Source organism: Nomascus leucogenys, chromosome 4 (genome assembly GCF_006542625.1).
Source record: "Nomascus leucogenys isolate Asia chromosome 4, Asia_NLE_v1, whole genome shotgun sequence".
In the NCBI taxonomy this organism is placed as follows: Eukaryota; Metazoa; Chordata; class Mammalia; order Primates; family Hylobatidae; genus Nomascus; species Nomascus leucogenys.
Window position 1 is genome coordinate 85537961 of NC_044384.1, and position 69195 is coordinate 85607155.

The 69195-nt window shown below is 51.4% G+C and overlaps 3 protein-coding genes across 5 annotated transcripts in view; 2 read left to right on the plus strand and 1 right to left on the minus strand.

Moving 5' to 3' along the window:
* Positions 1 to 15654: 15654 nt before the first annotated feature.
* Positions 15655 to 30098, plus strand: TSGA10IP (testis specific 10 interacting protein). Its single transcript, XM_030810146.1, has 8 exons — positions 15655 to 15827; positions 16886 to 17022; positions 17116 to 17834; positions 18004 to 18151; positions 23816 to 23986; positions 29011 to 29110; positions 29318 to 29442; positions 29949 to 30098. The coding sequence occupies exons 1-8, from the start codon at positions 15699 to 15701 to the stop codon at positions 30070 to 30072; spliced, it is 1653 nt and encodes a 550-aa protein (XP_030666006.1). The 5' UTR covers positions 15655 to 15698; the 3' UTR covers positions 30073 to 30098.
* A 1713-nt stretch (positions 30099 to 31811) lies between these two features.
* Positions 31812 to 50027, plus strand: SART1 (spliceosome associated factor 1, recruiter of U4/U6.U5 tri-snRNP). Of its 2 annotated transcripts, none has more exons than XM_030811240.1 (20): positions 31812 to 32210; positions 34185 to 34242; positions 34627 to 34682; positions 35178 to 35304; positions 35428 to 35533; positions 35790 to 35867; positions 35982 to 36081; positions 36171 to 36313; positions 36445 to 36651; positions 37354 to 37478; positions 37576 to 37691; positions 37785 to 37927; positions 46664 to 46837; positions 46926 to 47036; positions 47266 to 47353; positions 47821 to 47911; positions 48022 to 48157; positions 48823 to 48912; positions 49014 to 49135; positions 49222 to 49432. In XM_030811240.1, the coding sequence occupies exons 1-20, from the start codon at positions 31898 to 31900 to the stop codon at positions 49238 to 49240; spliced, it is 2403 nt and encodes an 800-aa protein (XP_030667100.1). In that variant the 5' UTR covers positions 31812 to 31897; the 3' UTR covers positions 49241 to 49432. The 2 variants fall into 2 exon arrangements, with proteins under 2 accessions (XP_030667100.1, XP_030667101.1); XM_030811241.1 differs by having other exon boundaries at positions 31951 to 32210; positions 35137 to 35304; positions 49222 to 50027.
* A 19152-nt stretch (positions 50028 to 69179) lies between these two features.
* Positions 69180 to 69195, minus strand: part of EIF1AD (eukaryotic translation initiation factor 1A domain containing) — a 3235-nt gene continuing 3219 nt past the window's right edge. For both annotated transcript variants that reach the window (XM_030811242.1, XM_030811243.1), the window contains exon 6: positions 69180 to 69195. This exon is cut by the window's right edge and continues 303 nt beyond it. The gene's annotated coding sequence lies outside the window, so the exon portion shown is untranslated.

Consider the following 69195-nt stretch of genomic DNA (forward strand, 5'->3'; position numbering starts at 1 on the left):
TCTTCCTGGATGACAGGCCACTGTTTCCACCCCAAGCCCTCCAGTCTAATTTCTACTCACAGCCAGAGGGAGTGCAGCCATTATATTTTATGCCATTTCCTCATCGTCCTGTGATCACCTAAAGTTACTAAACAAGTCTCTATTAAAGTGCCCAGTTTTGTGTAGTAGCCAAATCTCAGAACTTGATTTAGAATGAAGTATTCTTGGGCTGGGCCTGGTGGTACGCACCTGTAGTCCCAGCTGCTTGTGAGGCTAAGGCTGCAGGGATCGCTTGAGTTTGAGGCTGCAGGGACCCAAGATGGCATCACTGCACTCAAACCTGGGCAATAGAGCGAGAGCTTGTCTCAAAAACAACAACAACAACAAAGCGTTTTCCACTTCTGGCCATTGCAGCCCCCACTGATAAGGAGTGGGGGAAGTCGGGTCTGCGCCTGTCCCTGGCCCCACTCCCAGGCTTGAGAAGACACTGCCTTTGGAGAACAGGGAGGGAGGGCAGCGGGTGCAGAGAGTGCACCCTGGATTGACACTGGTGTAAGATGGCATCTCACTCCTTGGGTGGCAGCTGTCTAAAGCTGGCTCCTGCCCTCTGAGGGGTTTTATGTGCTCCCTTATGTACTACCCCCTTGACTGAAACTCCTGGGAAAGGGGCAGCCCCTCTCTGTTGACTGGCTCTGGTTTTCTTTCAAGTGGCATGCACTACCCCACTCTGTTGCATACCCTGTGCCAGAGAAAACAAGCCCGTGCGGCCAGACCCCTTTTTCCATTCCTGCTGTCCAGTGCCCACTGCAGTTCACCTCCTGTCTGGAGGTCTTTCCTACCAATGACCCACGGGGGTGCCATGAGTACAGGGAGCCCACCTAGAGCTCTCTCAGGGGCTTCCTTGAAGCACTTCTCACCAGATTTGGGGTTAGAAGGCAGCTCCCCAGCTCCACCCTCTGCAGACTCACTGCCATAGCAGCTCTTTGCAAATCAAATCACTGCAAACTGCCCCTTTCAAATCCACCCTCGATCCCTTTATACTCTTGCGGTGGATGTGGGGCTTCGAGAGTGGCAACATGGGTTTCTGCTTTCTTTCAAATTTTGCAATTTGGCCAGGAGCAAGCACTTCACTTTGGCATTTCATATCTATTCCATTCTGGAGCCTCAGTCAAATATTCTTCCATGCTGTTCAACCTTAGGACAAACCCAGAATCCTTTCCCTGGCTCCCAGGCCCCACGTGATCTGACTCTTGAGCCCCCCCATAGAGGTTTATTTATTCATTTTTTTGAGGTGGAGTCTCACTCTGTCGCCCAGGCTGCTGTACAATGACGCGATCTCGGCTTGCTGCAACCTCCGCCTTCCAGGTTCAAGTGATTCTTGAGCCTCAGCCTTCCGAATAGCTGGGACTACAGGTGTGTGCCACCATACTCGGCTAATTTTTTTGTATTTTTTTAGTAGAGATGGCCATGTTGGCCAGGCTGATCTCAAATTCCTGACCTCAAGCGATCTGCCCAACTCGGCTTCCCAAAGTGCTAGGATTACAGGTGTGAGCCACCGTGCCCAGCCCCCCATGGAGGTTTAAAATATCAAAATACCAACCTGGGCACAGTGGCTCACACCTGTAGTCCCAGCTACTCAATAGGATCGTTCTAGTCCAGGAATTTGAGTCCAGTCTGAGCAACATAGCAAAACCCCATTTCCAAATAACATAAAATATCAAAATACCAAAAAAACATTACAAATAATTGTATGTTGGTAAATATAGAAACTTAAGCAAAGTAAATACCTTTCTGGGAGAATGTGAAATGTCAAAATTGGCACAAAAATATCAAAACTTCAGTAGACCCATAACCAGGAAAGAAAATTGAGTAGTTCATGCTGTAACCTCAGCACTTTGTTGTGTTTTGTTTTTGAGACGGAGTCTCACCCTTGTTGCCCAGGCTGGAGTGTGGTGGTGCAATCTCGGCTCACTGCAACCTCGGCCTCCCATTTTCAAGCGATTCTCCTGCCTCAGCCTTCTGAGTAGCTGGGATTAAAGGCACCAGCCACTATGCCCAGCTAATTTTTTTGTATTTTTAGTAAAGATGGAGTTTCACCATGTTGGCCAGGCCGGTCTCGAACTCCTGACCTCAGGTGATCTGCCTGGCTCAGCCTTCCAAAGTGCTGGGATTACAGGTGTGAGCCACTGCGCCCGTCTTAACCTCAGCACTTTGGGAGGCTAAGGCAGAAGGATCATTTGAGGCGAGGAATATAAAATCAGCCTGGGAAACATAGCGAGACCCTGTCTCTTGGGAAAAAAAAAAAACACAACAACACTACAATAGGCTGGGCACAGTGGCTCACGCCTATAATCTCAGTACTTTGGGAGGCTAAGGCAGGCAGATCACCTGAGGTTGGGAGCTCGAGACCAGCCTAACCAACATGGTGAAACTCCATCTCTACTAAAAATACAAAAATTACCCGGATTTGGTGGCACATACCTGTAATCCCAGCTACTTGGGAGGCTGAGGCACGAGAATCACTTGAACCCGGGAGGTGGAGGTTGCAGTGAGCTGAGATCACACTACTGCACTCCAGCTTGGGCGACAGAGCAAGACTCCATCTCAAAAAAAAAAAAAAAAAAAAAACTAAAAGAAAAAGAAACTTGTAATCTAAGACTCCAGTGTGAAAGAACCCAACAGGAATGTTTTTATAGAGCAGTTCTACCAGCCTTTGAAGAAACAGATGGTCCTTATCTCATACCAGTTGTTACAGAAGACAGAAAGAGAGAAGGCCACCCAATTTCTTGTATGACCCCCCACAAGCCAGATAAGGACAGTATCAGAAAAGTCTGTACACAGAGCATTTCATTATGGATGCAGATGTTAAGCGTAAACTAATAGAATAGAATACAGGAAAATACCCCACCTAGGGATAGGAAAAGGACTTCTTAAGACTCCCAAAATATCTATTCAAAAACATTTATGAGTCTAACTCCATCAAAATTTTTACCAGCCTTAAAAAAAATTAAGGATTTCTGGCCAGGCAAGGTGGCTCACATCTGTAATCCCAGCACTTTGGGAGGCCGAGGTGGGTAAATCACTTGAGGTCAGGAGTTTGAGGCCAGCCTGGCCAACATGGTGAAACCCCGTCTCTACAAAAATTAGCCAGTCGTGGTGGCACATACCTGTAATCCCAGCTACTCGGGAGGCTGAGGCAGAATAACTGTTTTGAACCTGGGAGGCGGAGGTTGCAGTGAGCCGAGATCGCACCACTGCACTCCAGTCTGGGTGACAGAGCGAGAATCCGTCTTGAAAAAAAAAAATTACCAGACCTCATTTTATAACCACGGGGTTAGTCAAAATTCATAAGGTGAATAATGTCAACGTTTGGTGAGAATGTGGGCAGACAGAAATCCTTGGTCCTCTGTAGGCACATAAACAGACACAGCCCTTCTCTCAAGCAATCTGAAATTAGGTGTGTGTTTATGCCAAGACCTTACACTCTCAGTCTTGGATAAGTAGGCCAGAGAGATTCTCATGCAGGTGTACAAAGAGGTGTGCGCAGGGGTGTTGACCAGGGTGTTCTTTGTGAGAACAGGACTTGGGAGCCAGTTTGGCATCCATTGTCAGAAGGATAAATTAAGTAAAGCGTACAAAGTGAAACTACAGAACACTATGCAACAGTCAGGATCTATAAGGCTTTTAAAACACAGTGCGGGCCAGGCACAGTGGCTCACGCCTGTAATCCCAGCACTTTGGGAGGCCGAGACGGGCAGATCACCTGAGGTCAGCAGTTCAAGACCAGCCTGGCCAACATGGTGAAACCTGGTCTCTACTAAAAAAAAAAAAAAAAATTAGCTGGGTGTGGTGACGCAAGCCTGTAATCCCAGCTACTTGGGAGGCTGAGGCAGGAGAATTGCTCGAGCCCGGGAGGTGGAGGTTGCAGCGAGCCAAGATTGCACCACTGCACTCCAGCCTGGGCAACAGAGCGAGACTCTGTCTCAAAATAAAAATCAAAAAACAAAAAACAAATACAAAAACCACAGTGTTAGCAGGGGAGGGTGGCATGTGCCCATAATCCCAGATACTCGGGACGCTGAGGCGGGAGGATCTCTTGACTCCAGGAGTTTGAGGCCGGCCTGGGCAATATGAGACCTTGTCTCTAAAAACAAAACAGATGGGGCATGGTGATTCATGCCTATAATTCCACCTTTTCTTTTTTTAAGACGGAGTCTCACTCTGTCGCCCAGGCTGAAGTGCAGTGGCGTGATCTCGGCTCACTGCAAGCTCCACCTCCTGGGTTCACGCCATTCTCCTGCCTCAGCCTCCCGAATAGCTGGGACTACAGGCACCCGCCACCATGCCCGGCTAACTTTTTGTATTTTTAGTAGAGATGGGGTTTCACCGTGTTAGCCAAGATGGTCTCAATCTCCTGACCTCATGATCCTCCCGCTTCGGCCTCCCAAGGTGCTGGGATTACAGGCATGAGCCACCGCACCCAGCCTAATTCCAGCTTTTATTTATTTATTTATTTTTGAGATGGAGTCTTGTTCTGTCACCCAGGCTGGAGTGCAGTAGTGTGATCTCAGCTTGCTGCAACCTCTGCCTGGGTTCAAGCGATTCTCCTGCCTCAGCCTCCTGACTAGCTGGGACTACAGGTGTGTGCCACCACGCCCGACTAATTTTTGTATTTTTAGTAGAGACGGGATTTCACCGTAATGGCCAGGCTTGTCTTGAACTCCTGACCTCAAGTAATCCACCTGCCTCGGCCTCCCAAAGTGCTGGGATTACATGCATGAGCCACCTTGCCCAGCCTAATTCCAGCATTTTGAGTAGGCTTAAGCGGGAGGAGACCTTGAGGCCAGGAGTTCAAGATTAGCCTAGGCAGCATAGTGAGACCTCCGTCTCTCCAAAAATAATTTTTTTTAAAGTAGCTAGGCATAGTGGCACATGCCTGTAGTCCAAGCTACTCAGGACGTTGTGGTTGTGGTAGGAGGATCACCTGAGCCCAGGAGTTCGAGGCTGCAGTGAGCTATAATCACACCACTGCACCCCAGCCTGGGCGACAGAGTGAGGCCCTATCTCTAGAAAATAAAATAAATTTTAAAAACCCTAAAACACAGTTTTGAAAGAAACAGGTAAGGAACAAAAGTGAGATCAATACTGTTTATGCAAATTAAATACCTACAATACCATTTATTTATTTTTGTACTTAGTTTTATATTTTATGTTTTTCTTGAGACAGGGTTTCACTCTGGCACCCAGGCTGGAGTACAGTGGTGTGATCATAGTTCATTGCAGCCTCAACCTCCTGGGGGCAGGTGATCCTCCCGCCTCAGCCTCCCGAGTAGCTGGGACTACAGGGACACATCACCATGCCCAGCTAATTTCTTTGTATTTTTTTGTGGAGCTTGGGTTTCACCATGTTTCTCAGGCTGGTCTCCAACTCCTGAACTCCAGCGATACACCTGCCTTGGCCTCCCAAAGTTCTGGGATTACAGGCGTGAGCCACTGCACCCGGACCACAATACCACTTACATAAACAAAAAATACATACACACAAAAATGATAAAAGCTTTACAATGATGCATTAACATCTTTCTTCCTTCCTTCCTGTCCGTCTTTCTTTCTCTTCTTTCTTTCTGTCTCTCTCTTTTTTTTTTTTTGGAGTCTTGCTCTGTTGCCCAGGCTGGAATGCCGTGGCACGTTCTCAGCTGACTGCAACCTCTGCCTCCCAGGTTCAAGCAATTCTCCTGCCTCAGCCTCCTGAGTAGCTGGGATTACAGGCATGCGCCACCACGCCTGGCTAATTTTTGTATTTTTAGTAGACATGGGGTTTCACCATGTTTGCCAGGCTGGTTTCAAACTCCTGACCTCAGGTGATCCACCTGCCTCGGCCACCCAAAGTGCTGGGATTACAGGCATGAGTCACCACGCCCAGCCCATTCACATTTAAATAGGATGGAGTGGGGATCAAAGATGAAGAAGAAAATACAAAGGCAAAACAAGAGTGGCCTTGCACCCATTGATGCTTCCTGTATGCTGTGAAACAAGGAATACAATAAACTCAGCTCTCTGCTCCCCAGGACTAAATGAAGAAGAGAAATGTGCAAACGACATGGACAGGAATTCACAGAGGAAGCACAAATGGTCTATGGAGATAGGAAAATACTTGAACCTCACAAATAATGAAGGTGTGGAGACAAAAGTGACCCCATCTTAGACGCGAATCCGCCATGCTGACTTCTGAATAGCTGCAGTCCTGTGAATACCTCCTGATTCCTACTCTATTTACTGCCCTTAGCGTAAGACTGTGTCCACCTTGATGTTATCACACCAATTATAGGCTATGGTGTATGCAGATTCTTGCCTGTTCTGGAGGGCTGCCTTTAATTGTCTTGCACAGAACACTCATACCCTTTCCCATGGTACATAAGCCTTGGGTCTGGGGTGACAGGCATGGAGATCTGTTTGTCTTGTGGCCGCCCAAGACCAAGCTTGTCTGTAAAGTCCCCCAAATAAATCACCCTGTACCAGCAAACTGGATTTGTCTGCCTTGTTCTTCGGTTTCTCGGCTCCTTCAGCATTCGGGAGCTGCCTTGCATATCTGGCCCTTTCATGAAAGAGAAGAGAATGCAAGTTATTGCAACAATGCAATAAGGCCGGGCACGGTGGCTCACGCTTGTAATCCCAGCACTTTGGGAGGCCGAGGCGGGCGGATCACGAGGTCAGGAGATCGAGACCACGGTGAAACCCTGTCTCTACTAAAAATACAAAAAAAAAAATTAGCCGGGCATGGTGGCGGGCGCCTGTAGTCCCAGCTACTCGGAGAGGCTGAGGCAGGAGAATGGCGTGAACCCGGGAGGCAGAGCTTGCAGTGAGCCGAGATTGCGCCACTGCACTCCAGCCTGGGCGACAGAGCGACACTCCCTCTCAAAAAAAAAAAAAAACAAAACAAAAAACAAACAAACAAACAAAAAAAACAATGCAGTAATAGCTTTTCATCTATCAGATTAGCAAAGTGAAAAGTATAATTGCTGGTGAGGGTATAAATACTGTTGATGGAAATCCATATTGATTGAGCATTTAGGAGGAATAATTAGGCACTACCAAAATCTAAATGGCTCAGGGCTAGCTAGTTTGCTTATAAAACATTATCTTGCAGAAATCTCAAGACACATTTCCAGGGATGTCCGCAGCTGCAATGTCTGGAGTAAGGAGGCAAGTGGAAGCAGTCCCCGTGTTTGACAAAAGGACACAGGTGATGTACATTCGGTGGGTCAGACAGCCAAACAGTGATGATGGTAAAGACTGGGTGGCTCTGTATGTCCTGACATGGAAAGAACATAACACTATAGTATGCAAAACCAAGATGATCTCATTTTTGTTGAAAAATATATATATGTAGGTTTGTATACACACACACACACACACACACACACGTCTATCTCTAAAATCACAAGATATTCAAATGGTACACTGGCTCCGGTCTTGGTTTTGCATCGGAGGCCAAGGACAAAGCAATAGCCCCAGAGCTCTGCGTTGCTAATCAGGTGCCAGGACCCCTTGCAGGGAGGACAGGACACTCATGACCTCAAGTGATCCACCCACCTCAGCCTCCCAAAGTGCTGGGATTACAGGCGTGAGCCACCGCGCCCGGCCCAGACTAGACATTTCAATTTCTGAGGCTGTTCTTAGTGATCAGAGGACTTTTCACTACCCGAGGTGACTTGAGAAGTCATAGTGCCTGCTCACGTTTTATCCAGGCCTGGGAATGTCTTGGCCCAAGTGGGAGTGGGTGGGTGGAAAAGGATGCAGTGGTCTCTGTCCGAATACTGCACCCCCCGTTGCTCGGGGTGTCAGTTCCACATTTGTTTGTGCTCACAGGGGAAAAACACGGGCCAAATACACACCCAATAGTTAACAGCCAGTTCTACTGCACAGATTTAATTTTTTTTTTAGACAGAGTTTTGCTCTTGTTGCCCAGGCTGGAGTGCAGTGGTGCGATCTCAGCTCACTGCAACTTCCGCCTCCCTGATTCAAGCGATTCTCCTGCCTCAGCCTCCCGAAGTAGCTGGGATTACAGGCTCCCGCCACCACGCCCTGGTAATTTTTTTGTATTTTTAGTTGAGACGGGGTTTCATCATGTTGACCAGGCTGGTCTCGAACTCTTGACCTCAGGTGATCCACCCGCCTCAGCCTCCCAAAGTGCTGGGATTACAGGTGTGAGCCACTGCACCTGGTCATATTTAAATTTTTGACAGTGTGCATATATTACTTCTATTATCTGAAGAACCAATAAAGATATGTTTTCTATCTGTATATATATTTATTATTTTGTTTTATTTTATTTTTTTGAGACAGTCTCATTCTGTTGCCCAGGCTGGAGTGCAGTGGTGTGATCTCGGCTCACTGCAGCCTCCACCTCTTGGGTTCAAGCAATTCTCCCATCTCAGCCTCCCGAGTAGCTGGGACTACAGTCATGCACCTCCATGCCTGGCTAATTTTTTGTATTTTAAGTAGAGACAGGGTTTATCCATGTTTATCCATGTTGCTTAGGCTGGTCTCAAACTCCTGTGCTCAAGCCATCCTCCTGCCTCAGACTCTCAAAGTGCTGGGATTACAGGCATGAGCCACTACTCCAGGCTCCCATTGCAGGTTTTAAGCATAAGTCTTTAAAAAATGGCCCAGGCTGCTAGGTTGGGAATTGACCATGAAGAAGCAGAAAGTCTATATAGGAGACGACTGATATTGGGAATGCTCCAAATGGCTGGTGGTAACCGTTCAGGTTCTGAATGTACTTTGAAATCAGGAACAACTGTTGGATAGGACATAGCATTTCAGAGAGAGAAAAGCCTAGGTTTTTGGCTCGAGAAACTGAAAGGATAGCACAGTCACTAGGCCAAGATGGAGAGTGCTGTGGGGAGGGTCAAGGAGTCAGTTTCAGATTTGTTAAATGTGAGATGCCCGTTAGACACCTAGGTGGAGCAGTGGACTGGGTCATTCGAGTTTGGGAGGCAGGACTCCCCTTCTAAGCTTGAGGGAGATGTCTGGACTACAGATAAAATTGGGGCTCATTGGCTGATAGGCTAATAAGCCTGTCATACCTATAATCCCAGCACTTTGGGAGTCTGAAGCAGGAAGATTTCTTGAGCCCAGGGGTTCGAGACCAGCCTGTGCAACATGGCTAAACGTCGTCTCTACAAAAAATACAAAAAAAATTAGCGGGGCATGGTGGTGCACACCTTTAGTTCTAGCTACTCAGGAGGCTGAGGTGGGAGGGTCACTTGAGCCCAGGAGGTCGAGGCTGCAGTGAGCCATGATCATGCCACTGCACTCCAGTCTAGGTGAGAGTGACACCTTGTCTCAAAAAAAAAAAAAAAAAACCCAAAACCCAAAAACACAAAACCATGAGCCTGGTGAGTCCAGTAAAAGAGTAGCTGCGGCTGGGCGTGGTGTGGCTCATGCCTGTAATCCCAGCACTTTGTGTATCCGGAATTGGTGGGTTCTTGGTCTCACTGACTTCAAGAATGAAGCCGCCGACCCTCGCGGTGAGTGTTACAGCTCTTAAGGTGGGGCGTCTGGAGTTGTTCGTTCCTTCTGATGTTCGGATGTGTTCAGCGTTTCTTCCTTCTGGTGAGTTCATGGTCTCGCTGGCTCAGGAGTGAAGCTGCAGACCTTCGCAGTGAGTGTTACAGCTCTTAAGGTGGTGCGTCTGGAGTTGTTCGTTCCTCCTGGTGGGCTCGTAGTCTCGCTGGCTTCAGGAGTGAAGCTGCAGACCTTTGTGGTGAGTGTTACAGCTCATAAAGGCAATGTGGACCCAAACAATGAGCAATAGCAAAATTTATTGCAAAGAGTGAAAGAACAAAGCTTCCACAGTGCGGAAAAGAACCGAAGCGAGTTGCCACTGCTAGCTTGGGTAGCCTGCTTTTATTCTCTTATCTGGCCCCACCCACCTCCTGCTGATTGGTAGAGCCCAGTGGTCTGTTTTGACAGGGCGCTGATTGGTGCGTTTACAATCCCTGAGCTAGACATAAATGTTCTCCACTGTCCCCATCAGATCAGTTAGATACACAGTGTCCACACAAAGGTTCTCCAAGGCCCCACCAGAGCAGCTAGATACAGAGTGTCAATTGGTGCATTCACAAACCTAGAGCTAGACACAGGGTGCTGATTGGTGTGTTTACAAACCTTGAGCTAGATACAGAGTGCCGATTGGTGTATTTACAATCCTTGAGCTAGACATAAAGGTTCTCCAAAGCCCCACCAGAGCAGCTAGATACAGAGTGTCGATTGGTGCATTCACAGACCCTGAGCTAGACACAGGGTGCTGATTGGTGTATTTACAATCCCTAGCTAGACATAAAGGTTCTCCACATCTCCACCAGACTCAGGAGCACAGCTGGCTTCACCCAGTGGATCCTGCACCGGGGCTGAACGTGGAGCTGCCTGCCAGTCCCGTGCCGTGTGCTTGCACTCCTCAGCTCTTGGGTGGTCAATGGGACTGGGCGCCATGGAGCAGGGGGCGGTGCTCGTCGAGGAGGCTCGGGCTGCACAGGAGCCCACGGAGGCGGGGGAAGGCTCAGGCATGGCGGGCTGCAGTCCCGAGGCCTGCCCCGCAGGAAGGCAGCTAAGGTCCGGCGAGAAATCGAGTGCAGTGCCAGTGGGCTGGCACTGCTGGCGGACCCAGTACACCCTCCGCAGCCGCTGGCCTGGGTGCTAAGTCCCTCATTGTCCGGGGCCGGCAGGGCCGGCTGGCTACTCCGAGTGCAGGGCCCGCCAAGCCCACGCCCACCCGGAACTCCAGCTGGCCCACAAGCGCTGCGCGCAGCACCGGTTCCCGCTCGCGCCTCTCTCTCCGCACCTCCCTGCAAGCTGAGGGAGCCGGCTCTGGCCTTGGCCAGCCCAGAAAGGCGCTCCCACGGTGCAGCGGTGGGCTGAAGGGCTCCTCAAGTGCCGCCAAAGTGAGAGCCCAGGCAGAGGAGGTGCTGAGAGCGAGCGAGGGCTGTGAGGACTGCCAGCACGCTGTCACCTCTCATTTGGAGGCCGAGACGGGCAGATCACGAGGTTAGGAGTTCGAGACCAGCCTGGCCAACATAGTGAAACCCCGTGTCTACTAAAAATACGAAAATTAGCCAGGCATGGTGGTGTGCGCCTGTAGTCCCAGCTACTTCGGAGGTTGAGGCAGGAGAATCGCTTGAACCTGGGAGGCAGAGGTTGTGGTGAGCCAAGATCTCACCACTGCACTCCAGCCTGGGCAAGAGAGTAGCTGTGGACAAAGAAGACAGAAGGGGCAGCTGTCCCTCTCCTGGAAGAGGAGGAGGAACTGGCAGAGGAGCTGGGGAAGAGCTGGCTACTGACCTAATGTTAGTGGGAGGGAAGGCACCGGTGATTTTGGCAGGTGCAGGCTCACAGGGTGGTGGGGGTGACAGCCTGGCTGGAGTGGGTTCAAGAAAGAAAGGCAAGGGGGAAATTGACCTTGCCCAGTGAAAACTCTTTCAGGAGGTTTTGCTGCAAAGGGAACAGAGAAATGGGGCAGTGTCGAAGAAGGGGAAGTGAGTCAAGAAAGAAGGAACAGTAGTGCTGATGGAAATGATGCCAGAGAGATGAGACGAGATGAGACATTGCTGATGCAGGAGAGAGCAGGGGGGATGGCCAGAGCCACATCGCTGAGCAGGCAATCAGCAAATGAATGAATGTGTGTGAGTGGTGATAAGAGAAGCAGAGTAAATGGTGGTGCCTCTTAGGGACTTAGCGGATCTGGGCGGGGAGGGCTTCTTTGGCAGGTGTCATTTTAGCAGAAACCTGGAAGTCCTGAAGGAGTGAGCCATGTGGATTCTGGGGAGAGAGCATTTCAGGAAGAAGAAACAGTCTGTGCAAAGGGCCTTAGGGGAGACTGGCTGGTGTACTGAAGGGACAGTGTGGTTGGATCAGAGCGAGAAGGGGTCATGGTGGCACTTGCGGGTAAACACCTGTGAAATGTGCAGGACCTAGTGGGCCAGTAAGGACTTTGGCTTTTGCTCAGCGAGACCCAGGACCCATCACAGGCGTGATGGACTCTGTTTTTTGTTTTGTTTTTTTTTTTTTGAGTTAAGGTCTTGCTCTGTCACCCAGGCTGGAGTGCAGTGGTGCAATCAGGGCTCATTCTGCCTCCTGGGCTCAAGTGGTCCTCCTACCTTAACTTCCAAGTAGCTGAGATCACAGGCACACTCCACCACACCTGGCTAATTTTTGTATTGTTTTTTGTAGAGAAGGGGTTTCGCCATGTTGCTCAGGCTGGCCTCGAACTCCTGGCCTCAAGCCATCTGCCTGCCTCAGCCTCCTAAAGTGCTGGGATTACAGGTGTGAGCCACCGCGTCCAGCTGGGCTCTATTCTTCACAGGATCACACTGGTTGCTGAGTAGAGAATGGTATCAGGACAAAAGCAAAAACTGGGAGGTTGGGTGTGGTGGCTCACGCCTGTAATCCCAGCACTTTGGGAGGCTGAGGCAGATGGATGGCTTGAGGCCAGGAGTTTGAGACCAGCCTGGGAAATATAGTGAGATCCCATGTCAATAAAAAATAAATAAATAAGCAAAAGCCGGAGATTAAGCATTACTGAAATGATCCAGAGGAGAGAGGGTGATGGTTTGGAGAAGTGCTGGATTCTGCATGTATTTCAAAGGTGGAGCTGGTAGGGTTTGCTAAGGCATTAAGGGCAGAATGTGAGTCAAACGAAAGAGTCAAGGATGATGCCAGGGCGTTGAGCAACAGGAATCTCAGACATGCCCCTGACTGCGATGAGGCAGGCCAGGAGTCTGACCTTCAGCATGTCAAGTTGAAATGCTTATTTATCCAAGTGAGGATGTCAGGTGGGCCACTGGATATTTAAGTCTGGGAGAGGTCAGGCTGAGATACGTAAACCTGGAGACAGGTGGAAAACAGCAGGTGCTGGCCTGGCGCAGTGGCTCATGCCTGTAATCCCAATGCTTTGGGAGGCTGAGGCGGGCCAGGAGTTCAAGACCAGCCTGGACAACATGGCAAAACCCCATCTCTACAAAAACATACAAAAATTAGCTGGGCGTAGTGGCACGTACCTGTAGTCCCAGCTACTCGGGTGGCTGAGGTGGGAGGATCACTTGAGCCCAGGAGGTTGAGGCTGCAGTGAGCTATAATGGCACCACTGCATTCCAGCCAGGGTGACAGAGTGAGACTGTCTCAGAAAGCAAGCAAGTGGCTTTTAAGGCCATCAGACTGGACGAACTCACTTAGGGAAGGAGTGTGGTAAAGGAAAGAGGTCTGTATGCACCTCATGAGAATATCAACCTGAGAAACCCAGACCTGCCCTCTGCCAATGAAGAAAGTGGCCCAGAGTTCTGGATTGTCCAGGAAATCACCTGGGTTGAGGTCTGGAAGGGGCTCCGTTTCTGAAAGTGGAGCCGCCTACATGTGCCTTCCACTGGGCCCCATGTGTGGGAGAAGGATGGCAGCCCCCTAGAAAGAAAAGAGTCCGTATATTTTGGGTGGCAAAAGAGCTTTACCTGGAGCAGCACTATTTAGGATATTTACATTGGATGTGCTCATTGTGAGGTGCTACTGGGATGGAGTCTGAGAGCAGAAGAGGGGCCACAGGGCCATGGTCTGAGAAAAATCCTGCCTCTATGGCATCTTCCAGGATAACCTGCTTCCCTGGGGCCACATCATTGATTAATTAATAACAGCAACACGGCCCGGTGCAGTGGCTCACGCCTGTAATCCCAGCACTTTGGGAGGCCAAGGCAGGTGGATCACTTGAGGTCAGGAATTCAAGACCAGCCTGGCCAACATGGTGAAACCCTCTCTCTACTAAAAATACAAAAAATGAGCTGGGCATGGTGGCACATGCCTGTAATCCTAGTTACCCGGGAGGCTGAGGTGGGAGAATCGCTTGAACGCAGGAGGCGGAGGTTGCAGTGAGCCGAGATCATGTCACTGCACTCCAGCCTGGGCAACACAGCAAGACTCCATCGCAAAAAAAAAAAAAAAAAAAAAGATAATGAGAATAACAGCAACACTAACATAGCAGTTCCCATGAGCCATGAGGATGTTCTGTTTGTATCCACATAGTGATTTAATCCTTACCACTACCCTGGGAGTAGATCCAATTATAACCAGCCCCTCCCCATTGCCTATGAGAAAACAGGCACCAAGGGGGTACCGGACAAGTGAAGGAGCTGGGATTTGCACCCAAGCGCTTCCTCTGTGCTCTTAGCCATGATGCTCTGCTGCCTTAAAAGAATGGCCAGCTAGTGTTAGTAATAATAATATTTACCAATTTCATTGTTTGGGGTTTCATGTAGTCCTTGCATCAAACCTATAAGCTGGGCCTGTGATTCCAGTTTTGCAGAGTGGGGAGTTGGTCACAGAGCTAGTGAGAGGCCACACCAGGCCTCCAGCCAGGCTGGTCCGTCTCCAGGGCCTCAGCTCAGCACCACATCCCTGTACTGCAGGCCTTAGTGGTCAGCACCAGGTGTCCCATGGGGACTTAAGATTCCAAGGCTTTTGAGCACTGCTTAGAAGTTTGGGGTAAGATCTTTTTTTTTTTATATTAAAAAATATATTTTTTTTGAGATGGAGTCTCACTCTTTCGCCCAGGCTGGAGTACAACGGCGCGGCCTTAGCTCACTGCAACATCCACCTCCTGGGTTCAAGAGATTCTCGTGCCTCAGCCTCCCGAGTAGCTGGGATTACAGGTGCCCACCACCACGCCCGGCTAATTTTTGTATTTTTAGTAGAGATGGAGTTTCAATCCAGGTGGGAGACGGAGTTTCACCATGTTGGCCAGGCTGGTCTCGAACTCCTGACCTCAGGCAATCCGCCCACCTTGGCCTCCCAAAATGCTGGGATTACAGCCACTGCCCAGCCTGGGGTAAGCTTTCAATGTTGTAACTCCCTCCAGAACCTTATGGCCTATGAAGATGGCCAGGTGGGCCTGGGCCCAGGCTCTGAATGGCCTGCTGCCTCTCCCCTGGACACAGCATTCAACTTCCTGGCTGGGGCTAGGAGTGCAAAAATTTGTTTATTTGTTTATTTTTTATTGAGACACAGTCTCACTCTGTCGCCCTGGCTGGAGTGCAGTGGTGCAATCTGGGCTTGATGCAGCCTCTGCCTCCCGGGTTCAAGCAATTCTCGTGCCTCAGCCCCCTGAGTAGCTGGGATTACAGGCATGTGCCACCATGCCTGGCTAATCTTTTTTGCATTTTTGGTAGAGAAGGGGTTTCGCCATGTTGGCCAGGCTGGTCTGGAACTCCTGGCCTCGAGTGATCCACCTGCCTCAGCCCCGCAAAGTGCTGGGATTACAGGTGTGAACCGCCGCTCCCAGCCTGGGAGTGCAAGGATTTAAATAAAATCTTGTGAAAGTTCAATTTGGCTCCTTCGGAGACTCGGCCAGGCCTGGGGGACAGCACAGGAGACAGGCTGACTCCCCTGTACAGATGGATGGGGAAACACAGGTGGAGTGGGGACAGGGGACTTATACCAGGTCACACGGGGAGCCTGTGGATGAGGCAGGAGCAGAGGCAGGACTAAACGACTCCTGGGCACCCTGCTGAACTCTCTCCCAGAAGGAGATTGGCCTCACATACCCCACTGACCCCTTCCTAGTACGCTTTTTGCCTGACCCGTTGAGACTGGCTGAGGACTGGTTGCCATAGAGATGGCCTGTTAGGCAGTTCCACAGTGGGTATGGGGGATGGGGCAGGGTGGGGCAGGACACCGATATGCTAAATACCTACCAACAGTTGGTTAGGACCCCGTCGGCGCGATCAGGGCAGGACATGCGGCTTCAGGCTCCGGGAACCAGCATGGGGCTGCTCAAACTGCTGTCGACCATCTCTCAGGACAAGCAGGTGAGGGAGGCCCAGTGAGGACACTTCCAGCTGCCTAGAGCCGGGTGGGTCAGGGAGGCCTGGGCTGGGGAGGCCATTGAGAAGCCACGAGACCTGAGCTGAGGTCCAGGTGAAATTCAGGGAGGCAGGAGCGGGACAGGGAACACAGGGAGGCCTAAAGGCCTTGGGAGAAGCCGAGGGATGACACCCGGGAGTGACTCCCGGGGATAATGGGGCCATTCAGGGAATACTGCGGGAGGAGCAGCGTTTCAGGAAAGATGAAGACCACCTTGATGAAGACCACCTTGGTTTCTGCCTTGGCTGTAGCAGGTCCAGGGCCCAATGGGACATTTGGGAGTGCAGTCCAGGGCCCAGAGGTGGTCTAGTGCAATGGTGACAAATCTGGGCTCCACCACTTCCCAGCCTTGTGACCTCAGTTACTCAGCCTCTCTGAGCCTCAGCTTTCTCCTCCACATGATGGGGGTGATAGTGAGTACCGGCCTTCTAGGGTCCTTCGGAAGGTTATGTGTGTTTATTCATGAAAGTCCTGAGTACGCAATAGGTGCTCAGCAGGTGGCAGCTGTTGCTATTTTAATATGCAGAATGGAGGTGGTGTTCGGTCAGGTTTTTTTTTGTTTGTTTTTTTGAGACGGAGTTTCACTCTTGTTGCCCAGGCTGGAGTGCAACGACACAATCTCGGCTCACTGCAGCCTCCACCTCCTAGGTTCAAGCAATTCTCCTGCCTCAGCCTCCCAAGCAGCTGGGATTACAGGCGCAGGCCACCACACCCGGCTAATTTTTTTTTGTATTTTTAGTAGAGATGGGGTTTCGCCATGTTGGCCAGGCTGCTCTCGAACTCCTGGCCTCAGGTGATCCACCCTGCTTGGCCTCCCAAAGTGCTGGGATTATAGGCGTGAGCACCACACCCAGCCCTGTTTGGTTGGGTTTTATGGTAACGAGGGCCCAGAGAGGCCCAGCCAGGCCCAGCCAGGTGCACAGAAAGGAGCACCCGGGTGAGGAGCAACACAGTCCAGGAGGCTGCTCCAGCTGGCTGCTCCTCCCCTACTGTCTCTGCCCAGGGCCACCTGGGGAGTGGTGATGGTGTGCCAAATCAAGACCTGCAGCGGAGGTCTCAGAGCTCAAGGCAGACAGCAAAGAAGGACCGCAAGCCCAGGGGTCAGAGCAAGAAAGGACAGGGCTCTGAAGAGGCTGAAGAGTAAGGAGCAGTGGGATGGGTCAGGAGGCTGTTGGGGGTCAGGGCCCTCTGGGGGCTGGTGCCGACCCTGACCCCCACCCTCTCCTTCTTCAGTCTCTTCCTGCTTCCTCCTCAGAAGCCCTCCTTCCCCTTCCAGTGGGCCTGGGAGAGCATTGCCACAGATGTCCGGGCTGTGCTTCAGCCAAGCTCCCCAACCCCTGGCCACCAAGCCCTGCCCATGCCCTCCTCGTTCTCCCAGCGCCAGTCCAGGCGCAAGTCCACGGCCAACCTCCCAGAGGCCCATGGCTGCTGCTGGAAGACAGAGGCACAAAACCTGAAGGCGAGACAGCAGCTGGGAGCCTGGGGCGGTGTCTCCATCCCTACTGGCAAAGGGGAGCTAGGACCAGAGCCCCCCAGTGGTCTCCAGCTGCCTGGGAGGAGGCCAGGATCAGGATCGGCGTCCGACAAGCAGGTCCAGCTGCAAGGCCCGGGTGCTGAGGAGGCCGAGAGGGGTCTGAGTTCTGGGGTGCTGCCCCAGCGCCCCAGGAGGGGGTCGATCTCAGAGGAGGAGCAATTCTCAGAGGCCACAGAGGAGGCTGAGGAGGGAGAGCACAGGACTCCCTGCAGAAGGAGGGCTGGTTGTCAGAAAAAGGGGCAGATTTCTGGAGAGGAGGCCTCGGATGAGGGGGAAGTGCGGGCCCAGAGCCAGGGGAGCAGCCCCAGCTTCAACAACCTCCGAAGGCCACAATGGAGGAAGACAAGGGCCAAGGAGCTACAGGGGCCATGGGACCTGGAGAAGCTGCACAGACAGCTACAGAGAGACCTGGACTGTGGTGAGCGTGCGGCTCAGAGCCCGGGTTCCCCCGAAGCTACACCGCGGGGAACGGAGCAGTCAGGGAGGCAGGGGCTCAGGCAGGCTGGGCTGTGCTCTGGGTGCTGGGGGGATTGCCCGGCGGGCTGAGAGAGAGAGGGCAGTCCCTGACTTGGTCCTACTGTGGGCAGGCCCCCAAAAGCTGCCCTGGAAGGCTTTGAGGGCTGCCTTCCAGGCCTCCAAGCAGAATGGAAAGGCCTCTGCCTCGGGATATGATGAAACATTCGTGTCTGCCAACCTCCCTAATCGCACTTTCCACAAAAGACAGGAAGCCACCAGGTAAGAGGGAAGAGAAGGGAGCGGGAGCCCAGGGTGAGAAGTGGAGATGGTGCCAGTTCTCCAAGAGTTGCTTAGGCATTTGAAGTCTCATTCATTTCTTTATTTATCCATTCACCAAACTTTTGGGTCATCCATCCATCCATCCATCCATCCATCCATCCATCCATCTATCCAACTACTGATAACATCCACTCAACCATTCATCCATCTCTCTGAATACCTGGCCAATTATCTATTGATATAACCACTTTTATTTCCCATCTTTTCTTTTATCCATCCATTAAACTATTAACTAAGTGATTAATGCAACATTTATTATCTACTCATGGGCCCTTAGGATATAACTATTAAAAGACTTGGAATTAGCTGGGCGTGGTGACACGTGCTTGTAGTCCCAGCTACTCAGGAGGCTGAGGTAAGAGGATCTCTTGAGCTCAGGAGATCAAGACTGCAGTGAGCTATGATCCCGCTACTGCACTCAGCATGGGCAACAGGGTGAGACACTGTCTCTAAAAAAGAAGTTAAGGGGCCGGGCTTGGTGGCTCATGCCTATAATCCTAGCACTTTGGGAGGCCAAGGCGTGTGGATTGTCTGAGCTCAAGAGTTCGAGACCAGCCTGGGCAACATGGCAAAACCCTGTCTCTACTGAAAATATAAAAAATTACCCAAGTATGGTGGTGTGTGCCTGGAGTCCCAGCTATTCAGGAGGCTGAGACATGAGAATCACTTGAACCTGGGAGGCGGAGGTTGCAGTGAGCTGAGATTGCACTACTGCACTCCAGCCTGGGTGACAGAGTGAGACTCTGTCTCAAACGAACAAACAAACAAACAACAAAAAAACCAGCCTGGTCAACATAGTGAGACCCCTGTCTCTACAAAGGAAAAAAAAAAGATTAGCCTGGCTTGGTGGAAAGTGCCTGTAGCCCCAGCTACTCTAGAGGCTGAGTCAGGAGGATCTCTTGAGCCCAGGAGATTGAGGCTGCAGTGAGCCATGATCACATCACTGCATTCTAGTCTGGACAACAGAGCGAGCCTCTGTTTCTAAAGCAAAGGAGACAGTGGGAGCTGAAGGGGAGACTGGAGGCTGTGAGGAGACTGTTGGCAACACTGAGGTGAGGAACCAGGAGGCCCTGTGGATGGAGGGCCTCTAAGAGACACTTAGAGGCTAGTTCAATAGGCCTTGGTGACTGGTGACAGGAGGCATGTGAGGGCAGGGAAGAGTTCATTCAGCATTCTTATAGCACCCCACAATTCTTTTTTTTTTGAGATGGAGTCTCACTCTGTCGCCCAGGCTGGAGTGCAGTGGCGCAATCTTGGCTCACTGCAAGCTCCGCCTCTCAGGTTCACGCTATTCTCCTGCCTCAGCCTCCCGAGTAGCTGGGACTACAGGCGCCCGCCATCACGCCAGGCTAATTTTTTGTATTTTTAGTAGAGACGGGGTTTCACCGTGTTAGCCACGATGGTCTCGATCTCCTGACCTCGTGATCCACCCGCCTCGGCCTCTCAAAGTGCTGGGATTACAGGCGTGAGCCACCGTGCCCGGCCTTTTTTTGAGGCAGAGTCTCACTGTGTTGCCCAGGCTGGAGTGCAGTGGCACGGTCTTGGCTCACTGCAACCTCCGACTCCCAGGTTCAAGTGATTCTCCTGCCTCAGCCTCCCAAGTAGCTGGGACTACAGGAGCCCACCACCACACCCAGCTAATTTTTGTATTTTTAGTAGAGACCAGGTTTTACTATGTTGGCCAGGCTGGTCTTGAACTCCTGACCTCGTGATCTGCCCGCCTTGGCCTCCCAAAGTGCTGGGATTATAGACATGAGCCACTGTGCCCAGCCACAATTCTTTTTTTTAATTTATTTTATGTAATTGATAAATAAAAATTGTATTTATGGTGTACAACATGAGGTTTTGAAATATGTGTATATTGTTGAAGGTCTAAATCAAACTAATTAACATATGCATTACCTCACTTTTTTTTTTTTTTTTTTTTTTTTGAGACAGTCTTGCTCTGTCCCCAGGCTGGAGTGCTGTGGTGTGATCTCAGCTCACTGCAACCTCCGTCTCCGGGGTTCAAGCAATTCTCATGCCTCAGCATCCCAAATGGCTGGGATTACAGGCGCCTGCCACCACACCTGGCTAATTTTTGTATTTTTAATAGAGATGGGGTTTCACCATATTGGCCAGGCTGGTTTTGAACTCCAGACCTCATGATCCGCCTGCCTCAGCCTCCCAAAGTGCTGGGATTACAGGCGTGAGCCACCACTCCCAGTCTTACTTGATTTTTTTTTGTAGTGAGAACACTTAAAATCTACTCTTTTATTGATTTTTAAGTATACAATACATTGCTTTTAACTACAGACACCAGATCGTACAATAGATCTCTTGAACTTATTTCTCCTCTCTAAATGAAATTTCTTATCCTTTGACCAACATCTCCCTCCTTCTCCCCACAAACCCAGTGAGACCTTGGTAGCCATCATTCTACTCTCTGCTTCTATGAGTTTGACTTTATTTATTTATTTATTTATTTATTTAGAGACAGGGTCTTGCTGTGTTGCCCAGGCTGCAGTGCAGTGGCACAATCATGGCTCACTGCATCCTTGATTTCCAGGGCTCAAGTGATCCTCCCACTTCAGCCTCCTGAGCTCTAGGACTACAGTCATGAGCCACCATGCCTGGCTAATTTTTTTTTTTTTTTTTTTCTGAGATGGAGTCTCGTCTCACTGTCACCCAGGCTGGAGTGCAGTGGCGCGATCTCGGCTCACTGCAAGCTCCGCCTCCCGGGTTCACGCCATTCTCCTGCCTCAGCCTCCCAAGTAGCTGGGACTACAGGCGCCCGCCACCACGCCCGGCTAAGTTTTTGTATTTTTAGTAGAGACGGGGTTTCACTGTGTTAGCCAGGATGGTCTTGCTATCCTGACCTTGTGATCCACTGCCTCAGCCTCCCAAGGTGCTGGGATTACAGGCGTGAGCCACCGCACCCGGCTGCTGGCTAATTTTTGAAATTTTGGTAGAGATGGGGTCCCGTTATGCTGAGTTTGACTTTTTTAAGATTTGGCACATAAGGGAGATTATATGGTATTTGTCTTCCTGTGCCTGGCTTATTTCACTTAACATGGCGTCCTCCAGGTTTACTCATATTGTTGCAAATGACGGGATTTTCTTCTCTTTAAGGCTGAAGAATGCCATTGTGTATATATACCACCTTTTCTTTATCCATTCTTCTGTTGATGGAATCTTAGGTTGATTTCATATCTTTGCTACTGTGAATATTCCTGCAATGAATATAGGAGTGCAGCTACCTCTTCAACATACTAATTTCATTTCCTTTGAATATGTACCCAGAAGTGGGTTGCTGGATCACATAGTAGTTCCACTTGTAATTGTTTGGGGAACCTTGATATTGTTTTCTATAATGACTGTACTAATTTATAATCCCACCAACAGTAAACAGAGGTTCCCTTTTCTCCACATCATCACTAACCCTTATCTTTCATCATTTTGATAATAGTCATTCTAACAGGTGTGAGGTGATATCTTATTATCATTTTATTTTGCATTTCCCAGATGATTAGTGATTAGTGATGAAAAAGACATTTGTATGTCTTTTTTTGAGAAATATCTGTTTGGGTTATTTGCTTATTATTATTATTATTATTATTATTATTATTTTGAGATGGAGTCTCGCTCTGTCGCCCAGGCTAGAGTGCAATGCCACGATCATAGCTCACTGTAGCTTTGAATTCCTGGGCACAAGCGACCCTCTCACCTCAGCCTCCTGAGTAGCTGGGATTACAGCTGCATGCCACCACATCTAGCTGATTTATTTTTTAACTTTTTATTTGTAGAGATAGGCATCTTGCTATGTTGCCCAGGCTGGTCTCCAACCCCTGGCTTCAGGTGATCTTGCTACCTCCACCTCCCAAAGTGTTGAGATTACAGATGTGAGTCACCATGCCCTGCCTCTTTGCCCTTTTTTTTTTTTTTTTGAGATGGAGCCTCACTTCGTCACCCGGGATGGAGTGCAGTGGCATAATCTTGGCTCACTGCAACCTCCCCCTCCCAGGTTCAAGTGATTCTCTTACCTCAGCCTCCTGAGTAGCTGGGATTACAGACGTACACTACCAGGTCTGCCTAATTTTTTTGTATTTTTTAGTAGAGACAGGGTTTCACCATGTTGGCCAGACTAGTCTCGAACTCCAGACCTCAAATGATCTGCCCGCCTTGGCCTCCCAAAGTGCTGGAATTTCAGGCATGAGCCATCGCGCCTGGCCTTTGCCCATTTTTTAATTGAGTTATTTGCTTTCTTGTTACTGAGTTATTTGAGTTCACATATTTTGGATATTAACCCCTTTTCAGATGTATGGTTTGCAAATATTTTCTCCCATTCTGTATGTCATCTCTGTTGATCGTTGCCATTGCTGTACAGAAGCTTTTCGGTTTGATGCAACTTCATTTGTCTATTTTTGCTTTTGTTGCCTGTGCTTTCTGGGTCATAGCCAAAAAACCATTGCCCAGACAAGTATCATTAAGCTTTCGTGTGTGTGTGTGTGTGTGTGTGTGTGTGTGTGTGTGTGTGTGTGTCTGCGTGTGTGTGGCAGAGTCTCAATCTGTCGCCCAGGCTGGAGTGCAGTGGCTCAATCACGGCTCACTGCAGTCTTGACTTCCTAGGCTCAGGTGATTCTCCCACCTTAACCTCCTGAGTAGATAGGACTACAGGTCTGGGCCACCATGCCTGGCTAATTTTTTGTATGTTTAGTACAGATAGGGTTTAAGGCTGAAGAATGCCATTGTGTATATATACCACCTTTTATACACAATATATACCATTGTGTATATATACCATGTTGCTCAAACTGGTCTCAAACTCCTGGGGTCAAGCAATCCACCTGTATCAGCCCCAAAGTGCTGGGGTTACAGGTGTAAGCCACCATGCCCCGCCTTTTTTTTTTTGGCTCAAGATTGCTTTGGCTGCTTGGAGTATTTTGTGGTTCTATATTAATTTAAAATTGTTTTTTCTATTTCTGTGAAAAATGTCATTGGAATTTTGATAGGCTTGCATTGAATCTGTAAATTGCTTTGGATAATATGGACATTTTAACAATATTAATTCTTCCAAAGCACCCTTCATTTCTTTTTTCTTTCTTTCTTTTTTTTTTTTTGAGATGGAGTTTTGCTCTTGTTGCCCAGGCTGGAGTACAATGGCGTGGTCACCTCTGCTTCCCTGGTTCAAACAATTCTCCCTCCTCAGCCTCCTGAGTAGCTGGGATTACAGGCATGTGCCACCATGCCTGGCTAATTTTTGCATTTTTAGTAGAAACAGGGTTTCACCATGATGACCAAGCTGGTCTCAAACTCCTGACCTCAGGTGATCCGCTTGCCTCCACCTCCCAAAGTGCTGGGATTACAAGCATGAACCACCGTGCCTGGCCTGGAAGCAGGAGACTTCTAGAAAGAGTAGGGAAAGGCCTTGAGCTGGGCCAGAGGGCTGAGCCTCCAGGGCAGTCTCTGTCATGGACTTCCATGACAAACCCTACTCCCAGGACACTGGCTCTGGACCCTGCAGCCCCTCCCCCCTGGCTTCCATATTCCCTTATCAGCCCCTGGCCCTCCGTGAGGCTCCTGCTGCCCGTAAACCTCTCATTTCCCTTCCGTTTCTCACCCAAGGAGCCTGCTGCAGGCCTGGGAGCGGCAGCGGCAGGAGGAGCGGCAGCAGGCCGAGCTGCGGCGGGCCCGGACGCAGCATGTACAGCGGCAGGTGGCCCGCTGCCTGGCAGCCTATGCGCCCAGAGGGAGCCGGGGCCCTGGGGTGGCCCAGCACAAGCTGGAGGAGCTGAGGTAGGGAGCCTGGGCTTAGGGAGGCCTGGTTGGGAGAGGGCAGGGAGGCCGTGCCAGGTCTCAGTCTACAGGACCAAGGAGCACCAGCCCTCGCCTTCCCTGGGGCTGGCCAGGCCACTTCACCGTGTTTCCAGATGAGGACGCTGAGGCATGGGGAGAAGGGGTCTGTCGAAGGCCACGCAGTTGATAATGACAATCTCTGCAGCTGCTGAATGGTCAAGGTTAAAATATTCTACATGTATGATCACACTTTCAAATCTTCATTTCCTGATTTCCAATGCCAGACATGCTTGTTATAAAATTTCAAAGATTACAGAAATAATGCCTGGAGAAGGTGAACAGCCCTGTGACCCCCCCTCTGGGAGACAACCATTGTTCACAGTTGGCTGAAGAGTCGCGTTTTGTTCTCTTCCTATATTGTGATCATTTTCCTTTTTTTTTTTTTTTTTTTTTTTTTTTTTTTTAGTAGACACGGGGTTTCACTGTGTTAGCCAGGATGGTCTCAATCTCCTGACCTCGTGATCCACCCGCCTTAGCCTCCCAAAGTGCTGGGATTACAGGCATGAGACACTGCGCCCGGCCGTGACCATTTTCCTAATAAGCAAAGCAAATTTGTGGGCAAACCTTTTTGGACTCCTAACAGGTCCGTGAAGCAGGCAGTATTGCTGACGGTGGGCCAGGTCAGGTTCTTCCCTTGGCTGCACAAAAGAATTTGAGAGCAAGTCCAAAAGAAGAGCAGGCAAAGAAGTTTATTGCAAAGCAAAGGCCACCCTGACCAACATGGTGAAACCTCATCTCTACTAAAAATACAAAAATTAGCTGGGTGCGGTGGCGCATACCTGTAATCCTAGCTATTCGGGAGGCTGAGGCAGGAGAATTGCTTGAACCCGGGAGGTGGAGGTTGCAGTGAGCCGAAATTGAGCCACTACACTGCAGCCTGGGTGACAGAGCAAAAACTCCGTCTCAAAAAAAAAAAAAAAAAAAGCCCACCCTGAGGACTGCTCAGAGGGAGAGACGGCAGCTTGTGCCTTTAGAGGAATTCCTTTTATGGAAGTTGTTTATACCTAGTCACAAAATACTGGAGAGGTCAGGTATGCAAAGGCGGACCTGTGGTTGGCGCACGCGCTCAGCATCTGCCTGCTCTAACGCGCATCACATGTAACGTTAGCATATAAAATCTCCACCTAGGGGTGTGCTTTTACCATTAAAATGAGGAAAATGTTGGTATAAGCTAAACCTTGAGCCTAGCTGTGTATGCGGAACCTCGAGAAGTCCTTAGCTCCCTCCAAGGCAGGAATTTGTAGCTAATAGATTCTCGGGCTTTTGGTGCTGATTAGCCCCCATTATGAATAAGGGGCTTTTGTTTTCTTTCCTGGGCTGTACTAGGTATCAGGGAACTTGTAGCCATCTGGTATCCCCTAGGACTGCTTATCTTGCAAAAGAGTTAGGTACTCAGCTGTGCGCCGTGGCTCACGCCTGTAATCCCAACACTTTGGGAAGCTGAGGCAAGTGGATCACCTGAGGTCAGGATTTCGAGACCAGCCTGGCCAACATGGTGAAACCCCGTCTCTACTAAAAAAAAAAAAAAATACAAAAATTAGCCGGGCGTAGTGGCGCGCGACTGTAGTCCCAGCTACTTGGGAGGCTGAGGCGGGAGAATCACTTGAACCCGGGAGGTGGAGGTTGCACTGAGCCAAGATTGCACCATTGCACTCCAGCCTAGGTGACAGAGAAAGACTCCATCTCAAAAAAAAAAAAAAAAAAAAAAAAAAAAGGTGCTGATGCACGAGGGCACAAGGGATGCAGAGCTCCTGCGAAAGGAGCCCCGGGGGCTTCACACAAGGGGAAAAGTCAGTATGGCCCGCTCACCTTACCATCCTACCTCAGTATCTCCACCTGCATAACCCCACCGGTGAGGAACCTGAGGCTCAGCGATCTTAAATAATTTGCCAAAGGTCATGCGTGGGCAGCAGAATTAGGTTCCAGCCATGATGCCGCCCTGCCTGAGTGCTCATATCCTCTGCCTTTAGACGAAAGGCACCAGGACCTTCCCCCAAGAGCCCAAACCAGTGACACACACAACACAAACAAATCAAATAAATGTGACCAAAACGACTGCCATTGATTTGAGCACCTCCTGGGTACAGCAGACGCAGGGCATCTTTTTCTGCACCCTGTCTCCTTTGGTCCATGGCAAGTGGGGTGAGGGTCCTGCCCTGCCATAGGGCCACTGACGGCTCAGTGGGGTTCTTATCATCTACTCTTTGAGGCTTAGTCTTTTTTTTTTTTTTTTTTTTTTTTTGAGACGGAGTTTCACTCTTGTTGCCCAAGCTGGAGTGCAACAGCGTGATCTCGGCTCACCGCAACCTCTGCCTCCCAGGTTCAAGCGATTCTCCTGCCTCAGCCTCCCGAGTAGCTGGGATTACAGGCATGCACCTCCACGCCCAGCTAATTTTGTATTTTTAGTAGAGACAGGATTTCTCCATGTTGGTCGGGCTGGTCTCGAACTCCCAACCTCAGCTGGTCCGCCCACCTCAGCCTCCCAAAGTTCTAGGATTATAGGTGTGAGCCACCGCGCCCGGCTGAGGCTCAGTCTTAATCACCCCAATTTTACAGATTTGGAAACAGAGGCTCTGAGAGGTCAACTGTGTTTTGGGGGACTGCTTGGGCCAATGTTTAGGGGGATCCTTTCTCCTTCCCAATCTTGCTCTGTTGCCCAGGCTGGAGTGCAGTGGTGTGATCTCAGTTCACTGAAACCTCCATCTCTCGGGCTCAAGCGATTCTCCTGCCTCAGCGTCCTGAGTAGCTGGGACCACAGGTGCGCGCCACCACACCTGGTTAATTTTTTTGTATTTTTGGTAGAGACAGGGTTTCACCATATTGCCCCAGCTGTCTCAGGCGCCTGACCTCAAGTGATCTGGCTGCCTTGGCCTCCCAAAGTTTGGGGATTACAGGCGTGAGCCACCACACCCAGCCAAGTGTTTTGTTTTCATAGTAAGGCAGGAAGTGTAAAGTTCAGAACTCCAAGTGGCAGGTGCAGCAAAAAGAGTGATTCAACCTCACTCCTTTTACTTTCTATTTGAGAGGGCTAAGGCATAAATAGGTATCTCCCATGCAGTCTCTCAGCCATTACAGCCTATTAACTTTGCTGTCTGAGCGGAACAGGAGACTCTGTCCTGCCTAGGAAGGGCAGGCACAAAAGAGGTTGTCCTGTGGGAGGGAGGGATGTGTCTCCTTCCATTCTGAGATGATGCACGGGGCTGACACCCACAGGCACCACTTCCCTTTCTGCTCAGGGCTCCTGTTATTGTTTTCTTGAGACAAAGTCTCGCTCTGTTGCCAGGCTGGAGTACAGCGGTGCAATCTCGCCTCACCATAACCTCCAACTCCCTGGTTCAAACGATTCTCCTGCCTTGGCCTCCCGGGTAGCTGGGATTACAGGTGCCCGCCACCACGCCCAGCTAACTTTTGTATTTTTAGTAGAGACAGGGTTTCACCATGTTGGCCAGGATGGTCTCGATCTCCTGACCTCGAGATCTGCCCACCTTGGCCGGCTCCTGTCACTTCTAACAGAAATAGCATAAAGTATCCAGCAGGAAAAGTGCACACAATATCACAGAAAAGATAGGGACTGCCAAGCTCATTTCCCTCCTCCCCTTGTAACTGCCATAAATTCCTTCCTAAATGGCGAAAGCCCTTTTTGCAGTAACTTGTGTTCCTGGCCATAGGTTTTTAAGTCCATGTCTTTTTCTCAATGAAGGACAGTTCCTTCCCTGGCACAGGGCCAAGAGGCATGGCCCAGCAAGGCTGCATTTTTCCACCGGGCCCAACACAATTGCTAAGGTCCCAGTACAGGTCTTGGGGTCTTGTCTGTGTCTCCCCTCCCCTCCTGTCCTCTTGTCTGCATCTTCCCTCCCCTCCTGTCCACGGGTGCTGCCTCCACACTTCAAGGCCTCTCTTATATGCTTCACAGATGGATGCCTGGTCCCATGTGGGTGTGGCCTGAAGGCCCCTTTTGCTGCTAGAGTGCTCTCTTCATGAGTGGCAGTGACACTCAAGTTTGTCAGACAGACACATTTCTGACAAGTGCACAAACTGGGTTTTGGGTTTTTTGAGACAGGGGCTCGCTCTGTTGCCCAGGCTGGAGTGCAGCAGCACAATCTCAGCTCACTGTAGCCTAGACCTCCCAGGCTCAAGCGATCCTCCCAGCTTGGCCTCCCAACTACCCAGGACTACAGGTGCACACCACCATGCCTGGCTAATTTTTGTAGAGACAGGATTTCACCATGTTGCCAAGGCTGGTCTCAAACTCTTGGGCTCAAGTGATCCACCCTCCTTGGCCTTCCAAACTGCTGGGATTACAGGTGCGAGCCAGCACGCCCGGCCAAACTGGGTTTTTATAAATGAAAATTGTGCTTCCCCAATGGAACCCTGATCTCTCAGGGGTGTGTTTTTTAAATTGGAAACATATTTTTTTTTAGTTTCTCTGTCCCATTTTCCAAGCTGTCTGCTTACAAGAACCACAGAGAATGCTGGCAAGCTTGTCTGATCCCTACTATAGCACAGTGAAATAAACTGAGCCCAGAGCCAAGAGCCCAGAGAGAGGCCTCGCCCAAAGTCACACAACCAACAACCACAGCTCCCCCTCAAGGGGAAGAGGATGGGGAGGGGAAGCTATGTAAGCAGGTGTCTGGAAGCTGAAAAGCCAGCACTGGCCCCTTTCCCATGGGGGTGGCACAGGAGGACGGGCAAGCCCCGGCTGCACAGGGCTCGGCCCCTCACTTCCCAGCTGCACAACTTTGAACAAGTCCCTCAACCCTCCCAATCCATCAGTAAATTGGGTGAATAATTTCCACCTTGGCTGACTTCACAAGGAATCCAGGCAAGAATGGGAATGAAATAGCTTTGTTAAGGTGAGGGTGAGGACACGAATATCAAGTCCTTAGTGAAGATGAGCGGGCTCAGGAGTGGAGATCAACAGTTGTGTCCATGGTTAGCTGCACAAAGGCCTGTCTCCCCTGCAGGCGCCAGGAGCGACAGCGCTTTGCTGAGTACCAGGCGGAGCTGCAAGGCATCCAGCACAGGGTGCAGGCCCGGCCCTTCCTGTTCCAGCAGGCCATGCAGGTGAGGCTGGCACCTGGGCAAGCACATAGCTGCCCCCTGTGAAGAGCTGGCTGAGTGGGTAGGGAAGCAGGATGCGAGTAGGTCCCTGCAGATAGGGTCCCAGGGCTGCTGCCCTCTGGAATCCCTGGGACCCCCTCAGTAACCCGAGCCCCACCTTGCCCTCGGCAGCCCTGGTGCAGAGCAGGAAGCCCTCTTCTCTCTCCTCAGGCCAATGCCCGGCTCACCGTCACTCGGCGCTTCTCCCAGGTGCTGTCAGCACTGGGGCTGGATGAGGAGCAGCTGCTATCTGAGGCAGGAAAGGTGGACAGAGAGGGCGCCCCCAGGAAACCCAGGTGAGTCTCCCTGTCAGGTCAAGAACTGGCTCTGCCATGCTGCTGCAGGAAGGGGCGCCCACACCAGCACTCTGGGCTCTGGAGAGCCTCCCCCAGGACAGGCAAAGAGCCCAGAGGAAGGCAAGGCCAGGGTTGTCATTCCTACTTCTCAATGAGGAAACTAAGGACCTGAGGGGCAGGGCCTTTTTTAAGGACACAGAAGCAAACAAGCAGCAGAGCCAGTCTGGGACTCTGCAACCATCTGAGCAGCCACACACCAAGCCCCTCATTAGGGGCTGGCACCACCACGCTGGTCACCCCATGCCTTAGAATAACCTGATACAGAGCAGGGATTATGAAGCCCACTTGACAATAAGGAAAGTGAGACTCGAGAAGAGAGAGTCACTTTGCCTAGGATCACACAGCAAGCCAGCACAGAAGCAGGGTTTAAAGCCACATTGTCAGTTGTTTCCTTGGGCATGGGAGTGGGAGCTGCAGAGTCAGGGGCCTCTATCTGTGTCTTGAAGGAGCCACAGGTCAATGGGGGTGAGAATGGAGCACTCTCCTCAGAGGCCCCCAAGGACAGAACCCACCAGCAGTCAGCCTGACAGGCACTACAACCCCAGCCTGGACCCGGAGTGCAGTCCCTGAGATAAAATTAAAGGCTTTATGGCAAACACAGTGTGGGATTTCTGGTGGTGGGGGTGGTGGAAGCTACGGGTTGGAAGTTGGAGGTGGCAGGTGGGTGGGCAGCAGGCTTAGCTCTGTCCCTGCACCCCCTCCCCACCAGGAGCTTTGGCTCTTTTGGTTCCCCCCACTCAGCACACACAGCCCCTTCTCTGCTCCAGAGGAGTGGGGACATCTCGAAGAGCAAGAGCTGTGACTTCTCCACCCCATCTCCAATGTATATGTTGGGTCCTATACATTCAAGCATGAATAAGATGGAATGACTCCTGCCTCTGAGGACGCCCAGTGAACGGGAGAGGGGGTGGATCCTTAAATGGGTGCATGCAACATATCCTAACACATGCTGAGTTGCGCCACACAGGGAGCCACAGACTCAGCAACCATTGGGTGTGGGGGGGGGGGGGCGGTTTCAGGAGAGATTGGGATTGTGTGCACTGGGCTTTTTTTTTTTAAAGACGGAGTCTCGCTCTGTCAACAGGCTGGAGTGCAATGGTGTGATCTCGACTCACTGCAACCTCTGCCTCCCAGGTTCAAGCGATTCTCCTGCCTCAGCCTCCTGAGTAGCTAGGACTACAGGCGTGCACCACCACACCTGGCTAATTTTTGTATTTTTAGTAGAGACGGGGTTTCTCCATTTTGGTCAGGCTGGTCTTGAACTCCTGACCTCATGATCCACCCGCCTCGGCCTCCCTAAGTGCTGGGATTACAGGCGTGAGCCACCGCGCCCGGCCTGCGCTGGGGTTTTAAGTCCCAGTAGTTAAGTTAGGGCTGCTCTCCTCAAGAAAAAAACTCATACACACAGATGTGCCACATTTTGCATTAAATTTCAGGGGTTCCACGGATACACTGACGCCCATGTGGAGCTCCTTAACAGTCTTCACATGGAGCACGGGTCTTAAAAATCCAATCCAGGGCCAGGCGCAGTGGCGCATGCCTGTAATCTCAGCACTTTGGGAGGCCAAGGCGGGTGGATACCCTGAGCTCAGCAGTTCGAGACCAGCCTGGCCAACATAGTGACCCCACCCCCGGCCCCTCACCAACCATCTACAAAAAAATACAAAAGTTAAAGGGGCGTGGTAGCGTACGCTCGTAGTCCCAGCTACTGGGAAGGCTGAGGTGGGAGGCTCACTTGAGCCCAGGAGGTCGAGGCTGCAGTGCGCTGTGATCGCGCCACTGCACTCCAGCCTGAGCAACAGAGTGAGATCCTATCTCAAGGGAAAAAACAAAACAAAGCAGGGAACGTGGGAAGGAAGCGTTCCCTGACGATACTGGTTATAGCGGGTCTGAAGCTGGGCTGTGGAACTGGAAATCTCGGGAAAACAACACCCGTTGGAGCCACGACCCTAGGAGTCCACTAAGCGAGCGCCCATTGTAGGAGGGAGGTGTCTACAGAAAGACCGTGAGGTAGTGAACACCCCGTTGCCGGTGAAGTGCAAGCGCAGGGAGGCCGGGGAGGAACTTCCAGCCACGAAGACACTGGCTTAATGGGCTCTAAGTCCTTCCAGTTCTGGGATCCCACCTCCGGGTAAATTCCGCTTCCCTTGAGGAGCGCATGCGCAATGGCACCACTGGTTCAAAGAGCCCACCCGACCCGAGACCGCGCGAAGGTGCAGTCGAACGCTGATCCCGGACTTCCCATGAGCCTCTGGGGCAGGCTCCAAGGCGAGCGACGGAAGCAGCCGCTCTTAGTTTCCGGCAACACGACAGCGGCTGCCGAGCGACCCGGAAGTATTCCCATTTTGCGTTGTCTGGGCTCGGCAGCGGCCGGGCTCGGAGTGGACGTGCCACTATGGGGTCGTCCAAGAAGCATCGCGGAGAGAAGGAGGCGGCCGGGACGACGGCGGCGGCCGGCACCGGGGGCGCCACGGAGCAGCCGCCGCGGCACCGGGAACACAAAAAACACAAGCACCGGAGTGGCGGCAGTGGCGGTAGCGGTGGCGAACGACGGAAGCGGAGCCGGGAACGCGGGGGCGAGCGCGGGAGCGGGCGGCGCGGGGCCGAAGCTGAGGCCCGGAGCAGCACGCACGGGCGGGAGCGCAGCCAGGCAGAGCCCTCGGAGCGGCGCGTGAAGCGGGAGAAGCGCGATGACGGCTACGAGGCCGGTGAGGAGGCGGGGCCTGCGCAGGGGGCGGGTCGGGCAGGGGTCCCGGAAAGCGTGGGTCTGGGTGTGCGCGCAGTGTCAGCGAAGCTCTCCAGGCCAGGAAACCCCTAAGCTGTCTATCAACTCTATTAAATAGTCTTTCTACGGGATCCCTTGAGCCCAGGAGTTAGAGGCTGCAGTGAGCTGCGGTCCCGCCAGTGTACTCCAGCCTGGGCAACAAAGCGAGACTCTGTCTCGAAAAGAAAAAAGTCTTTCTACGATTGTTTGGGATTAGAGGTTGACTTTCTCCACTTAGCTCCTTGAGAACAGAGGGCTTCTGTTTTCCTCAGTTGTCTGGTACAGTCAGATTCTCAATAAATATGTTGAATGAGTGAATGAAGTAGTGTCAGCATATACAGAGGCAAGAAAAACCTGGTATTGGACGAATCGTGTAGGGCGCATGGTAGAGAAATGAGGGAGTAAGATAGGCAAGGATGTGAACACAAAGGACCCTGTACTGTAGGCTCTGTCAAGAACTGAAGATTGTCTTGAGGATAGTAGGGAGCCATGGATGTGAGTTGAGGAGTGAGTTGCTCAGATCCGTATTTTGTAAACATCACTGGATTGAGAACTTAGTCAAAGGTAGTCAGGACTGGAGACCAGGAAACCAGGAGGGCTATAGGCCAGGCGAGGGCTGATGGTGGCCTGCACCAAGGCAGCAACAGTAGGATTGAGAGAAGTGGACAGGTTGGAGAGGTGTTTTGGAGGAGGAATGAACAGAACTCAGCACTTGTATGAGGGTGGGAAGAAGGAATGGAGGATGACTCCTTGAATTTTGGCTTGAGCAGCTAGATAGGTGATGGGTGTCATTTCTACTGAAATTGAGGAGTAGGGAAGAGAAGCAGATTTGGAGCGGGGGTAGGGGGGAGATAATTCACTTTTGGGGTTGTCAAGGTTGATGGTAATGGGGAAATCCAGAGTTTGGACTGGATAAGGCCATTGGGAGTCAGTGTCTGGGTGGCCAGTGAAGCCCCTGAAAGAATGTGACATGAGAAGGAGGAGTCAGGACTAGAACCTGAGAAATACCCTGTTAGTAGTAGGCAGAGAAAGATGTTACCAAAAAAACGAGACAGTAACCAAAAAGGCAGGAAAACCTTTGTGTCATAGGAACTTTGGAAAGAGAGTATTGTTAGAAGGAGGGAATGATCAGCAGTCCCACATACCACAGGAGGTCAAGCAAAACCAGAACCGAAAAGAACCCATTAGATTTAGAAACAAGGAGGCTGGTGACCTTGGGGAGCCTGGAGAGGTTGGGGTCCAGGGCCCAGGTGGAGAGAGAAGCCTTTAAGATAAAGGAGAAGGTAGGATGCGGGATGGGAATGCAGGAAAGGAAGAGTTGCTTTTTTGTTTTGTTTTTTTTTGAGACAAAGTCTTGCTCTGTTGCCCAGGCTAGAGTGCAGTGGCACGATCTCAGCTTGCTGCAAGCTCTGCCTCCTGGGTTCAAGCAATTCTCCTACCTCAGCCTCCCGAGTATCTGGGAGTACAGGTGTGCACCACCGCACCTGGCTAATTTTTATATTTTTAGTTGAGACAGGGTTTCACCATCTTGGCCAGGCTGTTCTCAAACTTCTGACCTCGTGATCCATCTGCCTCGGCCTCCTAAAGTGCTGGGATTACAGGCATGACCCACCATACCCGGCCCAGACCTTGTCTCTTAAAAAAAATGAAAGAAAAAAGTAGAGGGCAGAGTGGTGACTGCAGCAGTTTGGATGTTTTGGGTCAGGAAAGGAAGGTGCGCAGAAGAGGCAGGGCTCTGAGACGACTCGGGCAGAGGAGCTGCTGGGGAGCTTGGGTGGAGGAAGCTGCTGTTTTCTGGTGTTTCAGCAGGCCCAGGTGCTGGTGCGGGGCCCTCATCTTTGATCCTGCAGCTGGAGCCAACGATGCTGGATTCTTGGCCCTGTGTTCAGCTCCTGAGCCGTGCTTCTTCTTGTTCCAGCTGCCAACTCCAAAACTAGCTCAGGCGATGCCTCCTCACTCAGCATCGAGGAGACTAAGTGAGTACTGTCTCCCTTGTTTCTACTTTGTTTTTCTAAGAGAAGTGGCTCTGGGGCCAGCACGGGGGAGGCTTTCTCACATGAAAGTTGTGCTAATAGGAGTTGGAAAGATTGTTTAAATCATCTTAGCCAACAGTTGAGTTATAGAAGAGAAAACTAAAACCTAAGAGTAAGGTGGCATTCACTGGTTAGACGCAGACCAGGCTGGCGCCCATGTTTCCTGCTTTGGAGGCCAGGGCCCGTCCCGGTGTCCTAGGCTGCCTGGAGCAGACTGTGTGTTTGGGACCACTCACTCCCACCCTGTTTCTCCTCCTGTCTGTCTGGAAATGCACATGGCGCCCTGTGTCTTCGATAGCCCCTAACACTTGCATGTCTTGTTCTCAGTAAACTCCGGGCAAAGTTGGGGCTGAAACCCTTGGAGGTTAATGCCATCAAGAAGGGTGAGTATGGGGCTGAGGATAGGGTTTGGGGGAAAGAGGCCACCTGAAGGGATCTTTGAAGAAGGTGGGGTTAGAGGGCAGGTTCAGCACCATTTAGTGGTCTTACACGTGCATATTTGCCGGAAGGCACGAGGTCCCTCCTTGCTGCTCTCTGAGTTGGAGCCGTGGCCGTCGCATACTCACTCTGGCTGTGAGGAGTTGTTAGATGGACTGGAAGATGTGCACACTTGCTGCAGACTGGGCTGTGCAGGGTGGGTTTGTTGTTTTTCTTTAAAGCACGATTTGAGGGACTTTGGAAGCCACAGAGGGTCCTGTCGTGCTGCATGGGTTGGCCAGGAGTGTGGGGACGAAGTGGGAGCAGGGAGGTGAAGGATTGTTCCTTCCTGTCCTGACCCCTTCTGGCCCCCTGAGCTGGAAGGGGGCAGGGTGAGTGGCTCCCTCCTCTCCCCACCAGCCATGGGCGGGCATAGCCTCACGTCTGGGCCCTCCTTCCAGAGGCGGGCACCAAGGAGGAGCCCGTGACAGCTGATGTCATCAACCCTATGGCCTTGCGACAGCGAGAGGAGCTGCGGGAGAAGCTGGCGGCTGCCAAGGAGAAGCGCCTGCTGAACCAAAAGCTGGGGTGAGGGGTCCTGGCCAGGGCAGGCAAAGGAAGGGCTGGGGATGCCACCATCCTTGGCTGCCTCTTGAGTGGGGTGGGGAGCAGGAGCTGGGCTCCTTGAGCATCACTTTCTCTCCTCTTCAGGAAGATAAAGACCCTAGGAGAGGATGATCCCTGGCTGGATGACACTGCAGCCTGGATCGAGAGGAGCCGGCAGCTGCAGAAGGAGAAGGACCTGGCAGAGAAGAGGGTGAGCACCTGGGCAGCATGGGGTGGTTGCCTAGTGCTTCTGGTGGCCTGACTGGGCACTGAGGCAGGGGCCGACCCCAGAGAGGTGAGACAGGGCTCGGAGAGGGGAAGGGCCGTGGTCGGTAGCATCCACTTTGGATTCTCAGCAGCTTTCCTGCAAGGCCTGCCCTTTTTGCATTCCGCTTGGTAGAGCCCTGAGTGTTTTCTGGTGATGCTGAGTGGCCTGAGGTCCTAGGTCACCCCTCCCTGTCCCATAGGCCAAGTTACTGGAGGAGATGGACCAAGAGTTTGGTGTCAGCACTCTGGTGGAGGAGGAGTTCGGGCAGAGGCGGCAGGTGAGGCTGCAGCAGCCAGGGCGGGTGGTGCAGGGGGCATTGGTGACCTTGCTACTGGAATCCCGAGGTTGGGTGCGTGGAGGGAGGTTCCTGACTTGCCGATTCTTCCCTTAGGACCTGTACAGTGCCCGGGACCTGCAGGGCCTCACCGTGGAGCATGCCATTGATTCCTTCCGAGAAGGGGAGACCATGATTCTCACCCTCAAGGACAAAGGTGATGCGAGCTGGGTGCCCTGGGTGGAGGCACAGCCTCTGCTGAGTTGCGGACAAGTGTGAATGGCCACTGCTCTGTGCTGCCCCCAGGTGTGCTGCAGGAGGAAGAGGACGTGCTGGTGAACGTGAACCTGGTGGATAAGGAGCGGGCAGAGAAAAATGTGGAGCTGCGGAAGAAGAAGCCTGACTACCTGCCCTATGCCGAGGACGAGAGCGTGGACGACCTGGCGCAGGCACGGCCCGGGCAGGCTGGGCAGCGGGGGCTGGGGCGGAGAATGTTGGGAATGGGGGCTCTGAGGAGGTGGTGGCTCAGTGGCTTTTCAGGAGCCAGCCTGGGTCCCAACCTGTACCTCTTGCCTTGCAGCAAAAACCTCGCTCTATCCTGTCCAAGTATGACGAAGAGCTTGAGGGGGAACGGCCGCATTCCTTCCGCTTGGAGCAGGGCGGCACGGCCGATGGCCTGCGGGAGCGGGAGCTGGAGGAGATCCGGGCCAAGCTGCGGCTGCAGGCTCAGTCCCTGAGCACGGTGGGGCCCCGGCTGGCCTCCGAATACCTCACGCCTGAGGAGATGGTGAGCCCTCTTGCGCCTTATACTCGGGGTCACGATTCTCCCTCCCCGCCAGGGCTCCTGCACTGCCTGCAGGCACTGAGAAGAGAGGGCGAGTATTTGTGTTCACAAAGCGCTTGGCCTCATGGGCGAGCAGTAAATGGCAACCCGGGGAGGCACCAGGTGTGGACGGGTCAGGGCTGCTGAGCCAGATGGGCCCCAGTCTGTTTCGGCTCTGCCATGCTGCCAGCTCATGCCTTGGGTAAGCCATTTAACTGTGAGCCTGGGGCGCCCCATCTGGAGTGGCAGTGACAGGAGCCGCCTCCTGAGGTTGCTGTGAGGATGAGTGACAGCGTGGGTGAGGGGTGACTGGAAAGGTGTGCATAGATTCTGTCCGCAGAGTGACTGTGTGAGCGTGAGGTAGACAGCTGGTGCGGTAGGCGTCTTGCTCAGTGGGTAAGAGCAGGACTCTGGAGCCAGACTGCCCAGCTCTCCCACCTAGGAGCTGGGCAACCTTGGGGAAGATACTTAACCTCTCTGTGCCCCGGTTTCCCTAGCTCACCAGTGGAGTGGAGATAGTAACCACCCACGTGTTGCTCATATGTGGGAAGCGCTCAGGACAGTGGCTAGCACAGAGGGACACCAAAGAAGCATTCACCCTCGAGGGCTTGTGGCGGCCTGCCTTTCTGTTGCCCCTGCCCCATGTCTCGCCCTTCTTCCCCTCAGGTGACCTTTAAAAAGACCAAGCGGAGGGTGAAGAAAATCCGCAAGAAGGAGAAGGAGGTAGTAGTGCGGGCGGATGACTTGCTGCCTCTCGGGGACCAGACTCAGGATGGGGACTTTGGTTCCAGGTGGGCTTGGACACAGTGGTGGGGCGAGAGGTTTGGGCTGGGGTGGCCTGGGGTGGCCTGGGGGCCGGTGCTCACCAGAGAGGCCTCTTTCCCTCAGACTGCGGGGACGGGGTCGCCGCCGAGTGTCTGAGGTGGAGGAGGAGAAGGAGCCCGTGCCTCAGCCCCTGCCGTCGGATGACACCCGAGTGGAGAACATGGACATCAGTGATGAGGGTGAGGGCCCGGCCAGGGGGTGGGAAGGGGCAGGGACAGGAGCCCTGGGTTGGAGGAGATGGTCTGAGCAGGCATCCCCTGTGTTTCCCCCAGAGGAAGGTGGAGCTCCACCCCTGGGGTCCCCGCAGGTGCTGGAGGAGGACGAGGCAGAGCTGGAGCTGCAGAAGCAGCTGGAGAAGGGACGCCGGCTGCGACAGTTACAGCAGCTACAGGAGCTACGAGACAGTGGCGAGAAGGTGAGGCTGGGCATGGGCAGGCCTAGGGCTACCAGTGCGTCGGCAGTCACCTGTCCTCACGAGCACCTGTGTCATAGGCGATAGCCACATTCCTGTCTGAAGCCTCCTTTCCATTTGGTTTTTGTTTTCTGGGGTTTTTTTTTTTTTTTTTTTTTTTTTGAGACAGAGTTTCACGCTATCGCCCAGGCTGGAATGCAGTGGCGCGGCCTCGGCTCACTGCAACCTCCACCTCCCAGGTTCAAGTGATTCTCATTCCTCAGCCTCCCGAGTAGCTGGGATTACAGGCGCCTGCCACCAGACCCTGCTAATTTTTGTATTTTTAGTAGAGACGGTGTTTCACCATGTTGGCCAGGCTGGTCTCCAACTCCTGACCTCATGATCTGCCTACCTCTGCCTCCGAAAATGCTAAAATTACAGGTGTGTGCCACCGCGCCCAGCCCTCTTTTCTGTTTAAAGTCATGTTTTGCAAAAATTTTTAGATGCCTGCTTTAGTAGGGGATCCTTTCCTCGCCTCTCTCTTCTGTGCATGTTTGTTGAATGCCTGCTGTGAGTAGTGCATTGTTCTCGGGCCGAGAAGGTCATTGGTGAATAGGACAGCCATGGGGCCCTGCACTCATGGAGCTGGCTGTCTAGAGTGTGTGGGGGAGAGTGTGGGGAGCAGCAGTGATTTTGTGAATGCAGGAACGGTAATTTCTGATGGTGATGGGAGCTGGGCACTCGGTAAACCAAGATAATGTGCTGGGGGTTGCGATCTTAGACGGGAGACTGCATGGAAGACCTTTCCAAGGTACTAGTTCAGCTGAGACTTGAGTCACACAGAGGAGCCAGCCTTGCGGGGGGTTAGGGGTGGCAGCCCCAGGCTGGCGTTTAGGCAGTAGACCAACCAGCAGGTGTCTCAGGAGAAGCGACCTTAGAGTGCCTGAGGGCCAGGGAGGCTGGAGCAGAGCGGAGAGTGAGGGGGTGGTGTCAGCTGAGATGGAGAGGTCGGGGCCAACACGGGGAGCCTTGAGCCCATGGTCGTCGCTGCCCCACAGGCACAGTGGGCCGGGCACTGCTCACATGCTCTGTGTTTGTTGATTCATTCCATCCTCCCAGCAACACCCTATGAGGAAGGTTCTGTCACCTCCATCATTCCAGAGGCCACACTTTTAGCCCTACCCCACGCTTCTCACCTAGGAAGAAGCCAAGAGAGGGTGTCCAGGAGAGGGAGGAAGGGAGGGAAGCTTCTGATACTACTGGGAGGCAAAGTGGGGACAGCTGCAGCGGATTCAGGACCTGGAGGACCCGGGACTTCAGGAAGTGAGGGCTGAACCCGGAACGGAGGCCAGGCTTACTGTTGAAGGGCTGGAGAGGACGTATTTGAGGTTTAAGGGCATATGGTCTCTGTCAGGCACCTTGGATGCTCTGCTGTTATAGGGAAAACAGCCAAGACAGTCTGTAAGTGAGTGGGCATGGCTGGGTCCCAGTAACACTTTATTTCTAAGAACAGGTGGTGGGACATAGTTTGCCTGGCCTGGGTCTGAAAAGGAACAGAGAAATGGGGCGATAGGCTGACAGGGCTGTTTTATGACTGAAATGAACATAAGGGTTTCTAGCCCCATGGATCTAAGCCTGCCTGCACATTAGACTCACCTAGGAGGTCGTTTTTGTTGTTGTTTTAAGAAACAAGGTTTCGCTCTGTTGCCCAGGTCGATTGCAGTGGTGCGATCATAGTTCACTGCAGCCTTGAACTCCCGGGCTCAAGGTATCCTCCTGTCTCAGGCTCTCAAGTAGCTGAGACCACAGGCATGCGCCTGTGGGTCTCAGTATGTTGCCCAGGCTGATCTCAAATTCCTGAGCTCAAACAATCCTCTCGCCTCCACCTCCCAAAATGCTGGGGTTACAGGCATGAGCCACCAGGCCCAGTCTAGCCTAGAAAGTTTTTGTTCTTGTTGTTTTTGTTGTTGTTGTTTGAGACGGAGTCTCGCTCTGTCACCAGGCTGGAGTGCAGTGGCGCGAACTTGGCTCAGTGCAACCTCCACCTCCTGGGCTCAAGCAGTTCTCCTGCCTCAGCCTCCTGAGTAGCTGGAACTACAGGTGTGTGCCACCACGCCCAGCTGATTTTTTTTTTTTTTTTTTTTTTTTTGAGATGGAGTCTTGCTCTGTCCCAGGCTGGAGTGCAGTGGCGCAATCTCGCTCACTGCAGCTCCGCCTCCGGTCACGCCATTCTCCTGCCTCAGCCTCCCGAGTAGCTGGGACTACAGGCGCCCGCCAACACGCCCGGCTAATTTTTTGTATTTTTAGTAGAGACGAGGTTTCACCGTGTTAGCCAGGATGGTCTCGATCTCCTGACCTCGTGATCCGCCCGCCTCGGCCTCCCAAAGTGCTGGATTACAGGCTTGAGCCACCGCGCCCGGCCTATTATTTTTTTTTTTGAGACGGAGTCTCGCTCTGTCGCCCAGGCTGGAGCGCAGTGGCGTAATCTCGGCTCACCGCAAGCTCCGCCTCCCGGGTTCACGCCATTCTCCTGCCTCAGCCTCTCCGAGTAGCTGGGACTACAGGCGCCCGCCAACATGCCCGGCTAATTTTTTGTATTTTTAGTAGAGACGGGGTTTCACCGTGGTCTCGATCTCCTGACCTCGTGATCCGCCCGCCTCAGCCTCCCAAAGTGCTGGGATTACAAGCGTGAGCCACCGCGCCCGGCAGATTTTTGCATTTTTTAGAAGAAACAGGGTTTCACCATGTTGGTCAGGCTGGTCTCAAACTGCTCACCTTGTGATCCACCCGCCTCAGCCTCCCAAAGTGCTGGGATTATAGGCATGAACCACCACACCCGGCCACCTAGAAGGTTTTTTAAACATATGAGCCACACCCCACACACTGTGCAGGCAAAAAAGTGGAAAGCCTATCACAGTGAACACCTTTGTCCTCTAGAGTGAGTAATTATGAACATTGTTACAGTTCTTTTCTTTCTCTTCTTTTTTTCCTGACCACTGCTAGTTGCAGATATCATGACATTGCATCCTTAACGACTTCAGCAGGCATCTGGCGAAATCAGGGCCTTCTCCCGCATAGCCACACTGCCCTAACAAGCCCATAAATGCTATAAAACAGCAGCTTGCATGCCCAGATTTTCCAGTTATCCCCCAAAATGTCTTTTTAATTTTTTGTTGTAAGCAGCATCCAATCAAGTCTCCCACCCGCAAAGGAGCCTTTTCTGACTAATGGAGATTCTAGAGTATGTGGGAGAGACAAATTTATGATGGAAGAAGAAAAAGATTTTGGCAGGCAGTGGTGGGGCCTAGAGTACAAGTGGAGGGTGGACTTGAGTGAAGCCAGCTCATGTCATCATTTATTTCGGGAGGGAAGGTGGGGAGGACACAGCAACTGTGGGTGACCTTGTTTAGGGGAAGTCAGGGCAGCCATACCCGATTGTTCTGGTGTTTTCCAGTGAAGAGGTGGCAGGGGTGGCGGTGCGAAGAGACAGGAGATGCTGTTCTGGAGAGTGGAGGGCAGATACACCATGGAGAAGAGCAGGCCTGCCGGGCAGCGTGGATGGTGGGATTCATGAGGGATTCATGAGCTGAGGAGGGGGATGGTGGGATTAATGAGCTGCTGAGGAGGGGGTGGTGGGATTCATGAGCTGAGGAGGGGGATGGTGGGATTCATGAGCTGAGGAGGGGGATGGTGGGATTCATGAGCTGAGGAGGGGATGGTGGGATTAATGCCCTGAAGCAGTGGATTGTGGGATTGAGGATTGGGTTTTCTAGGGAGGAGGGACAAGGCAGTTAAGGGTTTCACAAAGGAGAGGTTCTGCTGATTTCCCCCGAGTCTAAACTGGGTAATGAGGGACATAACAGAGAATGATGGGTGTGAGGACAGGGCCTGGAGTTGTGATGTGGTTGAAGAATTACTGGATTGAAGTGGTTATTTTTAGTGTTTTTTTTGTTTGTTTGTTTGTTTTTTTGAGGTGGAGTTTTGCTTTGTTCCCCAGGCTGGAGTGCAGTGGCGCGATCTCTGTTCACTGCAAGCTCCGCCTCCCGAGTTCACACCATTCTCCTGCCTCAGCCTCCCAAGTAGCTGGGACTACAGGCGCCCGCCACCACGCCTGGCTAATTTTTTGTATTTTTTAGTAGAGACGGGGTTTCACTGTATTAGCCAGGATGGTCTCGATCTCCTGACTTCGTGATCCACCCACCTTGGCCTCCCAAAGTGCTGGGATTACAGGCATAAGCCACCGCGCCTGGCCTGGGTTGAAGTTAATACAGTCAATGAGCTAGAAAGACAGGATGGAGAGGACAGAAAGGATCCTTGAAACTGAGGAGTTGTTTTGTTTTGTGACAGTGTCTTACTTTGTCACCCAGGCTGGGGTGCAGTGGCTCTATCTCGGCTCACTGCAATCTCCACCTCCCTAAATGTGCTCTGTCCACATACAGTCATTGGGGGTTAGGGCTTCCCCATATGAATTTAGGGGGTACACAATTCCTAGATAGGACAATATATTATCAAGATGTCCATCTCATGTAGTTCATTTCTAGGTTAAATGCAATTCCAGTAAAAATCCCAATAGGGATTGTTTTGGAAGCTGGCAAACTGATTCTGAAATTGGATAAAGTAGGGGCATTGTGGCAGTGTGGGATTGCATAAGGATATACTAATAGTACAGAGAGACCCGACAGAGGGGCCCCGAGACGGAATCGTGTCCCAGTGGGAAGAGACGCTCATCAGTGCAGCGAGTGGGTGTGGGACAGTCCGTTATCTATTTGGGGAGAAAATGAAATTGGGTTTGTACCTCACACCTTGCAGATAGATTAAGAACTTCAAAGTAAAAACTTAACATTTTGGAATCAAATTAAGGAAATTACATTTATAACTTTTTGGTAGAAAAGATTTTTTAAGTTGTTAACATAGCCAAGGCAGGTGAATTGCTTGAGGCCAGGAATTTGAGGCCAGCCTGGGCAACATAGCAAGACCCCCCACCCCACCAACCCCATCTCTAAAAATGTTTTTTTAATTAGCTGGGCATGGTGGCATGTGTCTGAAGCCTCGGCTACGCTGGAGGCTAAGGCAGGAGGATTGCTTGAATCTAGGAGTTCGAGGTTATAGTCAGCTATGATTGGACCACTGTACTCCAGCCTGGGTGATAGAACAAGATCCTGTGTCAAAAAAAACAAGAAACCCATAGGTTCCATGGGTGAGTTTCTTCAAGAAACCATGAAGAAAAAAGTGAACATGTAACTACATAGAAATTGAGAACATGGCCAGGTGCGATGGCTCACGCCTGTAATCCCAGCACTTTGGGAGGCCAAGGCAGGCGGATCACAAGGTCAGGAGATGAGACCATCCTGGCTAACACAGTGAAACCCCGTCTCTACTAAAAAAAAAAAAATACAAAAAAAAATTAGCCGGACGTGGTGGCGGGCACCTGTAGTCCCAGCTACTCGGGAGGCTGAGGCAGGAGAATGGTGTGAACCCGGGAGGCAGAGCTTGCAGTCAGCCGAGATCGCGCCATTGCACTCCAGCCTGGGCGACAGAGCGAGACTCCGTCTCAAAAAAAAAAAAAACATTGAGAATGTAAGTTTTTTTTTGTTTGTTTTTGTTTTTTTTTACAAAACATCATGAAGAATATAAAAAGGCAGACCAAAAAGAAGATATTTGCCCATATATACAACCAAGAATGGGTTGGTGTCAAGAGTATACAAACACAAATCAACAAAACAGAAAAATAGGCGAAAGGTGTAGATAAGACAGGCAGTTCACAGAAGAGAAAGCCAAACTGACCAGGAAATACCCGGTGAATCCAGCTTCAGGAGGGATCACGGAAAGGTGAGCCAAAATGGTGAGGCACCTGCCACCCGCCAACAATTCCGCAGAAAGGTCCAAGCCTGACAGTAGCGAGTAGGAGTAAAGGACATGGAGCGGCCAGAATCCTCGGCCACGCTGCTCACAGCCATGGGCAGGAGTCTAATCAGACAAGAGAGGGAATGTGTGTGTGCCTGGGGCCCACCCCCACACCTCTCCCAAGTGTGTCCACGTGCACCAGGAGACATTGTCAGTGGGCCCGCAGCCGCAGTACTTCTGACAAAAGTCCATCCTCAGTGGGCTAGAGAGCCAGATCAAGGAGCATCCAGCTCACGGGCTGTGATTCCATAGTGGAAACTGATGAGCTACAGCCGTGTGCATCAGGGTTACTCTCGGAGGCACAGATTTTTTTACAAAACAAATCATAGAAGAGTCATACAGTGTGACTCAGGTTATAGAATAATTAATACACAACAAAATAACCGTTCAGGGGCAGGTCCTTATGTGCCAAAGTCATGACCATGGATGGCGAGGGGACACTCAGGTCTGGGCAGGGTGTTAGTGATGCCGCCCCAGCCCCAGGCAGAGGGACATGGGTGTGTGTTTAGTTACTGTTTTAAAAACTATCAGCGGCCGGGTGCGGTGACTCACGCCTGTAATCCCAGCACTTTGGGAGGCCAAGGGGGGTGGATCACAAGATCAGGAGATTGAGACCATCCTGGCTAACATGGTGAAACCCCCTCTCTACTAAAAATACAAAAAAAAAAAAAAAAATTAGCTGAGCATGGTGGTGCATGCCTGTAATCCCAGCTACTCAGGAGGCTGAGGCAGGAGAATCACTTGAACCCAAGAGGCGGAGGTTGCAGTGAGCCAAGATCGTGCCACTTCACTCCAGCCTGGCTAACAGCGAGACTCTGTCTCAAAAAAAAAAAACAAAAAAACAAAAAAACGTATCAACCGGGTGTGGTGGTTCACGCCTGTAATCCCAGCACTTTGGGAGGCTGAGGTGAGTGGATCACTTGAAGTTGGTTTTGGGACCAGCCTGGGAAACATGGTGAAACCCTGTCTCTACTAAAAATACAAAAATCAGCTAGTTGTGGAGGTGTGCACCTGTAGTCCCAGCTACTTAGGGGGCTGAGGCAGGAGGATCACTTGAACCTGGGAGGTGGAGGTTGCAGTGAGCCGAGATCATGCCATTACACTCCAGCATGGGTGACAGAGTGAGATGGTCTCAATAAATAAATAGCATATGATGCATTAGATATACCTCCTTTTATGTTTACAATGTTCATTAAAACATAAATGTTCCTGGCCAGGCACAGTGGCTCACTTCTGTAATCCCAGCACTTTGGGAGGCCAAGGTGGCCAGATCACGAGGTCAGGAGATGGAGACCATCCTGGCTAGTACAGTGAAACCCCGTCTGTACTAAAAAAAAAATACAAAAAAATTAGCCGGGCGTGGTGGCGGGTGCCTGTGGTTCCAGCTACTCGGGAGGCTGAGGCAGGAAAATGGCGTGAACCCGGGAGGTGGAGCTTACAGTGAGCGGAGATCACGCCACTGCACTCCAGCCTGGGCGACAAAGCGAGACTCTATCTCAAAAAGAAACAAAAATTAGAAAAGAAAAAAAATGTTCCTGGATGTCCTGGAAGATTTTTTTTTTTTTTTTTTTTTGAGACAGTATTGCTCTGTTGCCCAGGCTTGAGTGCAGTGGCAAGATCACAGCTCACCATAGCCTCGACCTCCAGGCTCAAGCGATCCTCCCACCCCAGCCTCCCAAGTAGCTGAGACTACAGGCATACACCACCATGCCTGGTTGATCTTTGTATTTTTTGTAGAGACTGTGCTTCACCTTATTGCCCAGGCTGGTCTCGAACTCCTGGGCTCAAGTGATCCTCCAGCCTCAGCCTCCCAAAGTGCTAGGATTATAGATGTGAGCAACCACCCGGTCCCTGGAAGAATTTATTTATTTATTTATTTTGAGACGGGGTTTCACTCTGTTGCCCACTATTTTGAGTGCAGTGGTGTGATCTTGGCAGCCTTGATCTCCCGAGCTCAAGCAATCCTCCCACCTCAGCCTCCCCAGTAGCTGGACTATGGGCGTGTGCGACCACAATGGCTAATTTTTATATTTTTTGTAGAGATGGGATTTGGGTATGTTGCCCAAGCTGGTCTCGATCTCCCGAACTCAAGCAATCCACCCGCCTCAGAAGATTTTTTTAAAAAATGAATGTAATAGAAAATGAAAGAGGGGTGCAGAAGTGGACATAGTGACTTGAACCTTCACTGAGGAGTGAAGACTTCGCTGTCTGGGCTGCGGGGTTGAGGGAGAAGTTTTTTAAAGAGGGGAGATAGTGGGTAATCGTTGTGTGTGGCTGGACATCTGCAACAGGAGGGAAAGCAGAGGGTGCTGGTGCCCGTGTAGGGGTCGCTGGATTCAGTGCTGGCAGCACGAGTGAGTTCTCTTCCCGTGTCACGGAACCTGCTTTCTTGGTGAAGCAGGAAGCGAGAAGCTGGACCGTGAGAAGTCAAAAGAGTGGGCCACCTCACCACTGTGTGGGTTCTAGAAGTGCTGTCTACAGAGTCCTGAAACTGGAGTTTGTCAGGGGAGGGGCGGGTGGCAGGAGGGACCCTGGAGGAAGGAGTTTGATGCTGAGGTAGTGTGCGAGGGGCTTTGGAGGGGGATTGGCACAGGCCTGGTCAGGAAGGCCCTGTAGGATGTTGGGTGTTCATTCAAACCCATTGACCGGTTTGGAGCAGAAGAGTGACCCCAGTGAAAGAGGTGCAGAGTGGAGTCAGGAGGCAGAGTGGAGTCAGGAGGCAGACAGCAGCTGGGCCTGCATGGGCTGTGGGCGTGGCCTGTCTTGCTGCTGCCAGGGAGGATCCTTGGGTTCCTGGGTCTCCATGGCATCACCCCAGAAACTGCTGGGTTTGCCCACAGCCGCTCCCTCCCCCAGGTGGTGGAGATTGTGAAGAAGCTGGAGTCTTGCCAGCGGGGCTGGGAGGAAGATGAGGATCCCGAGCGGAAGGGGGCCATTGTGTTCAACGCCACGTCCGAGTTCTGCCGCACCTTGGGGGAGATCCCTACTTACGGGCTGGCTGGCAATCGCGAGGAACAGGAGGAGCTCATGGTGCGTCTGGGGCGGCCCTGCTCTCTGCTTCCCTCGGCTGGGTGGGCCGGCTGGGGGCTGGGGCCGACCCTGGTCTTTTGTGCACCAGGACTTTGAACGGGATGAGGAGCGTTCAGCCAACGGTGGCTCCGAATCTGACGGGGAGGAGAACATCGGCTGGAGCACAGTGAACCTGGATGAGGAGAAGCAGCAGCAGGATGTGAGGGCCACGCCGCTGGGGGGTGGGCGTCGGGGGGTGCTCAAGCTGGAGGTGAGCACCAGCCTCAGCCTCCTCATGCAGAGTGGGCTCTGCAGACCTCCCAGGGCGATCTGAGGAGTAAATGAGGAAATTAAATGTGGAGGCCTGGTGCCTGGCGGGTGGTGACCAGTGGGTGGGGCTGAGAGGAGCCAGTATGGCCTGCTAACCACCCCCGCCATGTGTCCCCTAGTTCTCTGCCTCCTCCACCACCATCCTGGACGAGGAACCGATCGTGAATAGGGGGCTGGCAGCTGCCCTGCTCCTGTGTCAGAACAAAGGTAGGGAGCTCAGGGCAGCCATGACTTGGGTGGGCCTGGGTACTGTGGCAGGTGCAGGCAGGGCCCCCTCCGGTCCCCTCTGCTGCCCCTTTTTCTCAGTCTCAATGCTGGAGCCAGCTGCCCGGCCCAGAGCCACTCCTTCCCCTCCACCGTGGCATCTGTCCGTCTGTTCTGCCTTTGAGGCTTCACACCTGCCCCGGGAAGGAGAGAGGAGTTGAAACTGTTTCAGCTGTGGCACGGAGAGCCCTGGTGTTAGGACCCCAGCCCTGCCATTTCCCTGGCCAGTGGCCCTTGGCAAGGGGCTCATTTGGCAAGGGGCATCTTTGCTTTGCCTGTAGAACCGGCCTGATGGCTTTCCAGAGGCAAGGAAAGAGAGATGCCCCCGCAGTGCCTGCTCTGCCTTCTCAGGCGGCCCTGGAGCTGCGGCTCTCAAGGGGTTGGGAGTCTCACAACTCCTCCGTCCCTAGGGCTGCTGGAGACCACAGTGCAGAAGGTGGCCCGGGTGAAGGCCCCCAACAAGTCGCTGCCCTCAGCCGTATACTGCATCGAGGATAAGATGTGAGTGTGGCGGGGCATGTGCAGGGCTGAGGGGCCTGTGCCAGCTCGGAGCTGTGGGACCACAGCAGGCGGCAACTCCTCACACTAAGGCCCCCTCTGTCTCGGGCCAGGGCCATCGATGACAAGTACAGCCGGAGGGAGGAGTACCGAGGCTTTACACAGGACTTCAAGGAGAAGGACGGCTACAAACCCGACGTTAAGATCGAATACGTGGACGAGACAGGCCGGAAACTCACACCCAAGGAGGTGAGCAGGGCCTTTTGCAGGCGGAGGCCTGGCCTGCCACAGGGAGGCCAAGCCCAGGGCCATGCAATGTCCAAGGGTCCTGGCTCCACCAGCCTCTGGCTGGGGGCCTGGTGAAGTGCCACGGATGGGGAGGGGGCCCTCAGGGCCGAGGAGGGCTGAGCCTCAGTTTGTCTCTAGTGGGCACAGCAGTCCCTTCACAGGCTTGGCAGGAGGGTCAGACAGGTACCCTGGACCTCTGCCCTCCTGTCCTCACCTGCATGAGCTCTTCACTGGCTTTCCTGGCCCGCAGGGCCATTCCGGCGTCCAGGCCCTTCCAGCACTCTCGTAGGCTGCCCAACCCTCCTGCCCCACCACTCAGCTGCCCCCATGCTCTCTGGGGTTTGTCTCGCCCCAGCCCCAGCGTCCAGGCCCAGCCCCTGCGTGGCAGGTCTCCAGGTTCCCTGCCACCATGGCAGCACATCCACTAGCCAAGCTGGTCTCCCGGCCTCTGCTGGGGCCCTGCAGGGTCCCAGGGTCTGTGCTCTTTTCCCATCCCCTTCCCACTGCACCCTAGGCCTGGCATTGGGGTGAATCAACACCTGCCCTGTTGTTATACACCTTGTGGGCACAGGTGGCTCCGGCCCCACCCAGGGCCCTGCAGCTCCCCTCATAACCTGCGTCCCCAGGCTTTCCGGCAGCTGTCCCACCGCTTCCATGGCAAGGGCTCAGGCAAGATGAAGACAGAGCGGCGGATGAAGAAGCTGGACGAGGAGGCGGTGGGTGCCCTTGGGGATGTGGGGGGCCTGCGCCTGCCTGGCAGGGGTGGCTGGTGTGTGGGGCCTGCTGCAGCCCTTGCTGAGTGGCTCTGACTCTGCAGCTCCTGAAGAAGATGAGCTCCAGCGACACGCCCCTGGGTACCGTGGCCCTGCTCCAGGAGAAGCAGAAGGCTCAGAAGACCCCCTACATTGTGCTCAGCGGCAGCGGCAAGAGCATGAATGCGTGAGTGGCTGGGGGCTGGTAGGGTAGGGTGGGGTGGCGTGGCCTGTGCCCCCTCTGCAGCCTCACTCCCCTGTTCTTCTCTGCAGGAACACCATCACCAAGTGACAGCGCCCTCCCTCCCCGGCCCTGCCTCAACCTTCATATTAAATAAAGCTCCCTCCTTATTTTTTCCTCCCTGGTCATGGTACGGATTCCAGGGTTAGATCGTTGGTTGGGTGTGGCACAGAGTCTGGCTCCTGCTAGGTGAGACCCGGCCATCAAATGACACACACAACTAAATGACGGAAGAGAGAGCGAGCCCGGGTCCTCTAAGGCTCCTTCCTTCTCCCCTGGCTGTCGGTTACACCTCTGCAGGGCCGATTCTCTGACAGAAAGTGGAAGGCGGTTTTAGAAACTCGTCACCCTGCTCTCTCCTGGCCTCAGGGGCTGGACAGGTCACTGTCCTGTAATCTCTCCTGGTCAGAGAGCCCAGGACTGCCCATCCTGGTGGGCTGGGGATTGGGCTTTGGGTAGGGCACAGGTGCCACCTTCTGTCCTGGCTGTCCTGTGCCACCCTGGTCTGTCTAGAGGAGTGAAACTCCCAGGGTTGGGCTGGGAGTATTTGGTGCACGCGGTGTGGAGAGGGCTGAGCCCAGTGCCTCCTGGGAGACTTGCCCCATGTGCAGTGACCCAGAAAGATGGAACTCCTTGGCCTGAACTCTGTGATAGAGCGTGACCGAGCTGCTGGGGGACATGTGAGCCTCAAATCCATAGATGGCCACCTTGGGTGCCCAGGACACTGGTGCCCGGCCCCACGTACACCCACATACTTCCCAGATGGCTCCCACATTTTAAGATTTTAAAAATGAAACCAAAAAATAAATTGAGGAAAACTGTAAACTTTAAAGAATAATCAGCTGGGTGCAGTGGCTCACGCTTGTAATCACAGCACTTTAGGAGGCTGAGGCAGGAGGATCGTTTGAGTCCAGGAGTTTGAGACCAACCTGAGTAACATGGCAAAACCCCATCTCTACCAAAAATACGAAGATTAGCCAGGCGTGGTGGTGAGTGCCTGTAGTCCCAGCTACTTGGGATGCTTAGGTGGGAGGATTGCTTGAACCCGGGAGACACAGGCTGCAGTGGGCCCTGATTGAGCCACTGCGCTGCAGCCTGGGTGACAGACCCTGTCTCAAAAAAATTTTTTTAAATTTAAAATAATCTTGGGGTGAGAAAACTGTAGAGGTGCAAAACCCAATAGCCTGAAAATGCACGGTTGGCCCTGATGCCATTGCTTTTGTGCAGCTAAAGCTGCAGGGCTGTCTTAGCCTGAAAATGCATGGTTGGTGCTGACACCATCACTTCTGCGCGTCCGGAGCTGCAGGGCTGAGTCTTCGGGTACCCTTCCTTGAGCTCTGTATTCTCTGTAGTTTGACGTCTGACTCGATTCTATTTTCACCTTGGTTGCTTCCTTGGCTTCCTCAGGAAGGGTGTCCTGGGGTGTCTAGGCTGGGACTAGGACTTGGGGCAGTCACAGTCTGTTTCTCTCAAAAGCCTAGGAGGAGGCTGGGAACAGTGGCACACGCCTCCTGTAATCCCAGCACTCTGGGAGGCTGAGGTGGGTGGATCTCTTGAGGCCAAGAGTTCGAGACCAGCCTGGCCAACATGGTAAAACCCCGTCTTGACTAAAAATACAAACAAAAATTAACATGGCATGATAGTGAGTGCCTGTAATCCCACCTACTCAGTAGAATCGCTGGAGCCCAGGAGGTGGAGGTTACAGTGAGCCGAGATGGTGCCACTGCACTCCAGCCTGGGCAACAGAGCGAGACCTTGTTTCAAAAAGAAGACTAGGAGGTGCTTCCAGGGTTGGGATCGGGCAGTCAGGTGTCCCTGGCATGGACGCCAGGCCCCGGCCTGGTGTCCAGGTCACATCTTGACATCTGCAGGAAATGGCCCATTAGGAGGCTGTCAAAGCTGCTGTCACAGCTGAAAATGACCGCAGCCTGGGCTAGAGCCCAGGTGGAGCCAGGGTAGAAAAGACCAGCTTCAGCTCTGAGGCCGACTAACTTTCTGGCCCTAGTAACTGGGCAGACTACATGGTGAACCAGGGGCCTCCTCGTTCGCGCCATCTTGCTTCCTCTCTGCATCTCTGGCTCTTCGTCCCAGCCCAGAGACTTCCCTTCTCTGCCCTGGCCTACTCTGCTCTGCTCCCCAGCTGTGTCCTGCCCATGTGCCCAGAGCTGGGAGGGGCTGGGGACGACCAAATATCTGGAGGCCAGAGCCCCCGGAGCAGACAACCCAAGGAGGCTTCCCACCTCTGCTGCTCAGTAGCCAGACAACAACAACCGTGCTTCACCTGCCCTCAGGTACCTGAGGGGCAATGATGGCTCAAAGGCTGCCCTGAGGGTCAGTGAGCCCTCAGCCAGGGCCTCAGCCAGGCGGGTGGCACTCAGGGAGGAGAGGGTGCTTATGTTTGCCCTCTGTGTTTCCCTTCACTGCTGCCTGACCTGGGGCAGGCAAGTCTCTGTCTTACCTACAAAATGTGGGGTGGGTGGGGGGCGTGATCTCAGACTTCTAGGGCCACCCTACTGCATAGTTGAGGACTGATCCTTCCACAACTTCAACAAAAATGTACCGAGCGTCGGCGAGCGCTGCCTAAGAACCCAGAGCAAAGCCGGACAGGCTGCCTAGGCCCGTGGGGCTTGGGTCCTAAGGGCAAACAGCCACTGCGCAAGGGCACAGCCAGGTGTGAAGGATGGGACGAGGCCCAGCTCCTGCCCCCCCAGGGCCCATCTCTCCTTGGGATGGGCCTTCCGGGTGTGGTGATGCCAACCACAGCCCACAGCCCAGCAGTCCAGTGCTGCGTGGCCTTGGCTCAGAGCAAGGCCAGGACAGGGTCCTCCTCTTGGTCTCGGGGCCTGCCCCGTCCTGTGCCCACCCCCTGCCCAGGTCCTCCAGGATCCTCCAAGCCTCAGCCTGTGGCCCCAAACCTGCCCCACCCAGCCCCAGGCAGGGCCCTGCCTCTTCCTCCACAATTCAGAGATGCTCTGGAGGGCCCAGGCAGGCCCTGCCAGCACAGGCTCCCTGTGGACCTGGGAAAAGGTGCCCCTCTGGGCAGTGGACGCAGGCCTCAGGAGCACGGCCTGGTGGGCAGATTCGCCCCCATTCATCCTACAGCATGGTCCCTGGCACCCCTCAGTGCCAAACCCACGATTGTCCCAGGGCTTTAGTTCCCTGCCCTGCCTTCCCCAGCTGGTCCTGTCATTGCCCCTTGGCATCCTCAAGAAGGGCTCAGCCCAGGTGTACATTGGGCAGTGGGCTGAAGGTGACAACCAGAGTAAGGACCTGGCTCTGCTGGTGTCGGGTCTCTGTGTTTCAGTGCCATGGGTAGGAGGGGCAGGCTGCTCCCAGGAAAGTGGGGATTCAGCAGTAAGATCTGAGGAGGAGCAGGATTAATTGGCTGGAGTTCATAGAGAGACCCACCAGCAGCCACATGGACAGTGCAGAGCAGGGTGGGGCTGAGGACCCTGGCAATGCAGAGGTTGCTAAAAAGATTTTCCGAAACTGTGATACTGTTTAGAACCCATAGGAAAAGTTGCAAGTGATACAAAGTGTTTCCTCTTGAACCATTTGACAATCCGTGGACAAGGGGATTCTGTACCGCCCCAACTAAGTGTGTGTTTCCTGCAAACAAGGGTGTTCTCCCACATAAACTAATGCCACCCAGGACATCGAGAAAAGTACCGTTGATGCGTCACTTCCACCTCATTTTAGACCCCAACTGTCCTAATGTCTATTTTTTTTTTTCTTTGAGTCGTGGTCTTACTTATTTACAAGCACTGGATGAGTCCCTGGCCACCCCCAGAACAGAGCAACCCTACGCAGCCCCAGCCCAGTTAAATACTACAGTTGGGAGCTAGGGGGGCTGGAGGGAGGAATTAAGGGACATACAGGACTAGGGACACATACTCTGTTAAATGGTCACATATGGGCCAGATCCTGTGGTCTGTAGAGCCACGGCTGTCACCACCCCCACACCAGGACGTGGAAAGTAGGGAGAAGAGCCTGAGGGAGCCGAGACAGGCCCAGGGGTGCCCACCCGTCATGCCCTGGAACGTGGAAGGGACAGGAATGGCTCTCAGGGAGTGTATGGGAAGGACGAGGCCAGAACTGTCTTCTTATGGGACCCAGTTTTAGGAAGAACACCTGGTTTGCTTTTCCATAAACACAGCAGCCTTGAGGGAGTGGCTGGCCAGCGGAGGCTCTGCCTACCCCAGACCCGAGCACAGCCCAGCTCCTTCCCACCTCTACCCAGAAAGGATGGCAGCTGCTGGCTCCCAACTCCCTTGAAGGGGCCAGGCACAGTCTGTGAGTCCTCGTGGGGCTCAGGAGAAGCTCTGGACCGGGTGGCTGACCTTCAGGCAGGCCCGAAAGGGCCTGGCCCAAACAGCACAGCCAGCAAGATGACAGACACTAGGCTGCATGGAGGCCTCCTTGTCGCCCTTCCCTGAGCCAAAGCAGGCAGCAGATATGTCACTTCCACGGATATCTGCACCCATAGATGACACTTTCCTACAGTGAGGGTGACATGTGAACTCTGTCCACGGAAGAGTATTCCTGCAGTGCCCACGGATGGCCCTGACACCCACCTGAGGTTCTGGAACCCACAGTGATGATTCCTTTGCAGTAGGGCTGAGGGCAGGTAACCTGCCGGGAAGTCACTTTGCAGATGAGACAGCTATGAGGACTTCAGACATCTTTCTCCCTCGGGTGCGTTCTGGATTGGAGCAGCTTTGTTGCAGGCACTGCATTGACTACAAGCTGATGAGTCCTGCCTTCCACCTTGATGAGCAGTGGGCACTCTCACTCCCCAGGCTGGTCAGGGTGAGTAGGGGGCTGGGTGTACCTCATAGAAGGGGGTATGCCTGGGGTGGGGCAGGTTTACTGGCTTCACTCAATGGTACAAAGGGGGTCACCTCCTCTGGGCCCAGCCCCACCCCCATCCCACCCCACTAAATCATTGCCGAGGGAAGCCTCTCCATCTGCGGCCACCACTAGCAGGTCACCAGCCTAGTAATGTCCTTTTTACTTTTTTTAAGACAAGGTCTCACTGTGTCGCCCAGGCTGGAGTGCAGTGGCACGAACATGGCTAGCTGCAGCCTTGACCTCCTGGCTCAAGTGATCCTCCCACGTCAGCTTCCTGAGTAGCTGGGTCCACAGCTGCATGCTATCATGTCTGGCTAATTTTTTTGCAAAGATAGGGTCTTGCTATGTTGCCCAGGCTGGTCTCAAATTCCTGGGCTCAAGCAATTCTCCCTCAGCTTCCCAAAGTGCTGGGATTGCAGTACAAGCCACACCCAGCCAATAGTCTGTTTTAGCAAAAGGATTCAGTTCAGGCAACTGCACCCCTTGCAGTTCTGGCCATGAGCCACCACACCCAACCAGAATTATTTCAAAAGATTTTAAGACAGAATATTTTGACCTCACATCCCTAGTAGGATATCTATTAAAAATGTTTTTAAATTAACATAATGAAATCTTAAACATTTAATAGTCTTATTGTTAGTAATAATAATAATGATGATATTGGCTGGGCATGGTGACTCGTGCATGTAATTGCAGCACTTTGGGAGGCCAAGGCAGGAGGACTGCTTGAGGCTAGGAGTTGGAGACCAGCCTGGGCAACACTGCGAGATCCCCATCTCTACAAAAAATTTAAAAATCAGCCAGGCATGGTGGCATGCACCTGCAGTCCCAGCTACTCAGGAGGTTGAGGCAGGAGGAGTTGGAGACTGCAGTGTTCTAGGATCACGCCATTGCACTCCAGGCTGGACGACAGAGCAAGACCCTGTCTCAAAAAAAAACCCCAAAAAATACAAAGAAAAGAAAACTGACGCTGGCCGGGTGCGGTGGCTCATGCCTGTAATCCCAGCACTTTGGGAGGCCGAGGCGGGTGGATCACGAGGTCAGGAGATCGAGACCATCCTGGCTAATACGGTGAAACCCCGTCTTTACTAAAAATACAAAAAAGTAGCTGGGCGTGGTGGCGGGCGCCTGTGGTCCCAACTGCTCGGGAGGCTGAGGCAGGAGAATGGCATGAACCTGGGAGGTGGAGGTTGCAGTGAGCCGAGATCGCACCATTGCACTCCAGCCTGGGCGATAGAGCAAGACTCCGTCTCAAAAAAAGACAACTGAAGCTGTGTAACAGGTACAATGGGGTTCATTATTCCATTCTATCTACTTTTTTTTGAGTATATGTTTGAAAATTTCCATTATAGAACTTTGTTTAAAAAGAGAGAGCAAGAACATGTTGGCTTAGCAACAGAAAAGTGTACATATGTTCAGCCAAAGACATGAACAAGAATGTTCTTAACAGCACTATTTATAACAGCCCCAAACTGGAAACAACCCAAATGTCCATTAACAGTAGAATGAATAAATAGCTGGGCATGGTTCTTAGTGCCTGTAATCCCAGCTACTTGGGAGGCTAAGGATCCCTTGAGGCCAGGAGTTCAAGACCAGCCTGGCAACATAGCAAGACCCACCTCTAAAAATATTTTTTTAATTTAGCTGGGTGTGGTGGCTCGTGCCTGTAGCTGTAGTCCCAGCTACCCGGGAGGCTGAGGCAAACGATGGCTTGAGCCTGGGAATTTGAGGCCACAGTCAGCTATCCTCACACTTGTGAATGGCCACTGCACCCCAGCCTGGGTGACAGAGTGAGACTCTGTCTCTAAAAAAAAAATCAACAAAGGGTAGACATTCATATAACCGAATGAGTAACATGGATGAACCTCACGGATATGAAATTATACATACTGTCTACTTCCATTTAATACAAAATCTGGAAAAATTCTTTTATTCTGTTAGAAGCAGTATAGAAGGCTGGGTGCGGTCACTCATGCCTGTAATTCCAACACTTTTGGAGGCCAAGGTGGGAGGATTGCTTGAAGCCAGGAGTTCTAGAGCAGTCTGGGTAACAAAGCAAGGCCCTGTCTCTACAAAAAAGTTTTAAAAATTAACTGGGCATGGTGGTGCGTGGCAATAGTCCCAGCTACTCGGGAGGCTGAGGCACAAGAATCACTTTAACCTGGGAGGTGGAGGTTGCAGTGAGCTGAGATGGTGCGATTGCACTCCAGCCTGGGCGACTGAGTGAGGCTCTGTCAAAAAAAAAAAAAAAAAAAAAAAAAAAGCATCGTTTTAAATAATGACATAAATCGAAAAAATGGCCAGCATGGCTGGGTGCGGTGGCTCACGCCTGTAATCCCAGCACTTTGGGAGGCTGAGGCGGGTGGATCACGAGGTCAGGAGATCGAGACTATCCTGGCTAACACAGTGAAACCCCATCTCTACTAAAACTACAAAAAATTAGCCAGGTGTGGTGGCGGATGCCTGTAGTCCCAGCTACTTGGGAGGCTGAGGCAGGAGAATGGTGTGAACCAGGGAGGTGGAGCTTGCAGTAAACCAAGACTGCGCCACTGCACTCCAGCCTGGGCAACAGAGCGAGACTCCATCTCAAAAAGGAAAAAAAAAAAAGGCCAGCATGAGAATGAGTGAAAGTTCATAAACTCTTCCTATGGTGACTCACATATGGCATAAGGAACCAGCTCACTGGTTTTGCCTTCTCCTTTCTCTCTTCTCTAAGGTTCATTTCCCAGGCCTGTAACTTGCTGTCTTCCCACTATGGTGCCTTCTAATAAAGAGCTTCCAAAGCTAAAAACAATGTAAATCTTTGCTGTGGTTATTTTTTGACACATCAAAAAAAGGCACTAAGCCTAGATGTTTTTAAAGCTTCAAAAGTTTATTGACCGGCACGGTGGCTCACACCTTTAATCCCAGCACTTTTGGAGGCCAAGGTGGGTGGATCACCTGAGGTCAGGAGTTCAAGACCAGCCTGGCCAACATGGCGAAACTCCCTGTACCTACTAAAAATACAAAAATTAGCCGGGCATGTGGCAGGTACCTGTAATCCTAGTTACTCAGGAGGCTGAGGCAGGAGAATCGCTTGGGGCCTGGGAGGCGGAGGCTACAGTGAACGGAGATCGTGCCATTGCATTCCAGCCTGGGTGACAGAGTGAGACTCCATCAAAAAAAAAAAAAAAAGGTTATTATCTAAAGGCTTTACCTTTAGCTAATAGATCATTCAAATGCTATTTAAGCTACTCCAGATCAGAGAAAAAGATGGTAAGCGCTCTTAACATATTTTATGATATTAATTAAATACTGATAGCCAAATCTCATTGTTTCTGAAGTTTGTTTCCTAGAAGTTCCTTCTGTCTGTTGGTGATAAACTCCTATATTCTGTTGGTCTGAATGTCTTCACCATGGTGTAGGGAGGAGACAGCCATCCTGGCCCCCAGGGCTATGGTGAGAATCAAAGCTGTCCTGCCTTGGGCATGTCTCCAAAGCCCAAACACACTGGGAAGATGGAGTTGGCCCCACTCAGGGTCTCCACTCAGGCCAGGCTGGGTCCCACTTCCCTCTCGCTGAGCCCCGGACACACCGATGCTGTCACTGCATGTTGATTCTCTGAGTCCCTGAGCCCCGTACCTCCCGGCCTTAACGAGCCTTGCCAGTGTCCTCCCCACCTCGCGCCTGCCTAACAGACACAGCACGCCACTTGCTCTGCCTTGGGTCCCAGGCCTTTCCCTCCCCAGGCACCTGTTCAAGGGGAGTGAGAGAAGCAAAACAGCCCTTCTGTGCCAATGCACACTCCACCTGGGGGAGGAGGCAGACAGGAGGGGTCCTCAGAAACGGCTGGTTTGTCAGCCCTGGACAAAATGAAAGGGAGAAGCAAGAAGCAGGAGGACAGACGGGCAGGTCTCCCTGTGGCTCCCCACCGCAAAAAGGAATGTGTGGGCTGGGCGCAGTGGCTCATGCCTGTAATCCCAGCACTTTGGGAGGCTGAGGCGCGGGTGGATCACCTGAGGTCAGGAGTTCAAGACCAGCCTGACCAACATGGAGAAACCCCATCTCTATAAAAAATACAAAATTAGCCAGGCATGGTGGCGCATGCCTGTAATCCCAGTTACTCGGGAGGCTGAGGCAGGAGAATCGCTTGAATCCAGTAGGTGGAGGTTGCGGTGAGCCAAGATCGCGCCACTGCACTCCAGCCTGGGCAACAAAGTGAAACTCGGTCCCCCCAAAAAACAAAAAAACAAACCACGGCAGTTCCCCACCACCCTCCAAGCACTGTACTCCAGCTTGTAAATGCTGCTGGGGAGGAAGGCCACTTCTGATCATGCCTTGGTGAGTGAATCCATCTCTGGGAGCATGGAACTTGTGTTCGCAGTGGTCTACCAGCGTCCTAACTGCTGTTGGGGTATGTGGACCCTTTGATTGGACCAAGAATGCAGTTCCCTTATGAGACTGTGTAACTAGGTTAGATGCTTTTGGGTTCTGTAGCCCAAGGCAAGGTGCTGACTTTGCTGGTTTTACGTGCTTAGGGTGACCTCTGCTGGTGGCTTCTCTAAATGTTGGCTGAATACACAGCCAGGAACTGCCTGTACCTTCTTATATCAGCCAGTAGTTGGAGCCACATCGCTACCAGGAGGAAAAGAGAGTGCTCTTCTCATACAAGAATTATTAAAACAAAGTGATGCCCAATGCTGTTCAAGAATGAACAGCCTGGTCTGGTTAGTAACAAAGGATTCTGGTACTTGGCAATTCACTGTGGATTAGCAAGGGTTAAATAACAAAGTGGGTATTTTAGCGTCATGAGAATCTATCGCAATAGCTGAAAGAACTGCTGCCAGTACTGGCACCTGGTGTACAGCCCTGGGCACTGCTAGTTTTTTTTTTTTTTTTTTTTGGTTGGAGTCTTGCTCTTGCCCAGGCTGGAGTGCAGTGGCACCATCTCGGCTCACTGCAACCTCTGCCTCCCCTCCTGGGTTCAAGCGATTCTCCTATCTCAGCCTCCTGAGTAGCTGGGATTACAGGCGTGCACCACCACGCCCGGCTAATTTTTTTTGTATTTTTAGTAGAGATGGGGTTTCACCAGTTGGCCAGCTGGTCTCAAACTCCTGACCTCAGGTGATCCACCTGCCTTGGTCTCCCAAAGTGCTGGGATTACAGGTGTTGAGCCACCGCACCCAGCCTGTACTGCTAATTCTTCATTCCTCGGTGTCACCAGGTGAGGCATGCGGCATGCCTCCACACCTCCCACAGGGACTTTTGGATTCTCTTGCAAATGTCACCAGTGGATCAAGCACACGTGCAGCATGAACCGCTGGTGGTGTCCGTGGTGTCCTGACTTCTCACTTCATCAATGATTTTCTGAGAGCTGTTCCCACCGAGGAAACCGCCAACACTTCTCTGCATGCTTCTCAGACACAGGTCAGTAGAGATGGTTGGGCCTTGAATGAAGACAAAACCCAGGGTTCTGTGGCCCAAGTCACTTTCCTGGGGGACAACTGGGCAACTACTAAAGATGAAGCATCAGGCCGTGCACGGCGACTCACACCTGTCATCCCAGCACTGTGGGAGGACAAGGCAGGTGGATCACCTGAGGGCAGGAGGTCAAGACCAGCCTGGCCAACGTGGTGAAATCCCGTCTCTATTAAAAATACAAAAAAATTAGCTGGGCGTGGTGGCGCAGGCCTGTAATCCCAGCTACTCGGGAGGCTGAGGCAGGAGAATCGCTTGAACCCTGGATGCGGAGGTTGCAGTGAGCCGAGATCGCACAATTGCACTCCAGCCTGGGTGACAAGAGCGAGACTCCATCTCAAAAAGTAAATAAATTAATAAATAAATAAAGAAAAGTAAAAATAAAGCAAACCATGTAAAAAGAAAACAAGTGCACATGGAATTCGGACAATGGTTGCCTTGGGTGGGACAGCAGAGAATGGGCTGGTCAGGGTAGGATGGGAGGTGGAGTATGTTACTTGGGTTATTGTTAAAGTCCTAGCTTTTATTTTGTGGTGGTGGGTTTGAAGCTGCTCACATTATTAAAAATAACCAACTATTTAATTATTCTTGACTTTTAATTTTTTATTGAAATGGAGTCTCACTATGTCAACCAGGCTGCCCTCAAACTCCTCAAGGGCTTAAGCAATCCTTTCCCTTCAGCCTTTCAAGTAGCTGGGATTACAGGCATGTGCCACTATGCCCAGCCAAAATGTTTAAATATAGGCCAGACTCGGTGGCTCACACCTGTAATCCCAGCACTTTGGGAGGCTGAGGTGGGTGGATCACCTGACGTCAGGAGTTCGAGACCAGCCTGGTCAACATGCTGAAACCCCGTCTCTACTAAAATATAAAAATTAGCCAGGCATGGTGGTGGGCGCCTGTAATCCCAGCTACTCAGGAGGCTGAGGCAGAAGAATGGCTTGAACCCGTGAGGCAGAGGTTGCGGTGAGCCAAGATTACACCATTGCACTCCAGCTGGGCAATAAGAGCAAGACTCTGTCTCAAAAAAAAAAAAAAAAAGTTTAGATATAATAATTTATAGGCCAAAACAGGAACCATAATCGAAATTAGAAAATATTCAAAACTAAGCTATAATTAAAATACTAGATATTTCATACACTTCAGAATGGCTACTATGAAAACAAAACCAAAACAGAAAACAGCAAGTGTTGGCAAGGATGGGGAGAAATTGGAACCCTCGTGTGCTGTTGGTGGGAATGTAAAGCGGTGCAACTGTCATGGAAAACAGAATGGTGATTCCTAAAAAAAATTAAAATAGAATTACTATATGAGCCAGCAATTCCACTTCTGGATATATACCCACATGAACTGAAAGTCTCAGAGATATCTATATACCCATGTTCACAGCAGCATTATTCCCAACAGCCAAAAGGTGGAGGCCACCCAAACATCTATCAGTGGATAAATGGATAAACAAAATGTGGTCTATATGTGCAATGACTTATTCAGCCTTAAAAAGAAAGGAGGCCGGGCGCGGTGGCTCGCACCTGTAATCCCAGCACTTTGGGAGGCCAAGGCTGGTGGATCACCTGAATTCAGGAGTTCAAGACCACCAGCCTAGCCAACAGGTGATACCCTGTCTCTACTAAAAATACAAAAATTGGCTGGGCGCAGTGGCTCATGCCTGTAATCCCAGCACTTTGAGAGGCCAAAGCAGGCGGATCATGAGGTCAAGAGTTTGAAACCAGCTTGGCCAACATAGTGAAAGCCTGTCTCTACTAAAAATACAAAAAATTAGCCAGGCATGGTGGCAGGCACCTGTAATCCCAGCTAAACGGGAGGCTCAGGAAGCAGAATCACTTGAACCCGGGAGGCAGAGTTTGCAGCGAGCTGAGATTGCACCACTGTACTCCAGCCTGGGCAACAAGAGCAAAACTCCATCTCAAAAAAAAAAAAAAAAAAAAAAAGTAAAAACTGTATGCGTGTGTGCATGTGTAGAGAAATAGAACATGGCAAATGTTAAATTGGCAACGCTGTTGAAAGGCAAGCACTTATTTTACAATTCTTTCACCTTTTCTTTACGTTTGAAAATTCTCTAAATAGTTTGGGGTGAGGGGGAGGTAAAGCTGAAAAGTAACCAAAAGGGTTAGAAAAAGAACTACAGGGGTTAGGCACCGTGGCTCATGCCTGTAATCCCAGCACTTTGGGAGTCCGAGGTGGGCAGATCACCTGAGGTCAGGAGTTTGAGACCAGCCTGGCCAACATGGTGAAACCCTGTACCTACTAAAAATACAAAAATTAGCTGGTGTGGTGGCAGACACCTGTAATCCCAGCTACTCAGGAGGCTGAGGCAGGAGAATCCCTTGAACTTGGGAAGCAGGGGTTGCAGTGAGCTGAGATTGCATCACTGCACTCCAGCCTGGGTGACAGAGCAAGACTCCATCCCAGAAACAAAACAAAACAAAGAAAGGAAAAATAAAAAGAACCACAGGATAAACCCAGAGGGATTGGTTTGTTTCCCATTGGTTATGAGAAAAAAAACAAAAAACAAAGGGAGTATAAGTGGGAAATACGGTAAGAGCAGCAATTAATGAAATACCAATACAAAGAATGACAACAAAAAGCTGGTGCTTAGAAAAGACTAATAATGACCTTCTGCCAAGATTGACCAGCTATAACAGAGAGAAGGCACAAATAAACAGTATTACATATAAAAAGGGGGACATAACTTTGGATACAGCCAAGATTACAAACATAAGGCAATTATACAAATACCTTTGTGCCAGTAAATTTGAAGCCATAGCAAACATGAGAAAATACGGGGGCTGGGCGCGGTGGCTCACGCCTGTAACCCCAGCAATTTGGGAGGCTGAGGTGGACAGATCACCTGAGATCAGGAGTTTGAGACCAGCCTGGCCAACATGGTGAAACCCCATCTCTACTAAAAATACAAAAATTAGCCTGGCATGGTGGCACATACCTGTAATCCCAGCTATTCAGGAGGCTGAGGCATGAGAATCACTTGAACCTGGGAGGCGGAGGTTGCAGTGAGCCGAGATGGTGCCACTGCCCTCCAGCCCGGGCGACAGAGCAAGATCCTGTCTCAAAAATAAATAAATAAATAATATGAAAATATTTTTCCTTGAAAATATGAAGAACAGAACACCTGAGTAATCTATTACCACTGACAATCTAATTCCAAACCTACCTACCCACCCACCCAAAAAATCACCAGGCATGGTTGGTTTTACAGCAAGCTTTACAAAAATTTTAGAAATGCAAAATTACAATCTTATACAAACTCTTGTAATGAAAATGAAGGGAAAACACTTTCCAACTTATTTTATGAAGCTGGTATAACCTTGATACAAAACAAAGGGTGGGGGCAGTATGGAAAAGGAAAAGCTTAAACCATTTCACCTATACACCTGGATGCCAAAATACCAGAGAACCAAATCCGGCAGTATAATAACAAATCCATCATGACTATCTTCTTCCAGGAATGCAAGGATATCTTAACGTGAGAGAATGTTATGATATTCCACCACATTTACAGATTAGAGGAGGAAAACCATGTGGTGAGCTCAGACTGCCATCTGTGCTCCCTGGCACACACAGGGGTGGCTGGGTGGCAAGGGAGGAAAGCGCACTGGGCCACACAGGGAAGCCCTGGTGGGAATGACCTGGCTGTAGAGGTTAGTCCTGAAGTGACAGAGGTGCAGATTCTGAAGGGCCACGAAGTCTCAAGCATAACTGCAAGAGAAGCCAGTAAGTACTATTAGGCAGCCAGTCACAGGGACTGGCCATGACATCGGGACAAGGGGCTCTTACATCAGATCTTAGCTCACTCTGGGAGATCTATTCATACATGGTTGGATCCCACCATTCAGTTGGGAGAACAGAGGTGGAATCCAGCTTCAGAGAATGACATAGGAAAGTAGCGTGCAGAATACAAGGACCCTACCTCCATCGGGACCCTCAGCTACAGCCCACAGAAGCTGAATGGCTGGTAAGAGGTGAAGAAGTGGAAACGAAAAGGTCTTGGGGAAAAAAAGATGTTACTAGGTATATCACAGTATCACTGAGAGAGTGGAGAAGAACTAAGACCAAGCTTACAGATAAAACGCCAAAAAAACACAAAGTGGGGAACAGTCAAAGGACTATTTAGAAGAAAATGTATAGCCCTGAATATATTAGAAAACAAATTGAAATTAAATTAGCTAAGCACACATCTCAAGAACCCAGAATGAGCAAATAAACCCAAAGAAATGAAGGAAAAGTCCAGTAAGGAAGACGTCTTGCAAAGCCAAATCAAATACACAGAATACAAACAGATTTTGTTGATTTCACCTGCCCTCACTCCTTGCCCCACTTTTTCTGGTAATAGAACCTCTCTATTCCATGGGAAATATATAGGAATTACTTGTGGCTAATCCTGCCCCACCCCAGTCCTCCACACTCCCCCACCCCCAGCCCTGGCCACAGTGACTGCTCAAGCACAGCAGGTGACCTGAGGAAGACCTATTGCCCTTCATGGAAATACAGGGATCCTCAAGAAGGGGCTCTGTCTACAAGGACTGTGTATACACTTGAGCTTCCTGGCCGGGCGCGGTGGCTCATGCCTGTAATCCCAGCATTTTGGGAGGCCGAGGCAGGCGGATCACGAGGTCAGGAGATCGAGACCATCCTGGCTAACACGGTGAAACCCCGTCTCTACTAAAAACACAAAAAAATTAGCTGGGCGGGGTGGCGGGTGCCTGTAGTCCCAGCTACTCGGGAGGCTGAGGCAGAAGAATGGTGTGAACCCCGGGGGGCAGAGCCTGCAGTGAGCCGAGATCGCGCCACTGCACTCCAGCCTGGGCAACAGCGAGACTCCGTCTCAAAAAAAAAAAAAAAAAAAAAACTTGAGCTTCCTACAGAAAACATCTGTAGGAGGGAAAGAAATTAATCAGCCGGGAGCAGAGATGACAGAGATAAACGAGAGAGCCTGAGGAATTCATGCTGCTGGCATTGTTTCATCCCTGCTCGATGTGTACCACTCAGAGACCTCAGGTCAATGAGCCTTGTTTACTTCTCCTCATTTGAGTTCAATTTTGTCATTTATAAGAAAGTCCCACATGGGCCAGTCATAGTGGCTCTCACCTGTAATCCCAGCACTTTGAGAGCCCAGGGCAGGAGCATCACTTGAGCCCGGGCGTCTGAGACCAGCCTGGGCAACATAGGGAGAGCCTGTCTCTACTAAAAATAAAAAAAATTAGCCAGGTGTGGTGGCACGCACCTGTGGTTCCAGCTACTCAGGAGGCTGAGGTGGGAGAATCACTTGGGCCTGGGAGGTCAAGGCTGCAGTGGTGCCATGATAGCCTGGGCAACAGAGTGAGAGGCTGTCTCAAAAAAAAAAATAAATTACCAGGCGCAGTGGCTCACCCTTGTAATCCCAGCACTTTGTGAGGCCAAGGGAGGCCAATCACCTGAGGTCAGGACTTTGGGACCAGCCTGGTCAACATGGTGAAACCCCATCTCTACTAAAAATACAAAAATTAGCTGGGCGTGGTGGCGGGTGCCTGTAATACCAGCTACTCGGGAAGCTGAGGCAGGAGAATCACTTGAACCCGGGAGGTGGAGGTTGCAGTGAGCCGATACTGCACCACTGCACCCCAGCCTGGGCGACACAGTGAAACTCTGCCTCAAAAACAAACAAAAAAAGAAAGTTCCAAATAATACAAATATTATGCATGAACTTTTGCCCAAAAAGCTTAAATATATATGAAATATGATCCTAGAATGATATGAATTATCAAAATTGACTCAAGGATAGAAAACTGTAGACAGAACACAACTGAATAAACTAAAAGGCAGTCAAAGATCAACCCCTGAAAAGGGTACCCAGCACAGATGTTTTTGTAAACAAGTTCTACAAAACGTTGAAGAAACAAATGCCTGGCCTATGACTATTCAAGCCTGAAGAAAAAGACGTCTCCAAACCCATTTGCAAGGCTAGCATAAAGCTAATCTCGAAATAGAACAGGAAGGTCATTTTTTAAAAAGAGGGAGGGGATTGGCCCAGGGAGAGAGATAAAACTCCTAAGTAAACACATAATATTCTCTAAAACTAAGCAAGGTTTATATCAGAATGCAAGGTGTGTCCAACATCAGGAACCCTATTACTGTAACTCAGTACAATCATACAATAAAATCTTTTGATTTTCTCCATAGATGTCAACATTCATCACTGTTAAACAAAAGGGAAGGAGACAAAAAAAAACAGTAAGATAGAACAAAGAAAACATCTTCAGTCTAATGAAGATCATCTACTGGAAGCCCAGAGCAAGCGTCCTACCTCAGGACACAACGTGAGAACCATTCCCGCTGAGAAAGTGTCAATCAAGGGTGCCATGCAACCATGCTGGAGGTCCTGGCCTCTGAGATTTACAAGAAATAGACAAGAGTGTAAAGGAGGAGATAAAACTGCCATTAGTGGGATACGATTTGGCTATCTAGAAAGCCACAAGATCAACTGAAGAACTGCACATTCGACAAGGTGGGCAACACAAAGATGGACGCACAGGTGGATGCCAGGGATGGGGAAAGGTGATTTCCACAGATCCTTCGCTACCAGTAAAACTCCTAAGACTAAACCAAATTAGAAGTAAAGGCCCATTTGAAGACCACACCACCTTACTAAAGAACATACCTCATTTCTGGATAGGAAGATGAAAAACTGTTAATTTTTCTACAATATTTATTTAAAAAAAATAAAAAATAAAGAAACTGTTAAGATACCACTTCTTGGGTGGACATAGTGGCTCACGCCTGGAATCCCAGCCCTTTGGGAGGCTGAGGCGGGAGGATGTCTTGCCCAGGAGTTTAAAACCAGCCTGGGCAACATAGTAAGACTGGCTCTACAAAAAAAAAAAAAAAAAAGAAAAAGAAAAATTAGCCTGATGTGGTGGTGCACACCTGTGGTCCCAGCTACTCAGTAGGCTGAGGTAGAAGGATCACTTGAGCCCAGGAGGTAGAGGCTGCAATGAGCAGTGATTGCACCACTGTGTTCCAGCCTGGGTGACAGGAGTGAAACCCTGTCTCAAAAAAATAAATGTTGAAACTCCGTCTCTACTAAAAATATAAAAATTAGCTGGGCATAATAGCAAGTGTCTGTAATCCCAGCAATGGGGAGGCTGAGGCAGGAGAATCGCTTGAACCTGGGAGGTGGAGGTTACAGCGAGCTGAGATCACGCCACTGCACTCCAGCCTGGGCGACAAAGCAAGACTGTCTCAAAAAAAAGAAATGCAGTATGGGCACACGGATCAATAGGACAGATTAGAAATTCCAAAAAAGATCCATATATATGCAGGAATTTATGTTTTAGAAGATATTTCCGGCCAGGCATGGTGGCTCACGCCTGTAATCCCAGCACTTTGGGAGGCCGAGGTGGGCAGATCACGAGGTCAGGAGATTGAGACCATCCTGGCTAACATGGTGAAACCCCATCTCTACTAAAAATACAAAAAATTAGCCAGGCATGGTGGCGGGTACCTGTAGTCCCAGCTACTCAGGAGGCTGAGGGAGAATGGCGTGAACCCGGAAGGCAGAGCTTGCAGTGAGCCACGATGGCGCCACTGAACTCCAGCCTGGGCGACAGAGCGAGACTCCGTCCCCCCCCCCCCCCAAAAAAAAGGTATTTCCAGTGAGCAAAGAATGAACCTTTCAAGAAATAGTATAGGGACAAGTGACTTTCCCTTTAGGAAAAGTTTGCTACCTCTCAGAAAAAACAAACTTCAGATGAATTAGATAGATACACACACATACATATCTTTAACCCATCTCGTTTATTTTTTGTATATACAGCTACATACATTTTATACATGTATATTCATACATACATATATACAGATGTATGTATGTTTAAAGCCACACTATAAGAGGAAGTAAATGAGAAACAGATAAATGAAGTGGTAGCTGGAAGACGTAGGAATCAGTACAGGTTTTCACGCCTGTTTCAGAAATGGGAGATTCTACAGCACGCTCGACACTAACACATCACATCTATAACATATCACATCCAATAGACAGGACAGCCAAAAACATAAAACAAAAAAACAAAAGAATCAAATACCCAAACCCAAACAGAACAATACCCAACAACACAAATACCCGACCATAGTCTTTAAGAAAGCAAGAGGCCGGGCACAGTGGCTCACACCTGTAATCCCAGCACTCTAGGAGGCTGAGGTGGGTGGACCACTTGAGGTCAGGAGTTCGAGACCAGCCTGGCCAACATGGCGAAACCTCGTCTCTACTGAAAATACAAAAATTAGCCAGGCATGGTGGCGTGCGCCTGTAATCCCAGCAGTTTGGGAGGCTGAGGCAGGAGGCTGATTTAAGGTCAGGAGTTTGAGACCAGCCTGGGCAACATGGCAAAACCCCATCTCTACTAAAAATACAAAAAGTTAGCCAGGTGGGGTGCTGCACGCCTGTAGTCCAAGCTAGTCGGGAGGCTGAGGCAAGAGAATTACTTGAACCCAGTAGGTGAAGGTCACAGTGAGCCAAGATCGCACCACTGCACTCCAGCCTGAGCAACACAGGGAGACTCCCTCTCAAAACAAACAAACAAACAAAAAGAGATAGGCTCCAAAGCACAAGAGGTAAGGTTTAAGTCCCACTGGCTTACAACAGGAAGATATGTGAGCACATCTGCAGAGCTGGTAACGGGGAGGCAGGCGTTCCCTCTGATGGCTGCTGTTTCTTAATGAGGCATGTGTTGTGGTAACTACCACAAGAAGGGGGAATTGATAGATAAGACAGAAGCTTTGAAATAGACGTCCCAGAGTAGATCTGCTGGGCAGTGCTTAGTGTCCATCTGAGGTTTGTAACGATAAACTTAAGGTATAACTGGTGGCCAGGCTGGCTGTTTTCTCACCTAATGATGGTGACTTGAGTTTGGGCACGGCGGTGAATGATTGGGTTTATCCAGGGTTAGGGTTTTACTAGCTGAACAGAATGGAGGGAGACAGGGGGGTGCAGGGTGGACCATGGAATTGATGCTACACAAGAGGGAAGTGAAGGCAGAAGGTTAATCATGAGAATGTCAGGGCTGGTTAGAATGAAGGTTGAGGGTGGAAAAGCAGCCTCTATTTAAAAGGTTATAAGACAATCAATGTCCTCAGGGAATAATCAGTTTTCAAATAAAGTCAGGAGATGGACGGACCATTCAAAACAAAGTTAAGGATACAGAGATTTGCCAGCCACCTTCTGGAAGTGATAGATGGTGAAGTGAGAGAGATGCAGTCACATGTGGGGATGAACACAGTAGCTGGAGGTGAGCACTCCCGTACACAGGGTGACTAGAAGGGCAGGGAGAACAGCACGAGGCACCATGGGCTCCTGAGCGTCTCTTAGAGGCAGGTGGGTATTAGGTCCTAGGGCTGTCATCCTGAACGCTTGAATCGGTATGAACTGCAAGCAGGCAAGGAAGCAGGAGTGCTCCCAGCTGTTAAACACATGCAAGGAGGCCCAGAGCAGGGCCTGGCACTTTCTAAGTGCCCAGTAAGAAAGAACAAACCACCTGGGAAAGACTCCAGCCATTTCCCATTTCCTTCCCATTCAGCCCACCCACCCACAAGGTCTCTAATTAAATAGGGAGCAGTTTTTCACTTCATCACAAGTCTCCCTCCCCCGAGAGAGAGCCACTCAGACACCAGAACAAGTCACCAACCCA

Coding starts and splice junctions, on each gene's coding strand:
- TSGA10IP (XM_030810146.1), top strand. CDS start 15,699: ATGCTAAATACCTACCAACAGTTGGTTAGGACCCCGTCGGCGCGATCA. Junction 15,828..16,885: donor CCATCTCTCAGGACAAGCAG/GTGAGGGAGGCC, acceptor GTCTCTGCCCAG/GGCCACCTGGGGAGTGGTGA. Junction 29,443..29,948: donor GGCGCCCCCAGGAAACCCAG/GTGAGTCTCCCT, acceptor TGTGTCTTGAAG/GAGCCACAGGTCAATGGGGG.
- SART1 (XM_030811240.1), top strand. CDS start 31,898: ATGGGGTCGTCCAAGAAGCATCGCGGAGAGAAGGAGGCGGCCGGGACG. Junction 35,868..35,981: donor AGTTCGGGCAGAGGCGGCAG/GTGAGGCTGCAG, acceptor TTCTTCCCTTAG/GACCTGTACAGTGCCCGGGA. Junction 37,692..37,784: donor CATGGACATCAGTGATGAGG/GTGAGGGCCCGG, acceptor TGTTTCCCCCAG/AGGAAGGTGGAGCTCCACCC.